General features: G+C 39.3%; 5 protein-coding genes across 6 annotated transcripts; 1 reads left to right on the top strand and 4 right to left on the bottom strand.

The window, feature by feature from the left end:
• Positions 1 to 1,550: 1,550 nt before the first annotated feature.
• Positions 1,551 to 2,882, top strand: grp (gastrin-releasing peptide). The gene is made up of 3 exons (XM_079365262.1): positions 1,551 to 1,963; positions 2,367 to 2,596; positions 2,712 to 2,882. Exons 1-3 carry the CDS (start codon positions 1,807 to 1,809, stop codon positions 2,763 to 2,765), a joined length of 441 nt encoding a protein of 146 aa, XP_079221388.1. The 5' UTR covers positions 1,551 to 1,806; the 3' UTR covers positions 2,766 to 2,882.
• Positions 2,883 to 4,247: 1,365 nt separating this feature from the next.
• Positions 4,248 to 7,217, bottom strand: rx3 (retinal homeobox gene 3). The gene is made up of 3 exons (XM_079365016.1): positions 6,787 to 7,217; positions 6,255 to 6,490; positions 4,248 to 5,403 (listed from the first exon to the last, which is right to left on the bottom strand). The coding sequence occupies exons 1-3, from the start codon at positions 7,046 to 7,048 to the stop codon at positions 4,954 to 4,956; spliced, it is 948 nt and encodes a 315-aa protein (XP_079221142.1). The 5' UTR covers positions 7,049 to 7,217; the 3' UTR covers positions 4,248 to 4,953.
• Positions 7,218 to 9,760: 2,543 nt separating this feature from the next.
• Positions 9,761 to 16,234, bottom strand: cplx4a (complexin 4a). The gene is made up of 3 exons (XM_079364995.1): positions 15,939 to 16,234; positions 13,341 to 13,428; positions 9,761 to 10,792 (listed from the first exon to the last, which is right to left on the bottom strand). The coding sequence occupies exons 1-3, from the start codon at positions 16,100 to 16,102 to the stop codon at positions 10,565 to 10,567; spliced, it is 480 nt and encodes a 159-aa protein (XP_079221121.1). The 5' UTR covers positions 16,103 to 16,234; the 3' UTR covers positions 9,761 to 10,564.
• A 2,046-nt stretch (positions 16,235 to 18,280) lies between these two features.
• lman1 (lectin, mannose-binding, 1) lies at positions 18,281 to 29,217 on the bottom strand. Its single transcript, XM_079364132.1, has 13 exons — positions 28,926 to 29,217; positions 27,870 to 28,024; positions 27,542 to 27,649; positions 26,806 to 26,867; positions 26,314 to 26,413; positions 26,065 to 26,188; positions 24,988 to 25,046; positions 24,634 to 24,766; positions 24,270 to 24,457; positions 23,447 to 23,526; positions 19,124 to 19,289; positions 18,907 to 19,031; positions 18,281 to 18,814 (listed from the first exon to the last, which is right to left on the bottom strand). The coding sequence occupies exons 1-13, from the start codon at positions 29,143 to 29,145 to the stop codon at positions 18,778 to 18,780; spliced, it is 1,557 nt and encodes a 518-aa protein (XP_079220258.1). The 5' UTR covers positions 29,146 to 29,217; the 3' UTR covers positions 18,281 to 18,777.
• Positions 29,218 to 37,089: 7,872 nt separating this feature from the next.
• Positions 37,090 to 67,395, bottom strand: ccbe1 (collagen and calcium binding EGF domains 1). Of its 2 annotated transcripts, none has more exons than XM_079365089.1 (11): positions 67,166 to 67,395; positions 66,990 to 67,070; positions 47,090 to 47,142; positions 46,692 to 46,826; positions 45,882 to 46,019; positions 44,566 to 44,666; positions 42,995 to 43,103; positions 42,243 to 42,382; positions 40,429 to 40,464; positions 38,460 to 38,495; positions 37,090 to 37,612 (listed from the first exon to the last, which is right to left on the bottom strand). In XM_079365089.1, the coding sequence occupies exons 1-11, from the start codon at positions 67,267 to 67,269 to the stop codon at positions 37,337 to 37,339; spliced, it is 1,209 nt and encodes a 402-aa protein (XP_079221215.1). In that variant the 5' UTR covers positions 67,270 to 67,395; the 3' UTR covers positions 37,090 to 37,336. The 2 variants fall into 2 exon arrangements, with proteins under 2 accessions (XP_079221215.1, XP_079221216.1); XM_079365090.1 differs by having other exon boundaries at positions 44,566 to 44,663.
• Positions 67,396 to 71,158: the final 3,763 nt, after the last annotated feature.

Raw genomic sequence — 71,158 nt, 5'->3', positions numbered from 1 at the left:
CTGATACTGCTCTTTGACCACTGGTGACTCATCTCGTTTTGTTAAGGTCATCTTATACGGGGGAAACGATACGAGCCAGAGCCATCCCCTTATATCCGTCTGGGTTGTAATTGCGTGTGTTTATGTGTGTAGGGGGTTATGACCTGAAGAGTACCCAGAGAAAACTCTCAACCTTTTCAACGCAAAATGTTACTTACCTGCTTGGACTTCCTATTTGTCCCCATGTACTCTCCTACCGCAACAATCTGCCATGAAAGAGATCAGCCAAGACTGAGAACTTCACACCACGTTCATATCTTTTTATTCCTACTGTTGACCTTTCCAGGGGGGGGGGGTTTAATTCACCGTAATAATGTATTGGTAGATGAAACATATGCAGTATTGTCGGGTCAGATGTTGTCCGCAGTAAAAATATAGTTTGTAGACATTCCTGACATCTTGTTTGACCGATTTTAACGATCTCGTTTGGCATAATTTCCTTTGCTCTGATAACTATTGTTTAGCAGACATCACAAACATCCCATGTTTGATATTTATGAGTATACGTGCATGTCTGACCCATTTTGATGACTGAATGGACTATTTTGATTGTGACGGCGTAAATGATGAAAGACAGTTTAGAAGTTGTGAAGAGTTTCAACGTTTTACTGAGAATCAACTGATCTGTAAACAAGCTTGACGTATATGCAGGTTTGTAGAGAATTGGTCTTCTTGTTTTGCACACATGTAAACCATGCAGTTTCCTTGAATGAATGATGCACTCGAATCAGTTGTGGACGACAAACTAATTGTTCAGAGATGTGAGCTCAATGATTTGAAAAATGCTGCTCACATTTGAGAATGATCCAAAGAGAACTCTCATCCATCAGAGACTCCTCGATGCAGATACAACACTTTTTGATTTAGTTTTTTTGAGCAATGCCAAAGTGGGATATTGAAGAAGAGTAGCAGAAAAAGCATGAGGTTGTCTGTTTGTTTTGCACCTTGCCACTTTAATAAAGGGGATTTTCTGTGTGAATGTGCAACTCCTACAATGTTTATGTACCTTACTGACCCATCACAATGCAAGCTTGACTGTATGCTGCTTTGGAAATAGAAACAATTTAATTGAAACATACAAAGAGTGTCAGAAAAGTATTATGACATGATAACCGTTTGATACATAATTTACTAGTATTGGCTAACCTGTCCAATAATAACAAACAAAAACTGTCTACCTTAATCCTAACTTGTTTAAATTACAATAATTATACGACCTGCAGACCTCCTAGCTTTAAATAGAACTGAAATATGCCTTTCATAATGGGTAGCCGACTTAGAAGTTAATAAAATACTTTAACTACAACTCGCTGATGTTCTTTTATTTACTTCTCTATGTTTTCTAATATCTAATCAAAATAGTCTGAATAGGTTAGTTACATCGCGGGTTTTATTGGCCCCCTTTTCCCCCATCTCTAGACGGAAGTCATGAAGTCATGGTCCATTAACATGAAATGACGCTGACGCCTCCCGCAGCGACCCTGCAATTTCTCCCCAAACAGAAACGAGCCATGCTAATAATTACAGGCAATAAAAGAGAATTTGTCATCACGGTCTCATCCAGTGGGCTTGTTTTAAAAAGAGCCGCTGACGCGCAGCTGTATCAGGAGGGGGCTCTTAACTTTCACATCAGTCACTTCTAAAGGCACCGAGAGAGGAAGTTCAACAAGTCGGCAGCAAAATACTTTCTCTTCTACGGTAGAATCCGCTCATAGGCTAAATATCGACGTTTTTCGAGTTTATCCGACCTTTTCCTCTGGTGTGATCATGGGCGGACTGTGCATGTGCATTCCATGGACCTGCAGACCAGTGTGGCCAGTTTTGATGATTTTGGCCACAATCCCCTGCATGTCGTTCTGCTCAGAGAGTCAACCTGCTGCAGATGATGGGAAAATGTTCCCACGCGGTAATCACTGGGCTGTAGGTAAGAGGAAATGTTGGAAAAAACGCGATTTTTCAGTATTGATATTCAGTTTTAAATTTGCTAAATTTATTTGTTAAATACAATTTAAAATATGTAATGTTTTATCTGCTTGGGTTGGAGTATAGTTTAAGCATAGAACACCTTCAAGTATGGCATGATGGATCAGTTTATTCACATTTCTTCTTTTTCACAGGTTATTTAGAAACAGTAAGATGACTTTTGTAAATAAAAAGATGCATCTCTTTTCAGTAGAAATACTAAATACATTTATCAGTTTTAGGGTTTTGAAGAAATGTGTTTTGTTTTTTTTACAGATTGCAGCCTGCTTGTCTGACCTGTATTCACAGACCAAAACAGATCTCTCTTAAAGAACTTTAGGCATCCTGTTGTGTTTATCTTCCAGGTCATTTGATGGGAAAGAAAAGCACTGACAGCCTGCGTGAACTGCAGGAGACAAACGGTGACTACCTCAAACCCTCAGAAGCAGCCGGGGTCACAGAGATGGAGGGAGACCTGCAGCATCTGCTGGAAGCTCTGAAGCCAACAAAGAACCAAAAACCAATGATGGCAGACAGACTGCTTCAACTGCGCAGCGGCTGGAGAAAAGAGGACATAGACAAATATCTCAGAGAGGTCAGTTTGGAGATTTTCACTTTCCTCTAATTTAATAATATTTGTCTAACTTCACTGTCTTGAAAATACGATGTTAAGTTTACACGTTTTTCTCCTTTTCACCTCTGCACCATAGATGTCACACCTGCTTCTCCTGGCTTTGAAACTGCAAGACAACAAGTTCACCTGATGAACAATCTAAAAAAATTCTCTGACTTTATTTCATTCTGCTGTAATAATACACTGTTAACCCAATAAATGTATATATGTTTTGTTTTTCTGATCAACAAGAGAGAAATCTGAATAAAATGTGACATAGAGAAAACTACATTGCAGCCTTTTTTAAATATTTGATCATATAGGTTTCTGTTCATGTCTTCTGGACAGTTTTGCACGATCCATTTATGCAGTACCAGTTAGTACCACCAGGTGACGCACATTATCCACATCATTAGGTTCTTTGTTTTTGTTCTGCTTAATTTACCAGTAAGGTAACGGAGTTCAAATAATCAGTGTTACAGAGACTTCAGATCCCAAGCAGTTAAATTAAGTGAGTTTTGATTCCTCTGCTTCTTATTACAACACACACACACACACACACACACACACACACACACACACACACACACACACACACACACACACAGGGGTCTATTTAGGACAGTATGGACAGTGATGGTGGTGATTATTAGCCCTCAGGGTCTAAGCACAATAGGAAATGCTAATTGAAACAATTTGGTTACACACATCCCTTTTCTTAAAGCCAAAAGGAAAGTTTTCTCTGCTGTCCTCTGTCCTCATTTGTCACGGATGATTGGCGAACAATAGAGGTACAAGCCACTTTCACCTCTTCATTATGAGTCTAATCCCAGCATCCAATAGGATAAAGTTTACAGGAGCTAATGAGGAGGAAATAAGTGGGCTGACAAACTCATTCTGTGACACACAGGGAGGAAGTCTGGGAGTTTAAGCTGCCTCTTTTATCACATGCTTTATAAATTATGCGTTGAATGAAAAAAAAAAAAAAAAAAAAAGTTAAAATATTGTGACAATTTTGCAAAATTTGTTAATTTGCAGGTTCCCTTTACAGTTTGTGTGGCACTGTTTAGCCCATAACATTTTTTAAGTTTTGAAGAAAAAAAATAAAATAAAGAAAAAAAATAAAATAAATAAATATATATATATATATATATATATATATATATATATATATATATATATATATATATATATATATATGTGTGTGTGTGTGTTTAAGAAAGAGGAATTCTGCTGTAAACTGCACCTCAACATTTGCATTTTCTTTTTAATGCAAGTGTTGTTGTTTTATAAAAACAAATAAGAAAGTCAAAACAACCCCCCGTTAGCTGACAGTCATATTTAAAGAACCCACCGCTAGGGGGGGTATAGTTAGTGGCTGAGCTGTCTTGAACCGACATTCAGAGGGTAATGAGACACTTTAATACTTCACATAAATCATCTAATTTACAAAATGTTTACCTTTGCATTGAAGGTACGTATGCAATGTATGCAAACTTTTTTTTTTTTTTTTTCATTTTTATGTTTTGTGCAAGCATAATCAACTACTATTTCGTTCATACATTTTTATATATAAAGTTTATTGTATCAAGAAAATATACACATCTGTTAAGATTTCAAATCAAAAGCCAGAATAAAAGCAGGGACAATGACTGAAGAAGGATGATGACTCCATTTACGAAAGTAAAATGAATAGTGATTGACACAGAAGGGCTTTTTTTTAACTGATGGCAACATAACACTGGACATAAATAAGAGTGAGCTGAATGAATTTCAAAATGTAAAGTGAACACATAAGATGAAGGAGAAGAAAAAAAATCCACTGACATCATTCAATAGTTTCAAATTGTGTAGAATTTGAGACTTAAATTCACCCGTATTTAGCATCTATATGCAGTTAACAAACCATTTAATGAAAGGGTTCATACAATATAATGTGTTTTTAAAAAGGTGTTTAGAAAAATAAACAATTGGGGCCTCTATGCCGTATAGAGACATCATTTATATCCTACTGGATGTTTTTCACTATTTTGAAATGCCCTTTTTGTTCAAAGAGAAACTTTGAATTAATGGTACCGACAGGAGGAGTTACACTTAATGGAAAATGAACTCTTGTTCCTGTAAATGTTGTGTGTGCTTATAACTGCTAATCAGGTAAACTGGAAGCACAGTGCTGTCCTCATCAGTGGAAAGGATGACTCTAATCCTGAATGTCAATTTAAGATTTCAGTCTTTAAAACATCCAATATAAAATCCCATGAGCATAAGGATGAAGTCTGTTTTTCAGAAGCTGCAGTCGGAAGCATTCTGGGTATAAAAGTCAATTCCTCCACTTAGCATCACCACGTTTTCCCAATAGAGTGAATATGTTCCTTGGCCTTCATCCTCAATGAGGCGATACTGGAGTTCCTGGGGTCAGCTGAGCAGGGGTAGGAAGGGGGCGGGGGGCACATTGAGCCCATGTGGGGCAGGTGAGGACTGTGTCCCAGAGCTGGGGAGCTGAGGAAGGAGGCCGACAGGGAGGAGGGCATGGTAGAAGGAGAAGAAGAGGTGTAAGTTCCCGGGAGGCCCTGTGAGCCGGTGATGAAGCCGGGGAGGGACTGCAGGGAGGTAGAAGAGGTGATGGGGGCAGAGAGCCAGGGGTCCAGCTGCAGACCGGAGCCCAGCACACTGCTGGGGGAGCGACTGAAGGAGAGGAGGGAGGAGGTGGAGGTGTCCTGGAGCTTGATGGAGCTCACCTCCAGCTTCTCCTGGCGACGCCACTTTGCACGACGGTTTTGGAACCACACCTGGAAAGGAATTAAAGTTTTTTATTTGTTTTAATTTTTTTTCAAGGGCACCTGAACGCTTTCCCTCCAGGTCACCAAACAGTCAACAAAAAGGAGAGGGGAAGTAGAAAAACTTTTCCAAAATTCTAAAAGAAACAACAACAATTGTTAGTCCAAAAGCAGCCATTTTTATTTATTACTTTAACAGTATGAACAATATCCTCTTTGAGTGAGTACATTTATATTTATAAATATGGAATGGGAGATATTGGTGTACATTACAGCATTTTGAATTCAATCGCCTTTCTATCACAAATGAATGAGTCAGGATGATCGTTACAATCTGAGGAAAAAACTCATTAACATTTTTCAGTTTCTTTAAATGTTAAAAATGTGTTTAAAAAAAAACAAAAAAACAAAGTCAATCCTAATGTCTAAAAAGTTGTGGGTTTGGCTTCTTGTATTTTTTTTCTCCAACATGTTTCAGTGGAACTAAAATGTACACTCTTTTTGGGTTTCTAAAAAGCTAGAGGAAAAAAATGTGGGAACAATATGCTACAATTTAAATATTAAATATTGTTTTTGAATTTCTATATTTTTAAGAAATATGTTTAAACTTTTTCCAAATATTTCTAATGTATTTATTGATTCGGATGATGCAAAAAACCCCAAAAAAACAAACCTTTAATTTAAAGATCTAGGCTATTCATTTAGAAATTGTGGAATAGTTATTTTGATAAATGAAATGACAGATGACACTTTATTTAGGCTTTTGTTCTGATATACATTTTCAGTAACAGAACTGTCAGCCTCCATTCATGCCTGCAGCGTGAAAGTGAAGAAGAAAGAAAAAGTCTGTATTTGGGACCTACCTGCACTCGGACCTCCGGCAGGTTGACCTTCAGCGCCAGCTCCTCTCTGCTGTACACGTCCGGGTAATGGGACTTTTCAAACGCTCTCTCCAATTCATGCAGCTGGAAAGTGGTGAACGTTGTCCGGTTTCGACGGTGTTTCTTCTTCGGGTTCTCATCGTCTGACAGTTTTCCGTCTCTGTCCGGTGAGTCCGGACACACCGAGGCTTCAGCGGCGCTGCTGGCGCAACAAACACCTGTGTGGACAGTTAACAAAAGTTTTAAGTTTAAAAAATGTGTCACATTTACTTTAAAATATAGTCTGTTCATAAATACACTACAACACAAAAAATATACATATATAGTCAGCTAAAATATAAGGCGCCTGCCGCATGCACACAGTGACACCTGACATAAGAAAGACTACTGTGTGTTTAACCAAAAAAGTAACAAGACTTTACCCTATAAAACCCACGTTTCATCTTTTGGGTGTATATTTAAAAGTGCCCGGTTATATCATAATTCTATTTTGGAGAAAACCAAACCGACTTACTGTCAAAACTTTCAGAGGAGTGACTTTTCTTCATCGGGGTCACAATAACATTCCCGTTGCGCTCAGATTCTCTGACCAGGACTTTTTCCGACATGTTGTAGGCTGATTTGTGGAAAAGTGTGTCCTCTCTAAATCCCAGTATGGCCTCTATGCTGTGGATGGTGGACGGGTTGTCCCCCGGGCTCTGGACGGCGCGTGCGGAGGGAGACAGGCGCTCATCCATCATCATCATCACTTGGGAAGCTGATCCAAGAAGCCACATTTGTCGATTAAAGTCCAAAATAAAATAAAAAACAGCCAATATTACTCAAATGAAACTTAATTCAGGTTTCCTCCCTTTTCCTGTGTTCGGTAAAGTTTTAAGTCAGAGCCGAGCTGTTGGGAAACTTGCGCAAAAGACGTACACGCGAGTGAATGGGGAGCATCCTCAGAGGGGCTTTTAAAGTATTGCCTCTTGTAAGACCCCCTGCCCATGCGGCACCCCCGCAGCACGTCACAGAGGGGACGTCCTGATGGATTTGGTTCTGGATTTAGGAGTAACTGTGCGCACATGCAGGGACCAGTAGCGCACAGCCTCCTCCCTTCCTGTAACTCCTCCCTATCTCAAGTCCATCAGTCAGTCAGTGCTGGCTCTAAACCTACTTACATAAATCTTAAAACCATCTTTCCACTCCTCCAGATGTCATGTTCATGTCAGTCTGTAAAAAAAGAGGAAGATTAGGCCCACAGATTAAGGTACAACAAAATCATAATTACAAGATTTGTAGTCAGGACATGGATTGCAAGATGACAGCTTAATATTTAATCAAAGTGTCAAGATATTGTTGCCAAACCCAAAAGACATTTCTTTTAGAGGGAAATGTTTTGTTTTCTTTTTTTTGTTTTGTTTTCTTTTTTTTTATCGACCTACAGCAACAAAAATCTGACTTCCTGACTCCTGTCGAAACTTTAAAGTGCTCAAAAATCAATCAAATAATGCCTCAATGAATCACAAAACATTCTGGATCATTAGGAGTCTCTTTTACCAGTTTCTTTTTCGTGGTAAGTCAAACATGGTAAAAAAAAAAAAAAAAAAAAAAAAAAAGCCCAAAGAATAACAAATGTTAGCTATAACCACTTAACTGCAAACAAAGATTGACAGCAGTGTGGTAATCCTTCTTAAGGGGATTACATGATTTTACTCAAAAGAGTTAAAACCCCTAAAACTATTTAGCTTTTCCTAATTACAGAAGGTGACCTTATCCTTTTGTTTGGCTAACAGAAGAGGGGGGGCACAGGGAGGGAGATGTTAACTTAGCACTCCTTAAATTAGCTCCAAACCCATGTGCCAAACTTTATTCAAACACCAAAACTTGTCATATATTTTGTTGACTCACTCACTTTTTCTCCCCCTGAAACACACAAGGCGCGATTATCTGTTAGAGTAACAGAACCTCAAAAAATATATTGTAGGTTAATTGATGGTTCTGTGTCACTTTAATACTCTCCAGTGTTCAAAATACCACAATTAAGATTTTAGAAGGACCGGATGTCTTGCAGGTTTTAGTGTGAAATTTAATACTAAGGAAAAAATACTACTGCAACTCTTCAAGTCCGATTTTGGTCATTGCATTGATTGAGTAATAAATAACTGATATTGGTGCTTATAGGTACACTGTGTTATCTTTAGACAGAGCCACACTAGATATTTTTTTATTTTCCAGTCACTTTTCTAAACTTAACTAAAAGTCGACCTGTTGAACTGAGAGCAGTAACTCCTTTAGCGATACGTCTAACAACTTAGCTGAATAGGTCCTGGAAGGTAAAGAGTCAGGTTATGCTTTTCTTTCTTGCTGCTAAGTAAATTCTTTGCTGTAGCTTCATAGTTGCAGTTTACTGTAAGAAATGACTCAGCTGGCTCAAACTGTTTTTAAAAGTTAACTTTTGCTGGTTTATTATTTTGTTACCTTCAGACAGAGCTCGGCTAGCTCTTTCCTGACGTTTCCTGTTTTGTTGTGTGTCTATGCTAAGCTTACAGTCTCCTTGCTCTTACTTTACATTTGCTGTACAGGAGCAGTGACTCAGTTAGAATTCATTTAATACATTTGCTTCAGTTGAATACATTTTGTTACCTTTAGATAGAGCCAGGCTAAGTGTTTCCCCATGGTGCTAAGCTAAGCTTGAACTCTCATGGCTGTAGTTTAGTACTTGCTGAAGGCTATTCTTTGAGTTTATTTACTCCCTTTAAGATAAAAGACAAATACGTTCTTACTTGTAGGTTCATATTTTTTCAGGATACATAAAAGTCAAATAGATTAGTAAGTGTTATTAATTAGATAAGTGATCTTTTAAACATTAATTGAAGAAGAATACAACAAGCACAAATTGCTTGCCTATCTGTTAGTTCACCTTCTTTTCTAACAAAAAATGATATTTTAGTTGCCACATGAGTAAAGTTTGCATAGTGGTATTCCTATTCAGAGTGCGAGAGAGAGAGATAAAGACGGAGAGAGCGGGGGCACGAGCTGACAACCTTGGCTCTGCTGATCCTATTAGATGGTAATCTCCAGACTTCATAAATCCACAGCCGTTCAAACTTGGGTTCATGTGAAACTCTAAATGTTGAGGATTTCCTCCCCCCAGTTCTGCCTAATCATCCCTAACAAGTGTTTGGATAATGCCCAATTAAATTAAGACCTTTTTGCTTTATTTACTGCATTAGCCCTGCTTTGGGTAATGGGCTTAATTTCCAATGTTTAATGGTGATACGACAGAATTACTGTGTGCCTGAACCTTTCAAATGCTGCTGAGGATTTCAATTAGAAACCAAAATGTCAAGTTCCATTAGCAACATTTTAGCCCATAAGCTTAACAAGGTTTTCTTTTCCTAAGTGAAGATCAACATATTTTACTTGATTTGCACATGGAGCTTCTAAAGACTGACAGGAAGTGACCAAAAATTGTCCAGCTTCGCAACACAAACACAGACACGTCATGTATTCAATATTTATCTTTATTTGAACAATACATTTGCTTTCTCTGTTTGAAATACCTCCATATTATCAGTGTTTATGTACAATGTTGTCATTCTTAGGGAATAAATCATTCAGTACTGCGATTTGTGCAAAACTGCAAAAATGTCTCTGCAACACTTTTTTAACCATTACAATATGAATGTGGAGAAATAAGCATATATGAACATGTCAAGACTTACAAAGATGTTCTGATATAATTTGATTTGAAATAACACTGACAGAAAAAAAAAAATCTAAATATCATACTTCAAACACCACATACAAAAAAAAACAAAAAAAACTATTCAGCAAACCAAAAGGAAAGTTGAAACACTCACACGGGATTGGTGTATTACTTGAACAAGGTTTTCATAAGCAAGTCTTGGTATTACGATATTTAAATCACACTTTTTGAGACATAACTGTCTCAGTTTCCAACAAAAGTCAACATTTATCACAAATAACAACCTTTTTTTGTATGTAGTGGAACTTATGACCGTGAAATTGAGGTGAAAAGCAAAACTTTTCTGAAAAAGTAATCATGCAGGGAGAGATGGGGCACCTTGGTTTAGACTGAAAGTGATTTGTATTACTGATGTCACAATTTGCAACTTACTTTTTATTCACAAAGATGATTTGTGTATTTCTGCTTAAAATGGGCGACTCGTCACCACGGCTCTGTCTGCAGATTTCCAGAAAGTGTTGAAATTCATTTTCTTTTGTTCCTGCCTTCTCCCTTCTTCTCCTTTTTCCCCCCTCAATCACAGACTCATCCATCTGGCCCCTCACATGACAGAGCACTTCTCCTCTGCTTTGCTCTTCAGCTCGGTGACAGTGGCCGAGGCCTTCTCCTTCAGCTGGTCCATGTCCATGTTCTGCAAGTTCTGAAACTGGCCCATGATGGAGTCCTTGCCCTCCTCCTCCGTGGCGTCCTCGTCCACCATCTTGAGCAGCTCCTCAGGCACGTCCACGTCGTCCCCGGCCATCTCGATCATGTTTTCGTCCTGCTCGCTCTGAGGGACGACAACACCGGGAGGAAAACATGGTTAGATTTACAGTATATATCATTGGAGATGATTTGACATCTGGATTATAGATGTTGAGGAAAAAATAGTCTGTGTTACATCAAAACACGCACGCACGCACACACACACACACGGTCCTTATTTTTTTATTTAGAATCTGTAAAAAAACAAATCTGTCACATTATTTGTCTTGTTTTTTCTCCAATCTCTCTTCTCTTGGACTAAGATAAATTAGTCAAAATAATATTCCTTAATGTTTTTACATTTGAGCGTTCTCAGCGTAAGGGATGATTGCGGGCATTATTTGTTTTCCCTGATCATAACAAAGCCTGTATATTTCTATTATTGAAATATTCTTCAGAGGTAAACAACCTGACGGCTGACTTAAAGGCTTTTTACAGGATTAACATGCTGACTGCCTGCTTGATTTCCATACAGTAAAGTCACCAACCACTGCAGTCACAACTGACAAACAAAGCACTAAAGCACTAAATCTAATATGATTTATGAAATGTGAGCACCGATCTGAGCACAACATGAAACTAGTCACACTTTTTTTTATCACTTTAGTTTCCTTTTTATAATATTTTTCTTGTTTATATTTTAACACGTGAAACTTATGTTTAGTGGGTTTTATTTCGTATTATCAACAAATAATAAAGCAAGCTAGGAGATGAGTAAAATGAGCTCCAGAATCTGTCTGAATCCACATTCATGTACTGACCTGGAAGATGTCCCTTGTGTGTTATAATTAATTATAATAATTTAAATCAATTTCTTTGTTTGATCATTTTGGCTGACTGCTTTGACTTTACTCTTAGTTGTAATTCTCTCCCCTCAAGTGTCAGTGCATCGTGAAAATGCTTGATTGAAATCTAACCCCTTATTATCTGGAAGAGTCGTGCAATAGGTACTACTGTGACTACTTTAAGCGCCAATCTGTGGGATTATCTCTGACCTGCTTTAGCCTTTCCTCCCTCAATCCCAACCATAGTCTAAAGATATCTTCCATAGTGTTGCACGAGACTCTAATACCATTAGACTGCCGAGGGACAGCTTCCTGGTTTGACTAAAGATTCACGCTTGGATCCATAAAAAGATATACGATCACTATTTTCTAAAGACACTTTTTGCAGCATGTATATGCGACCTTAACCTTTGACCTATTTAAAGAGGATACGAATTACAAAGCTGTTAGGTGTGTAATTGTTGCTTAAAATCAATTTAAAATGTATATTACATTGAAAATAATCACACAACGGCCTTTGTAATTAGTTCTTATTCTTGATGGTATGCAAAGTAAACATCATACAAGGAAAATAATTAGATTTATATGTGTAGCATCAGGCCATTGTTCTCATATGAAATCAATGGTTCTAATTTAAAAGACGAACAGTGAAAAGAAATGCAGCCATTGTTTGAACAAGCTAACGGAACAAAAGAGCGTCTGTGGGGTGAAACTATTAGAGACGCCTCAAGCAGCCAAGGTCATCATTGCATGTAGACAAATCACAATCACATTATTAGAAAGCAGATTGTGAGCCAGTTCTTTTTCTTAAACCATGAAACCACAAAGTTTATTACAGGAAAGTTCTGTAGATAAATGGACGCTTTAAAACATTGCATGTGATGACCTTCAACGGCTCACGTTGAGTCCAAACATACCTTATTGGCTCCTTCCATGTCTGCGGAATGATCTTCAAGAGTCCTTTAAAAATCACTGCGTTTACATCCACTAAAGTAGACGGCGCTCTTTCTTAAAGCCAGTCCACACTGCTCGGTGGCGGCGCTCTCTAATGAGCCTGGAGACACCTGCTCAGCTTTGGCTTTGTGAGACTCAAGGTGCACTGTGGGACAGGAGCGTCTCCAGGAACGCCCGGTTGAACGTCTTTCTGGCTAATCTACTGGCAGAGCTTCCACCTCCTGTTGACCACCTGCAGCTGCCAAGTGCTGCTGTTAGATAAAGATGACCTCAGCCTTGAAGCTGCTATTTGTTGCTCGTCTTGCACAGGCCGGTCACTTTAAAGCCATTTAACAACGGCTGCTGATTATGTTTACATGTCCTAATGAAACTGTTAAATATAAAGGAGTCTCTGATAAAAAACAGAAATGTATAATCATATAATCATAGGTGTCTGATTGATGCAAATGATTATAATTAACCCCATTGTGTGTTTATGAGTGGACTGTTTACTTTGAGTAAATGGTAAATAACATCTTGTTATGTTGTTTTTAAGCAGCTTTATGTTTTGATTGTGGTTAATTATTACTCCTGTAGGATTTATTAGTTGAAGCTGGTGCATCAACAGATGATATATTGATGTTATAAGGACACAACTCACGTTTTACTGGTGAAAGAGCAGAGAGTTAAAGCATTCACACATCAATATGCTTTTAGTTGCTTAAGCGAGTGACAGAAAGGAGTCAAATCATACATCCTACATCATATCTTTGTGTTTCTACCTGGGGAAAGTTCATTCATCTATGGCAGTAAATGATGTTTTAGTACGTTTGAAATGCAGTTGTAGGATTTTACCTTTGGCAGCCTGTATTTATCTCGGAGGCAAACCCTGAGTGTCGCCCTCTCTGCCTTCTTGTGTAAGAAATCTGCATCTCGCTCCATCCTGAAATCAAAACAGAATACTTTTAGAATGAGCGTTATTGTTCGTCTTCTAACATCCGTTGTCGCTCGAGGGCTGGAAGACAATACCACCAAGGTAAAGCTGAATGACCTTGAGATGTGTTTGTCATGAAATGTTGTTTTTTTTATTCACGGTCTTAATCTGTTTCTCTTAATCCAACATTGATCGACACATTAGTCTGATACCATGAATAACAACATAGTTCAGTTTACCTGAATATCATGCAGAACAACTTTAATGTGGGGATAAAAATTACATTTATTTTTGTTATTCTAGTCAGAAAATATGTAAATCACTTGTAGTCACAGTATGTGTATCTGCTTTGGCTTTACAGTGTTTGACTATCTGAGCCTCGTAAAAATGGTTTCAACATCCTTAACTTTTATTCCTAATTTCTTCAGGTGATTGAAGGCTTGTTATTAGTAAAGTTCATTGTCTACTATGTTGGTAAGGTCCTAACATTTTTCTGTAAAAAAAACTCTGTGAGGCAAGTTTCGGAAAATATCCAGTGATTCATTTTCTAAGTCAGATTTGAAATGTTTGTTTTTTTCCTGTGTTTATGACTTTAGGAGAGATGACAAACAAATATTTAAGCCAAAATCATTTTGAATATAAAGTAGCTTACATTCTTTCTTTTTTTTTACATTCCTAAGACAGCAAAATAAGGTTATTTATAATAAAAGTTCAGAACTTCATCCTCTATGACCAAACAGATTCAAAAATTCAGTCCTTTTTTTTCCCTTTTATTGTCATAAATGGATAAAAAGATGGGACTTGGAAATGTCCTCGCAAACTTTCTTTTCATGGCTTCAATTCCCCCTCCCCCAAAACTAGGTCAAATGAAAAAAGGGGAACATTTGAAAAGAGTTTCAAACTTTTTTGTCTTTTATATGCTTTTAATTCAAACACAGGTGCATTCAAAACAAGTCAACAAGATTTGGAGACGGATTTCAAGAACTTTATTTGTTCTCACGGCTTTAGCGGGAATCTGTAATGCAGCAGACTCAATTTACTTTCTCTACAAATACAGTAGCTTTCCTGTCAGTGATTTTGATGATGTAAACTCTCTTAAGTGTCATCGCACAGAAAATACATTAGCTGTGGAGAGTACAGTATGTCGTCCATCTCATGAGTAAAATAAACTTTTGGTGTGACAGAAGTGCAACACAGGAAAAAGTTGCATCTGTGACTTGAATTTCAGTGGAGGCAAGTTTTTCAAAGCCTATTAATGTCATTCTTTATGATATGAATCTGTTTCTGTAGCCTCTAACTTTAATGCACCTGCATGTTGCTGCACGTCCAGGGTGAGACTTTCCCTCAGCCTATTAAAGATGGGATTATTGACCAGACTGAGTCAAGCAGATTTGCAATCCAGCCAAGACACTGCAACTTGAACCGCAGTGAAACAACAAAACACTGGGTAGAAGACCATCAAGATACTGAACCTTTGACACAGTACTCGATCCAGACGATGGATTTGATTGGACTTATCAAATTTGAACGAGCACATATAGTCCTTCGTGTCCTGTCCCTTCAGTTTCAATCAAACGTTTCTGTGGATCAGGATTTGTTGCTGTGAATTTGAAAACATTTCTAGAAATCAGCAATGACGGAGAATGTTGTCTTTTCTGAAAGTCATTTCTAAAACACAAGAGTGTAGGGAGTGGATTAATGCCGTTATGTAATACAGACTAACCGGATCTGCTTGATGCTGCAAAAATCTACTCTGCATCACAAAAACCCAAATACCAGATTTGATCAAATTAGAGAGAAATATATATTATGTACATTCTCTTCTACTTTAAGATGCAGTGATGTTATTGTTTCTCAGCATGTTAAAATGTTTGTTTTATTGGAAGGACATGGAATTGAATACAGAAACATAAACAGACTTTTGCTCTGGTCATCGGCAACATAGAGGTGGGCAAAACTGATCTACCTGCTGCTCATTTTAATGTCAAATTTTACAATGCCAACATAAATCTCACCAATCAAATGCTACGTCAAACATGTTTCCACTTTCTTTGCTTTACAGTCTCGGATCCGCTAAATATTTCAACATTTATCATCTTAAATTCCTGTTTAAAGCTGCCATTTTACAGATCCTCATTCTTTTTTTTAAATTTATTTTTATTTTTGTTATAATTTAACCTCTGACTTCTCTTTATGTAAGAACAGGATAACAGATTATGACATGACCCATAGGACAAATAATATGGAGGGTCTCTTCAGTGACCTTCAGCAACTGATACATCATTGAAAAACAGCTTCCTCATTGTCAGTGCATGAAAAATAAATAACACATTATTGGAAATGTAAGTTGTTTTCAGGTTAAAAAGTAAACTGCTAATAATCGGCGGGGTGGGGGGGGACATTTAAGGGCTGTAACGAGGTAGAAAACAGCTCGTCAAGGTCAGATTGAGCACTCAGCAGCCACAGTCTTTCAGACGGGCCAATTTTCAAAGTGGAGTACAGTCTGGGATATTACTTACTTCTCCTCCACCACCTGTTTTTGGTACTCTTCATACTCCTCTCGTGTCATCCCTGCTGCTTTGGCTGGATCTGTGGGGGTGGCCTCCTCTTCTTTGTCACCTCCACCACCAAGACCAATTCCTGACAGGGGGTTCCCAATCATGCTCTTGATCAAGAAAGCCATCTTGAGTTTACTGGCAGTTTACGAAACAGAAAATATTTTTGTAGTTAAAAAAAAAAAAAAAAAAAGCAGTTGTTGCTCCCTTTATGATGCCCTCCGGTTTGCTTTTCTAAAGCTGTCAGATCCAGTGGTAGCTCTATGGCTAACCTGCTGCTTCACTATGGAGCCAAGGACACACTGACGACAAGCAACAGACATACACACACTCTTACACACACACACACTCACACACAACATTGCCTCGGCCATAATCTGGATTTAATCCTCCCTGCTCTACTATGCTAAGAGGCAGATGGCCTGTTTTCTATCTATTTTTAAATCATTCAGACCTTTGTAGATTCTTTTACTGAATATTATTGACACTTGTGCATTTTTATGAAGAGCAAAGCGCAGAAATCACCAAAAATTGCTTTTGGAGATGGGTGTCCATAGTTTGGGACCACACATATGTTGCTTCCGCCCACTTGGGTTTAATCATATTAGTATAGAACGGGCCGGCCCGTGTGCAGCTTACACCGCTGAGACCAATAGAGCAGAGAGAGAGAGGAGCGGGATTAGAGTCTTGTTTATCCCCCTATGGAGCCACTGCCCATGCCGTGCTATTGTTCAAAAGGAGGATGATTGACATGAGGATGAGAGATGGGGAGGAGCAGCTTTCATTTCACTTTACCTTTTACGCTCTCACTATGCGTAAGACTGCTTGTCGATGCCTCCTGTAATCATGAGCACTCAGACATTTCAGAATCCTCATCTGCAAAAATGGTAATAAAAGGAACTGTGCAAGAGGCAGGTCATGCAACATCACTTCCTGAACCTGTAAAAAAAATCCTATCTGCAGGCTGCAGGGTTCTTCGATACATTTCTTCTTCTTTTTTGAACTTCTCCAAAAACACGTTACATGGTCGTCATAGAAAGAACATTACTACTACTGTTAGTAGTAGAAAGAACATCACCCCAGCCACAGACTATTCACTTTTCTGAAGCCTCTTGTTTCACTGAAAAATCCACTCCATTCGAATGAATTACAATAAAACCGATGATGCCACTGAACCAGTGTGACTCTGTGTTTCTGAATGCTATGTCAGTAAATTAATCCACTTTGATCCACACCAAAATTATGTACAAACTTTAACGGTCCCCAGAGGATGCTTTGTCAACGACTTAATGATCTGCGAAACTCAAAAGTTTGAACTTCATAGACTTAAGTAATGTCAATGGAAAGTAAAGAGCTAGTGACATCGAGGTGTTAACAATTTTTCATTACTGCTACTGTTAGCACCAGGAAGCATCAGCCATACTGTCTTTACGCGTAGCACTGTTAAACTGTAATCAACAGCTGGCTGTAGACAAACTTAGTCTGTGTTCCTCCAAATATTATTCACTGACTTGGACGGATATAAAAATTGCTATATAGTTTCCCTTGCATATTCAAATTTTAACCTGGAACATAGCAGTGAATTGTAAAAGCATTTTAAATTCCCACCCCGATGGTGATGTGAGAGAAGAAAAGCTGTCCGAGAGTCTAAAAATGACATTAGTAGCAGCCTGGCTGAACCCTTTATCTGCTGAAAAACAAATGTTCGCAAGTAAAGATGTTAGCATGTAATACTTTTGTTCTGCACTTTATAATACAAATGATGTTTGTATGTTGGCCTAGCATTCTTTGTTTGCCATGTAAGACTGAACTGTATCTTTTTGAGAGCTTCCATCAGAATATAAATCTTTGTCATTGTTGTGATAAAAACAAAGATAAACAGTTTTAACTCTCTTCAGTCGCAGCACAGGTAGGTGTGATGATTATACTGTAGGCCTTTAACCGTTTAAAGAGCAGAGATAAATTACAACTGAATTATGAGTTGTGCTTAATTTTAAGCTATAAAGTGTGAGAAACTATTTATTGGCTGTTTTGAATATTGTTTATATAATCTGCAGCTGCTAAATTTTCTTTTGACACTTAAATCAAAATGAATTAAGTGTCAACATTAACACCTTTTTGAGTTTTACCAGTAAAAGATTGATCTGTGACTCTTCCCTTCAACAGTTTGAAGGATTTTTTTTTTAATCAAATCAACAGAAGGATGGTCTTCAGCTGCTTATTTTACATCAACTGATCGTGACGAGAAGATATATTATTGAATATAGTGTGTGCAGTGTGTGACAGAATAGGCGGACACCAAAGAGTGACTTATTTTCTCACTTTATGTAAATTGTTCAGGTTGTGGATATGTCAGATTCTGACATGTTTGACTCCATGAAAACGGACTAACTGAAGCAGTCATCTGCTCCGACTGTTCGTCAATAGTTCAGCATTATTTTATACAAAATTGCACATTTTGAAAACACAGGTTTCATTTAGTTGTCAGATCAATTTCATGAAATTAGACAGTGGCAGATTTCAACTTTTGACAACAAAATCTAAAGATCTGACTGACCAAAAAAATACTGCAAGGAACATTTTACATCATGTTGAAAACTCAGAGCAAAAAGACTCACACTAGCATTCACGCAACACCGTTTTCAGATCAAATTAAAACTCTGCATGTAATTAAAACAAATTTCTTCAACAAAAGCAATTTTTTCAAAGAACAATAACTTACAATCTGAAAGGATCAATCAAAAAAAATTATCATCAAAATGAACATTCCCTCATTTACACGTCAAATCACAAATTCATCTCATCAAAAGAACTTCTTTGCTGCCGCCTCCTGTTGACTCCTGCAAGAGAAAAGAACAGTTTAAAAAATAAAGCAAATAGAAAAGATGCATCAAAAGGATAATAATAGACAATAAAATGCTTTATGTCTTACTTGTACATGATGTAGCAGAAGAAGAGGACTGACTGGACGACAATGAAGACTGCAAAGTGAACAGTGGACAGACAGGCGGGCATCGGAGGAACTTCAGGACACTTTATGGCCTTCTCAGCAGGATTCTGTGGGCGAAACAAACAAGACACAGAGCTCAGAGTTCAGTCAGCTAAATTCAAATCAGTTTATGTAAACTGCTGCCGACTGTGATCATTACTTGAGCGCTACGCTGGACCATGTGCTCCACGTCCCTTTTCACCATGTGCAGGTGTTCCTTGATGTCGTTGAAGTGCTGGATGGTCTCGTATGATCCCAAACCCACTGCATTCCCCTGCTGAGGTTGGGCTGAGCCGATCTGTTTCAGTGATTCATGAAAGGAGTTTCTGCAGAGACAGATAGAAGACTTAGTACTGTGAAAGACTGACCAGTGGTGCAAAAATACATCAAAACTGTGACTGATTCCCCCGAGGACTCGTGTTTAGAGAAACAGCCTTTTTCAACTTAATTCTCGAAATGATACGATATAGAGAAAATGTTTACCACTCTCAATGTGGAGCGCGTTTTCAGTGAAGTCCAATTCGTTAACATGATGTCCAGTAAATATGCTCTTTGGGGTCTTTTATTAATAGTAATTCAAATTGTCCAAAATTAATCTCTTAATCCCTATTCACATGAGACTACATATTCTCAAAGTTAGAAAAACAGAAAATTACCATCTGATAAAAGAGGTCATGATTGCTAAATTAATCCCTTATAAAAACATGTTCTTCCAACAGATTACAAGAACAGGAGGTTCAGAAACAGACCACAGAGGAACGCTAGCTGGAATTATGGAAGCAACAGTCTGGTCATAAAGCTATAGACTAATAAAAACAGTGATAGTCAGCAAGGCTGCCCACGAAGGAAAGCCCCTCCACCAGCTGCATGGAGGGGCCCAGCTGCATGGAGGGGCCTAGCCTCGTGGAGGGGCCTTGCTGCATGGAGGGGCCCAGCTGCATGGAGGGGCCCAGCTGCATGGAGAGACAAAGATGTATAGAGGGGCCCAGCTGCATGGAGGGGCCTAGCCTCGTGGAGGGGCCTTGCTGCATGGAGGGGCCTAGCTGCATGGAGGGGCCTAACCTCGTGGAGGGGCCTAGCTGCATGGAGGGGCCTAGCTGCATGGAAGGGCCCAGCTGCATGGAGGGGCCCAGCTGCATGGAGAGACAAAGATGTATAGAGGGGCCTAGCCTCGTGGAGGGGCCTTGCTGCATGGAGGGGCCCAGCTGCATGGAGGGGCCCAGCTGCATGGAGAGACAAAGATGTATAGAGGGGCCTAGCCTCGTGGAGGGGCCTTGCTGCATGGAGGGGCCTAGCTGCATGGAGGGGCCTAGCCTCGTGGAGGGGCCTAGCTGCATGGAGGGGCCTAGCTGCATGGAAGGGCCCAGCTGCACGGAGAGACCAAGATGCATGGAGGCCCTTCAAGCAGGTTTAAGTCTGACATGTGGAAGGAGCCGCACGTCAAATCCAACTCTCTCTCCCGATTTCCTGCTCTATCCAAAGTTCAATGGAATAAAGGCTCTGTGCAAAAAGCTATGTGGGGTGGGTGCCTGCTCTATCTTGATGGGTGTTGTGACTTTCTTGAGTCTTTCTTGAGTCACTCAGCAACCAGCAGAGACTCAGACCTGTTAAAACGTGCATTTGAGTATGTTTGATGGGGTAGCAAAATTAACATTTAGGACTTTAAAAACCTAGTAATGCTAATATCCCAATACTGTCACCTTTCTCTTTAGTATCACAGAAACCCTTTCATAGGACAGCAAAGCAGTCCGAGCATAGTCAAACTGTCATTTCAGCAAATGTGCCAATCCATTCAAGGCAGGTTTATCCAGCATCACATTTCCATACATTACCCCAGGAAAAGACATACAAATATAAAATTCAAAATCTTTTCCTCAGTGATTGACATCCAATCTGTAAAGCTGTGTCTTCCCTTTTCATTTTCATCAGTGAATGAAGGAAAAAAAAAAACAAAAAAAAAAAACGACAGTCCAAAGCATTCTCAGAAGAGAATGAAGACATCTAAGCAGGGCTCAAATTTCTCGACAAAATGAAATTTCTTAAAGTTGATTACTTACATGGAGAAAGCAATAAGTTTCCCTTATCATCTTAAACACGTCTAAGACGATTATAAAGGAAAAAGTGAACGAACAAATGAAAGGAACTCCGGTCGTGTAAGTAGGAAGGCCCCGAGGGGGGATTCAGACAAGAAATCAATTGGGAGGAAAAAGCATGTTTTGCTTGTGTGTGACAGATGTATTTAAAGACTCCTAATCTGATAAGGACAAAACGGTGCTAAGATGTAGCCTTTTCTTGCTCGGCCACATGGCTGCGGACTGAAAAGACGGACAGGGATGACATAAAAACAAAATCTAATTTGTTCACAGAGGGGGGAAAAAAAAATCTCCCTTGAGAAAGTAAGTGAGCATTTATTAAAGCCTAATGTCTAATCTTCATCTGCTACAAGTGACCCATTTCTGAGCAGAAAGCCCTCCTTGGATATTTAGTCTGAGACGAGGTCCTATCATAAACCGTGTGTTTTCAAAAGACAGGTCAGGATAAACTGAGAGCTTAATCTACACACTAATACAGATCAGTCGCTCACATTAGCACATTAGAGGGAGCAGCTGCAGCCTTTTGATTGGGTCTGAACTTATTTACTGCCAATCAGATGACTCCTGGGCACCGCCCTCACTTCACATTTTCACTTTTCATGGTGGGCCTTCTTAACACTGAGTTGTCTGTCTTTTCCTGCCATCTTTAGATAAGACCCGAGAGGGACGTTCTGGTCAACAATATAACAAAGAAATCATGTACGTCTCAGTCATTTGAGGATAAATGTCCAGTTGGATTTAGGGCATTAAAACAGCTTGGTTCTTTATGATACACTACTAAGACTGAGAGATTAATGTTACATGAAATAAAATATTTAATATCTTGTGATTCTGATTAATTCTTAATGCCGTCTGAATTAAGACACAATCAGGCTGCAGAGGCAGGGCGAATGTATAATAAGTAGAGACATAGACACATGTCGAAATGATTGAAATTCATTTACTGTTCGGTCATTAAACACCTCAACACACCAGCTGAAAAAAAAGAAAAAAAGAAGCAGACTCCGTGAATGATTCACAGGGTTCAATATTTTCAAAAAATATTGATTAAATCCCCTCACACATTGAACAGAAGGCCGGGTTCTGAAAAGGACTTTTGGTTTAAATTGGTTGCATGCTCTCGGTGACTAAGCCCAAAAGCACCTTAAGAGAGTAATACAAAAGCACAAATATGTTATTGACAAGCTGTAAACATGAAGAATTACATTCCATTCACCTAATCAGGCTTACTTACAGTAAGAACAAAAACCAGAGCGCCGTTTGAGTCTCTGCCAAAGACTGCAGTGCTTTTCAGAATCTCTTAAGCTGTATTATCTGAGCATACAACTGGTGCAGGCCGTCATCTGAGAGCACGTCAGTATTATATGATGTTACCTATCATGTCTTCATATGTAAAGCTTTGTGTTTAATATACCCATGAAGATGATGTTGACGTTTTTTGCTTGTGTTTTTGCACATGCAGCAGACCCAGACTGCACCCTCTCAAACGGAGAGCTCGCTTAAATATCAACTTAGACATCTACATGCACCATTACACACGTGGCTTACATTTATTTGGATGTACCAATAGACTGCAGGGTTTTCTAGAATCCCATGAAGGCCCCTTCATGAGGTCCAATGTTGATTGGAATTTACAAACACCTCACGTTCAGGGGCGCTGATATCCTGGTGGTTATATCGTTCCATCTGATTGCCTTGGATAACTTTTATTGCCTCATTTAAAAAAATGTGAAGGCAATCTGACAAAGGTCCAGAAGAAACGACTGCAACAGTCTCATCTACGGTTCATCATCCAAAACACTAAAGAAACTACAATATGACTACGTCACCCCCATTCTTTATAACCTACACTTACCCCCCCCCCCATCCACTTCTAACTCCTCATCATCACCTCCAAAGCCTAACACCCCCCCCCCCCCCCCCCCCCCCCCCGTCTGAGCTCCTCCACCGGCACACTCCCACCCGCACTCTCAGGTCTGCTGACGCAAACCAACCTTGTTATAACGTTTTTATCCATCGCCAGAGGAGTCCAAGACAAGAGCTCTGAATGAACTCCTGGAGTCTTAATTAATCTCTTTAAATGACCACAGCAGACAAGTCAACTTATTTAGAGCTAAATTAAAAGCCATTGTGATGATTATCTCCTTTAGTGCCGTGGCTTTCACAGTGTGTTTGTGTGTGCACGTGGCAGTGAAGGTTGGATTATCAGGCCAGCAGACACCTGTGACGTTGAGGCTGCTGCATCCTGAGATTAAATATGATTCGAGGGATTTAAGCTTCAGGATTTCCCCTTGTTTTTCTGGAGTATCGGGGTCTTTCTCTTAATGTGCGTTTAAAAAAAACAGCGAGTTCTTAAGACAGACAACAACAATGACACTGTTTTTACTTACCTCAGATCGTTCAGGTTTTTGAGGATCTCCTGCTGGGAGGCGACGACAGAGCCGAGCTGTTGTTGACGTGCAGAGTCGAGCTGAAACAAGAACACAGCACACGGTCTGAAGGTTACACACTGCAGTGTTGGCGTTTGATAAAACAGTCATAAAGAAAGGCTTTATTAGTTGTCATAACCTGCTGTGAAAACAGACAAGTGTCACAGGTGCACACAGGTGTTCTTCTGTGTTCTGTGATAATCTGATAAATCGAGTCAATAAATGTTCTTGAAATAAAATAAAATCCTTGTAGTCAAACATAGTGTAGCGTTGTTTTGCATGTTCCGTTTACACGTGGATGTGTTTTCTAATGTTCTTTTATTGATGGATTTAAGTGGAAGCAGCCCACCTCCTCACCCCCCCAAAAAACGTTGATTTATAAACTAAACTAAAAGTACGATGATTCATGAGCTGACAAATGTCAACGGCTGAATGTTAGCAGCTCTCTTTGCTGTTTGATAGTCTTGCATGATCATATAAAATCACTGTAATCACTAGCTTAGAGTAATGTTAGCGAGGACGTGTTGAAGTGCCTGCTATATTAGCCGTTGTTTGACGTTAGCTTAAAGGTTACAAAACACGTTTCAGATATATCTCTGTTTCCCCCCAGGGTTTCCCTACCTATCGTCTCGATGGTTGCTAATGAATTGAGAGGCAGTTAATGCTAACAGTTTGTCAGATTTCCTACATCAAAGGACTCGCAGTCCTTAAAAACAGCAGTGTGACAGTATTATGGCGTTACACAGCGTGATGTCAGAGCTCAGTGTTTCCCAGTGATGCTCACCTGTCCTGACTCGGCGTTCGTCCCTTTCTTGGAAACCTCGTCGGTGATGACGGACACGTATCGTCTCTGCTCGTCCAGGATCATGGCGAGCTGCCGGTGCAGCTGTTTGATCTCCAGGTGGATTCGGTTCTGGCCTTCAAACACCTGGCGGATCTCCCGGTCGTTCACGGTCTCATACAAGTCCTCCACTGGAAGAACCGGAAATACAAACATGAAAGAAAAAGAAACTTAAACTAAATATTTGATATCCATTTTTTTTTTGCATGCTCGTATCTCTGGAACTATAATTGGGCTATTATTATTTTGTTGCTAGAAATACTTTTTTTTAATAATCAACTGAGACCTCTGGATTCACAAAACTAACTTGGCTCTCCTTGGACGTCTGGGTGCTCCTTCTGAAACTCCTCTTTCTTTTTGTCCAGCTCTTGCTGGAAGTTCTGAAATTCCTCCTGGTACTTGTCCTTCTCTTCTTTAGGAATCTCAGATTCAGGTGGGGGCTTCAATGGGAAAGGGGAAAAAAAGAAAACCCTCTCGGAGCTCAATAGAAGCAGGGCTTTGGCTCGGTCGTGCACATGCATGCATGGACACACAGAGTCTCTCTCTCTCACACACACACACACACACACACACACACACACACACACACACAGCCACAGCCACAGAGAAGTGAACAGCACACACACACACGATTGGGCATGTATATGTAGAATGTAGTTACCGGTTGCTGTCCTGGTTCTGACAGTCTGAATAACAGGAAGGACAAAACGTCGTGGTCATCTGATGAAGGAGAGAAACGTCGGAATGAGAAAATGACAACAGTTATAATAATAGTGAGGTTATAATGAGAACAGGAAATATGTGGTGATACCATTTAATTAGTAATAACCTGGTCGTAAGAAGGTCTATCATTTGAGGTTAGAAACTGTAGAAAGAAGTGTATCTTGTGAGAAATCCTTAAACCAGTTTTCATTGGTGGTTTTTTTTAACGTTTGGTTTTCACATTTTGTTTGCTAATCGAGGCCCACCACAGGAAGAGAGGAGAGCGCCACTGAGCCTGTGCAAACTTCTGGAGTGAAAGAGGGGAGCATTGGAAGAGGCAGCGTCGTGTTTCATGAGGTGCATTTATTGTCCTTTTGCTTTTCAGTGTTCAAACTTAATTTTTTGTAGTTATTTTCAGATTTCACTTGAATTTATCTTCATTTGTATGGGGGGAAAAAAATCAACTCTTTGATCATCCCTCATCTTTCTCTTCTCAGTTTTTGTTTCATTCTTGTTCTCTGCATCCCGGTCGAACACGGGAAAGTAACAATGGGATGTCATTACAAATCTGTAAAATGGAGGGCATTAAAGGGTTCAATATTTTAGTTGGGAGATGACGCTGACCAAACAGGAGTGATAATAAAGTTAGCTCAGAACAAACTGGCACTGTTTGTTTACGCAAGAAAACTCCACAATCGTGTCAAGTAACGAGCAGGATAAAAACGGTTATTCTGCCTCCCTCAATGAACAGGAAATGCAGAAATGCAGATTTGATTTATTTTCTTCTTTATGGCAAAATATTCACTCAACAAATGTCCCCTGTCTGACCCCAGTGCAGCAAAATATTGTCCTCAGGGTCACCGGAGCACCCATTCTTCTTCTTCTTAAACCACACGGCCAACTCATCAGGAAACAAAGAATAATTTTCTGCCTTTGTGATCATACAGCTGAATTAGTTCATATTAAAAACAACCCTCACATGTGACTCACGACTTAAAGAGTTTTCTTTGTCGATGTGAGGAAATGGTTAGTTTACCTGCTAGACCTCCAGTGGCGGCTGAGATGCCAAAGAAGCCCTCGCTGGGAATGCTCATGTTGTCTATTTTTGTGCAGAACTCATAGTCCTCTTTATCCGGAGTGAAACCGCTATTGATCATCACCTGAGGAGAGACATGTTGTGTTTCAAAGATCGGGCTGACATTTGGCTCCATGTACATGTTTACAGATTGACAGAAAAGTGAGGACTCTTGTGTTTCAAGCTGTAAGTGTGCTTACAGTTTCTTACCGTCATGGTCTTTTTGTAGTAGGTGATTTTGGCTCGCACAGGGTAGGGTTTGTTACGGAAGTCTCGTAAACATGTCCCGAGGGCTTGTGTGGTACCGTCACTGCATGGAAAACAACATAGTCAGACAGAATATATGGAAGACACACACACACATGTAGAAACAGTAAGGTGCTCCATGTGGACGCCGAAGATCAGAGAGGAATAATACACTGTGATTAAAGTTGATTAAATAAGTGAACGACACGGATGCTCATGCTTCTGTTTTTGTAAACACTTGCTTAACGGGGATGTAAACACTAAATGCCAAGACAGACTGGGCTGGCATTGAAACCAATGATTTAAAGCTTTCACTGGCCCGGGGGAGATTAGGAAAGATAGAGGATTATTTACTCTCCAAGCAAACATAATCATATTTCTTAATCTGCTTTAAGTTGTTAAAAAATGTTCAGATGGTGACGACATCAGAGTCATGCACAAGAAATGTTTACTTACTTCTGGTGGTCAAAAACAAGGTTGCCGTTGTTTCCCACAACCATGATAGCCGGGTTATTTTTCTGCAATGACAATGAGAAAACAAGGAAAAGCATTAATCTCTCTCTTTTTTTTCCATCTGGAGACCAGAGGTGGCTTTGCTTGAAGGTAATCTTATCGAGAATATCAATCCCATACCTGAGCACAAGTAAATATTATTGTAATGTCAGAGAAACAAAACATTTAAAGAGGCTGTTTTGAAAAACACCAATGCATGTTTGGGTTTATAAATAATAACAGACATATATCTTTAAAAATCTAAAACCACAAAATGATACAAAACTAATATTCAAGAGGCCAAAATGTACAAGTGGATTACACTCACAGCTACACAGATTTGACAACTCGTCCTAAATGAGCTGGTGTGTAAACCAAACAGAGTCAAACCTGCTTCATTAGTGACTCATATAGTTTAGCAAAAACTCAAATTAATTTAAAGGGCGAATGTGACTGTTTGATCCAGTAGATGTCGCCCAACATTAAACCAAAACAAACTGCTGTTTGGCCTGTATGAAGCCTCCGTTCTCCTCCAGCGACGGACCTCTACCCTCTCCACTCACGTTCAGACGAAGGATTATCAATTAGAAGGCACCATCATGGAGCACCATTAAACACAAGCGGAAGACAAAATTGTCCTTTGCTCGAACTATAACGTCCAGTGGTCCACATTGTGCTAACATTAGCAGGCTAATGTTACCTTTCCATCGTTGTCAAAAGAGTCAAAGAAGACTCCGACTCCATTCCACCTGTCTGAGGCACCGTACACGGGACCATCGAGACCTTGTTCTGTAGTGAACCACACAGCCTGTAACACACAAACGACGTGGGGAAATTTTAACGTGTGCTTTATTGAAGAAGGAAGAAGAAGAAATAAGAAAGAAGAAGAAGGTTGGCTAGCTACATTTAGCATGACAAAAAAACCCACTGAAAAGAATGACATGTAGCACTGTTATCAAACAAGCAAGGGAACCCCTTGCGAATGTCATCAGTTGTTATTACAACAGAGAAGTTGAAAGCTTCCTTACCAAACCATCTGCACCCATTCTGCCTCTCCCCGATACTCGGAAGGTCACCTCGGCCTCCCAGTGTTCAAAGTTGACTTTGTTTTTGGTCCACACGGTGCCCTTCTGACTCCTGAGGGAGGGCGTGATTCGCACTTGGTCTGCGCTGGGAATAGCATCTGGTGTGAAGGGGAGAGGAGAGAGATGAAGGGCAGGGAATAATGGAAGCTGTTTAAAAGATACACACACTCAGAAAGTTCGTCCACAGTAACACACGTGTCCTGTGAGGCTGCGAGCAACATGGAGTTGTGTTGTAATAAGCCTGTTTTATAAGGGTGAGGCTGCCTTCAGAAACTGATTTCCTTCGATGTGTTGAGATGTAATCTGTGTTTACTCAGTACTTCATGTTGTGAAGACACGGGGATTACACTAACAAAAGGTGTTGGTAGAGGCCTTCAGAGAGCTCTCTAAATACAGCATCTATAATGCTGATAAATAAGATATCCATCAACAGTCTTCACGTATTTATGATCTTTAGATATTATAAGAAAATAGAGACTTCATATTGTCCAAATAGATGTTTTGCAGTTGCAGTGTTTCTGTTGATCCGCTGCTTTGATTTATGTGGACCAGAAGATTGATGGAAAAAAAATGATCCAAAGAGAAAATAGTCAGTTACAGTAGAAGACTGATTTAGAGAGACGTCAGCAAATGGACAACTCTGTGTGTGTGTGTGTGTGTGTGTGTGTGTGTGTGTGTGTGTGTGTTGCACACACCGAAAGGCTTTTATTTGCATGTTGAAAGTTCATCACTGTGGCTGCCTGTTTCTACACACATCCGCTGCAGTCACAGCTTTTTTATCCCTTTTAAATACAACACTAACACAAAAACAACGCAGCTTGAATTCATACTTTCCCAGAGGAAGGTTTTGAATGGACCAAGCAGTACTTAATGCAAACACGTCAGTTGTATAAAACACATGCAGCAGCTCATCTGTCCTGGTTGTTTTATTTCGACATGAGTGTTTCCAGTTCAAGCAGCAGGCTGTGCGATGTTGACAGCTGGACTACACAAACTTACTTCCAGAGTGGACCCAGAAAGGGATACTGCCGTCGGGTTGAGACAGGTGCGGTCCTTTAAAGCTGTATTTGTACTCGAAGCGCCTGTGAGGAGGTTCTTCTGGAGTCTGGGATCCCGCAGCGGTGTCTGCGACACTGTGGTGAAATATTAACGCTACAATAAAAGTTAATATCAACACCGGAGCGCTCGCAGCCCGGCGCTGTGCTATGGACACCGCCATGTTTCTGTATCACTGCTGACGTAGCGCTGAGAGCGCGAGCATGACGGGATGCATGAAGGGCCAACAGGGCGTTTTCTCATTGGTCGATTTTTTTGTCCTTTTTTTTCTCGCTTTTTAAATAGCCTATTACAGCCATTTATCCAGGCCGGCAGTTCATAATGATGATGTCAACACAAAAACAAAGAAAATATATTGTATTAGAAAATCATGACTACAATTTAGATTATTCTTCATGCATTGCCAAACAAATCCTATATTATTAATTGAAATATATTTTTTATTATTTTATTTAACCGTTTTTTATCCAGGAAAGGTCCCAATTGAGGTTAAAACCCTCTTTTTTCAAGGGAACCCTGAAGAAATTAGACTCACAAGAGACAGACAGCCATTAAAATGATAGTTTTAAATAAGTTTTAAAATAAAGTTATAAAATAACATATATTCAGGAGCCTGAATTTAAAAGCATTTAAAGAAATCACTTCAGTTATTTGCAAGTCTTTTTGCAGCATGTTCCATGTCGAAGGTGCAGTTCTGTGCAGGCAAATAGAAGAGAAAGCAACACCTCATCAAAAAAAAAAAAAAAAAATATCATCAACTCATGTTAAACCAAATGTTTAATGAGCAAACAAAAACAGTTTACTTTCTGCTTTGAGAATATGACATTTCTGTTTGCCTTAAATTCAGCAAATTCCCCTAAAAAGCTTGTTGATCCCATTGGGACAAGTGTCATAAACTAGCCTTGACTAAAAACACTATAATGCATACATCAGATGACTGTTCCAGTTGATCTATTTTTTTGTATCTGTCCCTATTCAAATAAACCTTAATGATAATAATTATTAACACAGGGCTTGTTCCTAAAATATCAGACATAGCATAGAAAACTCTTGTCCACAACTATCTACTGACAGGACAAGGAGCAAAGCAGGAAATATCCTAGCAGATATTTCATGGTGTCTTCTGTCAGTAAACTGATTAATTCTGTAGACACCTGGTTTTGTGCATGTTAATCTATTGTCACACGGTCATCCTTATTTGCCCACTTGAACATATAGCCCATCTGTGGTTTTCTCACCACGACAGGTCAAAGTGTCAACTTCAGCTTGAGCGAGGTGTGCAGCCCTGTGGGCCTGGCTTAAGTGGCACAGCACTTAGAGAGACCAGAAGTATTTTGTAAAGAATGTCAGTGTGTGTGATTTCCAGCCAATATCCAATTGGCCTAATTATTCCTTCCCAGCACAAACTAAGACTGCTAATGAAAAATATTTTCTAAAATACATCATATACAAATCTGAATTACCAATTCATGAACTTGTAACATAAATAGATCACATATCAGATGTATACTGTATCAAACCACCAAATCTGTGTAGCTGCTGTATTTGTACCTGTGTTGTTCTGGACTGGCTCGTGAGCCTGCATGGGGTCAGTGACAGGTTAGGAGATAGCCATGGCTGACTGCAGGAGCTTTTCTCTGCAGCCTGAAAGCCTCAGTGGGATATGTGGAATTATCAGCCACTTCTTCCTCCTGCTTGAGGTGGTGCAGCATCACTTTCTGGCAGGGCTTGTGATTACGGGTTCAGGAACAATCACCAGAACAAAGCAAGCTAACGTGGTAAACTAATCCGGGGAGTTAAACCGATCTGCACAAGTAACAATTATAAGGTTTGACATAAGTAATTTCACATGCATGGAAAAGATTTACATTACAGTCACAAAACAAACATGAACTGTAGTGGTATCAAATGTTGAAGAGGTTAATACAAAAGTCCAAAGTACAATATGAATGTGAAATTGATGTTCTAACTGACATGGTTCAAACTTCCATATACAGTTTATGTTTGAAGAGTTAAACACATGCATGCAGCTATGGACAAATGTACATTTGAGAACATATTCCTAGAGGCCAGTATGGGAAAATAGGGACGCAAAATAAATTGAATTAAGACAGACACATACAGATAAACCAACAAATCATCAAAAAGCACACACACATTTCTGAGTTTATAAATCACTGATTAAATGCTTTGATTGAGAATACATATATGTAAAACTGGTGACATTACGGTGGGTTTAAGAGGGCAGAGAAAATAGAGGCCTCTGTCCTTTGTGTGAGGAAGTCCTCATTAGAGAGTTAAACCACACTCTTTGTGAGGAAACGTAGGATTTAAATAATAATAGCAATGCTAATGGATCCATTTAGTGGTTCACAATGGGAACTTGTAGGATGTTAATGGGTCACTGTGACTGTGAATAGACTATCACATGAGTCAGCACAAATATTTGGCCAGGGAATTATACGACGGTGTGGTAGACATATACCGAGAATGACAGCTTATCATATGTTGAGATAACAATGGATTTATTGCATATATCAGGTGTATATTTGAAGAGTCTTGATGTGATTATTTACCTTACATACACTCCATCAGTGCATCTGAGGCCACTGTATGGAAAAGTCCAAACTCAGAGACTTTAAACCTTTTACATCAGGTGAAAGATCAACAGCTGTGAGGTGTTTGGGGTTATTTGTTCATGAGCATCTAAGGACGTTTGTATTACCCATTATGTGACATTAGGGAGAAAGGGAGAGTGGCTTGTTACCTCCCGCTGTGACACCATGGCTTAGTTAAATGAAGCCTGTCGCTTCATGGTGTTTATTCATACCTAAAAAAGCACAAAGGCAGACATTATCACATGAAGAAAATGTCTGCTGTGAAGACAGCATGCTAAGGAAATGTCCTGCATTGAACATGCTGAGCTCTTCAGAACACAAAGACAAACTAGGAGGATTTTTAAAAAATGTTGTAAGAGCATATCCAACTGAAAGCTGGTCTGACTTTTAAACACATTATTTTAAGATTTCATTCAAATCCCAAAATGTGTGCTTAAGAGCTGAAATAAACACACTTGGACAAAAAAAGATAAAATAAATGAACCCTGTGTCCGTGTGTAACACAAAGACATAAATATTTGACTTGTTGACCCTTCTTGGGCAAAATAAAAGGACCATAAACTCCACAGGATTAAGATGTTATCCTATCGAGAGTTGAACTCTATATCGTGCTGGATTTTTTTTCTTTAATATTTTAGAAATTACACACAAGGTTTGTACAGCCAGGCTCTGAAATGTAGTCAGATATTGAAATATATTTTATTTCTCCTTTATATCCATCGCTGTGTGTGCATGGCTCTATTGATCCCCAGAGGGGAAAATTCAGGAATTAACAGTATGGACATGATTAAAAAGCAGGTGTTTTCAGTGAGCTTCAGTGTCCTCGTGGTTAGTTTGCATGCCCCATGTACAGAGGATACAGTCTTAAAGCAGGCAGCCTGGGTACAAATTCAACCTGTGGCTCTTTTGCCGTATATCATTCCCCACTCTCTCTTCTTGATTTCTGTCTCTATCAACTTGCTTGTCTCTCCAATAAATGCATACAAAGCCAAAAAAGGAAATTAAAGAAAAACAACATATTTGCCAAAGAAGAGTGTGTGAGCCCACACAGCTAAGTCTGGTTACATGATATAAACATTATCGACCCCGCCTGCCCACTCGCAGTGAACTTACCTCATTAATTTCTGTTGCATTCATACTTCGGCTCACAGCGACTTAAGATAGAAATAACACTGGACGACTGGCAGTAAAAAAAAGAGTTAAGTCAGTGTGAAAACGTTTAGTGTTTGCTTTCACACATGCAGCTCACTTTTTTGAACATTGTTTGGAAATATTCAGGAGTTTTGTGAATGTTTGAAAACCATTGTCACGATCTGCAAATATGTCATGATTACTCCTGTATCAGAGCTGCCTTCGCTTCTGTATTATTTGTTGGCTCAATTCTGCGCACATACTCACAGCCAACAATGCAAAAGGGCTGAACCTTTATTTGAGATTGCTTCAACACAGTCCAGTGTGGTCCAGCAGAGAGAGGGCACTTATTGTCCACTGAGGACTCTGCCACATTCATTTGAAGAGCGACCCTTTCTCATTATCAACAGACACACTAAACGATGGGCCCCAAACAATACAGAACAGATCCCTTTATGCGCACAAGTGCTCAACGTTTAAGCAACTCGCTCTTCCTTTCAGATACCTGCACACAAGTGAAAGATGTGGGGGACACAAAAGATATTCTCAACTTTCCTTTTCTCCCCATTCGGCGAAACATTCCCGTTTTAAAGCTTTTATTTGTGAAAAGCCTCTCATTAACTCTGCTCATGCTGCCTCCCTCTGCTTGCCATCGCTTAAGTACTCGGTGTTGTAAAAAAGCTACCAATTAGTCCCTCATCAGCTCCAATTAGAGGAGACAAAGCCTGAGTAAAGATAACTCGATGAGAGGGAAAGGTGGAAGGGTGAGGGCTGTACGTGTGTGTTTTGTGTGCTTGTGTTTGTATGTGTGTGTGTGTGTGTGTGTGTGTGTGTGTGCGTGTGTGTGTGTGTGTGTGTAAAAAGCCTCGGCCGGCACAACATAGTTGTAATAATTGAAGAACTTGTGGCCATTCAGCTTGACCCACTGCAGCTTCAGGTCCATTCACTGTCCAGGCTCCTCAGCGGGCCCTTTTCTCAGGGGACAAGTGTTGTTGTGCTGGGAAGACCGGCCCCCCAGGAGTCCCAGAAAGAGAGCCATTCAATCCTCTCTACCTGTTTGCAGCATGTAAAGCACTTAGGAACATGCCGATCACTCATTATTGTCTCCTTCACTCTCAATGCTTCCTTAAATTTCCAACAAGAGCAAGGCCCTTTTGGGGGTGGGGGTGGGGGGGGGGGGGGGTGGGGGGGGGGGGGGGGGGGGGGGGGGGGGATGTATGTTAAGGGGGTGCCTTTCGCCTCATTAGAATTGAATTTGCACTGTCTTGCAATTACGTTGGAGGGCAACAATGTATTTTTTTCATCATAATCTCCCCTGAATGGAGGGTTTTTGGGGCAGTTAATTTGCTGCCCACACTAACACATTAATTAATGAATTGGGTAACACTAATTTTCTCTATGCTGCCTCTCTCTGTCTCGCTCCCCCCATGGGTTTTCAACTGGTCTAATAAAATTACCTCATTAAGGTCTTTATGGCAGCACAGTAACTCTCTCATTCTTTTAGTATTAAACATTTTCATTGAAAGGAGGTTGGGTGTGTGATTGTTCCCATTCAGAGTTGCATCTTTTTGTCGGTGGTTCTAAATAATGAGGGGGACAAGCAGGGAGATATAATTAGGGACAAGGGGGCACTTGAGCAAATATTTGCAATCTTTTAAGGCTTGCCCTCATATGACAGTGATTAATTACTTCCAGAAGGGATTTGAGAGAAATAAATTGACAAGTTTTTCTTTCTGTTTTCTCCTGGGGTGAGATGACCCTAGCTTGTTAAAAGGATGTGCACAGGACTTTAATTTCGGCCCCTCTTTAATCAAATGCAAATGATGACATGTACTGTTCTCTGAAAGACGGGCTCATTATGAAACAAATACACAACATGTAAACAACGATCAAGGGTTTGATGGAGGTGGCATCTGACTGTTTTGTAGAAACACTTGACTTAAAAAAGACAGTCTGTTTGTTTTTGATAAAATAAATAAATTTTTGATAGTTACAATAGAGTCATTCTCTGTGATAGGATATGGTTTTTATGGGGATCTTTTGAAAATGTAAAAGTAGTTGTTAATGACGACTGCTTTGCTCTTAAACAAATAAAAAAAATCATTATGTTCTGACAGGAGGAAATGGAAGCCCTAGGCTGGTCTCTTTACGTTAACATCATCGTTGGTGTCTTGTTTTTAAACATCTTAGAGAGGAAAGTCTTTTTTCGCATTGTTGCATAATGACGTCTAATTTCGGTCAGCGGGTCCGAAAATAAACAAGAAAACAACATTAAGCATGCTGAGTGAGCATTTTCACAGAGCTTTATTCATAATGGTGTTTTGATTGTCTTCATAATCAAACTGCGAAGTTTAATGAGTTCACTGAACACTGTGTGCATTGCATCATTCACCGGACCTGGATCACAGTGCATACTGTTTATTACTAGCTAATTACTGCCACCTAGTGGACATAGAGGGGACCTAGAAAGAGTATCACGATGAGACTGTGAATGAAGTATTTCAGACCCATGACTTCAAGACAAGATATTTCAGGACAATAAAGAAATACTCACTTACAATAGAAGATACACATAAGAAAAATTACTCAAATAGTAAAAAAGGAACTCAGAAGTTTCTTACAGTAAAATATTCACTACAGTGTTTAAGAAAAAATACTCATCATGCAGAACGTCACTTTTAAAGGGTTACTTTAAGATGTGATTTTTCTACAATGTTTTAAAAACATTAAGGGTATAGTAACTTTATTATAAAAGAACAACTAATATATATATGAGCTTCTACATTTTTCAGATTCAATAATGTATTGGGGGAGAAATGTCTTACCCTGCTTACTTATCTTACTTGTTTAATCATATTTAAACATTGTTTGATATGGTATGGGTTGGTCTGTTATCCTCTTTTCACTAGTTAAGATCATGTGAAATACTTTCGGACACAATTCGGAGAACAACTCTTCATTTAGAGACAGAATAAAATAAATGTTAAAATTTTACTATAATGGAGATTTAGAAGCCACAAAGACAATGTTTGTAAAAGAGTTCTCATGTACAACTTGACAGCTGCAATAAACAACTTACGAAAGGCTTGAAAACTAAGTTGTGTTTTTATTTTAGTTGTACAACTTGCTGGTCCCTGTATTGTCTCAAGCTTGTGAGGTTATATCTGCAAGTTATTAAGGACAACTGGGTAACAACTGTGTTTATGTTCTCGGCTGAACTACGTCCAGAACGCCACTAAAAGTCCAAAACCTCGTTCTCACTTCAGAGGTCGCACATGTTCCCTTTTCCAGCAATGATTTCATGACTTAACCACCTTCAGGATTTAAGATAGCTGTTGGTGTCGTCAGGTTAAACACAAGAGTGTGGATGTGGTTGAAAATGTTTCCTGTCCCTTTTGTGTCAGACAAATGACCCTGGAAAGTATTTATAATTCAATCATATGTTCTGAGTTGAAGAGGTCAAAAAGGTGAAGTGAGCCTGTGTGCTGTAAATGGATTTGGAAATGTCTCCCTCTAGTGGACCTAGAACCCTGAACTTCAAATAAAGTGACATGAATATTCAAGTATTTAATGAACTGGAAAGAGAGATAATAATCTGAACTCTTTGCTTAAGTGATCCATTGTTTCAACTAAAGGAAACATTAATATACAGTAAAGAGAAGTTGACATTTAAGAAGCTGGACCTCGAATGTGTTACTTTCGATTTCTCAGACTGAACAGCATCTGTAAAGAGAGTTTAGGCCAGGCTTGAAAATTCAAACTGGGTGTCCTGAAATGTAAATGTATTGATTAATTTAATGTATGTTGTATATTGTAATATACTGAACACAGTTTTTAGCCTGTGCACTGACTACCATGATGGTCATTTTTCCTTGCAAAACAATAGAAAAAACTATTAAAAAGAAATCTATAGTATGTTTTTTGGATGTCTGGGGCCGCCAGAGTTCAGTCAAAGTTAGATCATCACTGACTTGGACTCTATAAAGCTGAGTCTTTTCCTATTTTACTCTTTGATCATAGAACTGTAAATGAAGTGAATCAAACAGAATTAAGCAGCTCTGGACATCATTATGATTATAAGTATGTGAGTGACAACAACTCTACTTGTGGTTTGAGTTTCCAATCACAGTTTTCTGTCTTATCTTCTAATTGTTTTTACTCTGCTGCCATGGAAACTGAACAAAACAGTGACGTTTCCAGATGAGAACTTACAGCAGTAAAGTCACATAACAGCTCATCAGTCATTCATGCATTGTGAACACATCTTTGATTCATCCCTGAGGCGTTGGGTGGCTCACTTTCTGTGTCACTTTGAAACAGAGTTAAATACTTTCTAAAAGTAATGAGGGAGAAAGTGCTTTAATGAGAGACGTGTTTAATGTGCTGTGAAGGAACCATGTGTTTCGGAACATTTTAAATAAAAACATGCATCTGCACAGTCTCATCTTGTTAAAAAATATACACACACAATCTATATATCATACAAAAATATACATCTGTGATCAAAAGGTTTACAGTTCATTCTGTTTGAAAACAGTTAAATATAATAGAAACACTCCTCAATATTTACACCTGATGGTATGTTGTTTTAAAAACTCGCTCTCTTTAAATATTCCAGTCAAAGTCTGTGTGCTCATGAGCTGGTTTCCTCTTTCTGTTCCTCTTAGACCCCCCGCCTGTTCGAGATGAGGGTTCCTTGTAGTCCTCACCTGAGCCTGTGTCCAGACTGTCCTGGTTCTCCCTCCAGCTGTCGGGGACGGACGGAAAGTCCTCCCCTGGTGAGTGCACCGGTCGCCCGTACACCTTACTCTGCAGGTCAGCAATGTCGTTGCGAATGTCGGCCATGAGCAGGAGCAGAAAGTCAAAGGAGCCTGGAGGACCCTGTGGGTGATGAATAACAAAAGAGATTTTTTCTATGTATTTTATTGTCTTTAAAATGTTTTCTTTCAAAGGTCAATATATGAAAATAAAATGCTGAGACATGGACCTTTATAACAACAAGTGCAGTCATACCATCACCCACTGCACATGACCTGATGCCATTAAAACTTGCCTCATTCCTTGTGTATTGCAGACTGCTTGGATAGCGACTTTGAGCAGTTTTCCTTCCTCAGTAGGTTCTCATGCGTTTAAAGAAAACAGTGGTATACCGTAAAGAACATAACGCTGAGGAGTGCTGGTTTGACTGAAAACACTCATTATAGACAACAAGTGACCGACGGAGGTGGGCAGGGCGGTGGGTCCTTCCTTCCCAACTTTTAACTTTAGCGTAAGCTGAGAGCTCAACTATCAATCAGCAAACAGGCTGCACTAGGAAGAGCTGCACACAAACCCCCCCATGAGTCTTATATAACATTGTGATTTATAGTCTGGATTTCACTGGGAAAAAAATAGTCATCACATTTTCTTCTAACTCTTTTACTTATCCAGAAGCCAGAGAGAAAACTATTTCAAAGGATCTGACTGACCGATGTTCAGTCCAGCACGGTTCACTTTAAGGAGCTTCTTTTAGGTTTTGTTAACGCTAACATCATTAGTGTTTATCTTCGGGGATGATGCTTACTTTGGGCTTCGTATCCTTTACTTTGTGTTTGACAGTTTTCCAAACTGTGTCCTTAAATGTCCAATGTCCACAGTGGTCTGTTTCCCACTCATCCTTATGTTTAACAGTATTGTTCTGGATAATGGTAACAAGTAACAATAGTGAAGCATCAATATAGGAACTTACTGGTGGTCCAACAGGCCCAGGAGCTCCTCTCTCCCCCTGGAGGAACAAAACAAATATTTAGCTTAGATGAATTACAGTCAGGGTGGTGGGGGGGGGGAAGCATGAGAAGAATTCATATTGGTCAAGTCAGCTTTTTTCAAGTGAGACAACACGTCCAGCAATGTTCACTTGTTCCAGTGCTTACGGCATGTTAATTGTGGATTTTTAAAAATGATCTCATCAGATTTGGTTTTATGGCCCAAATTAAAGCACTGGTGAAACATTTCAGAATTTTCTTGCTAGGCCTTCAGTATGTTGCAGCATTTAGCTTAGCATAAAGACTGGGAGCAGATAATAACATGCTAGCTTGTCTTTTATTCAAAGTTGAAAAATAAGCCTATCGCTTAGCAATTATTCTCACGCTGAAACTTCATTTTAATATGTGGACTTAGTGGAAATCTAACACCTTTATATTGGTTGATTATGGGGGAAGCATTTTCTTCTGATTTCTCGTGTTATGCTAAACTAATTTAAGCTAAGTAAATCATTGCTATGGCTTTATACAGAGAAGCGAGAAGATATTCTCTCCCACATTCAAACAAGAAAGGACATACATTTATTTTGCAGAGGTTAGAACTTTTCCTTCGACTGTATCCTTTGTGTTTGGCTGATGTAAAGTTTACGTTGATAACATCATTCTTAATGTTCTGTACTCGTGAGGTATCCCGGCAGCTCGTTGACCTACGGTAGCACACGCACAGGGTGACCTAACTGTTGTGGTTGTCAGCCACGCTCAGGGTCACAGTGGGGCTGTGAGTGTTTTGGCAGATGGTTTGGATTTGTTACTGAGAGAGACAGATTACCATCACCCTCCTGTCTATCCACACAAACATGGAGCAGTACTGAGAGAACACCGACGCACTATGTCAATACAGCAGATGCATCTAAGTTGTTCCATACGTGATCACAAAGCTAAGCAAATACTGATACGGGTAGAACAAGATGAAAAGCCAATACGAGACCAGAAGCTGCTCTCAGCATACCTTAGACGTCTGAATCCTAGATTCAAGAGTGAGCTTCAGAAATCCAAAAAATAAAAATATTCAAAAGTTAAATATCCTCAAAAACCAAATTCTTGGTTGTTGGAGATAAAACTCTTTCGGAGTCTGCCTTGTAAAACTTTTCCAATTGAAGCATCATTCCCACAATTAAATCAGCCTCGAAACTTTGCCTCAGGCTTTTTGAGAAGCAGCTCACTAAACCCTATGAGAAAACCACAAATGTGTCATGATGTCTAAAAATCATTACACTAATACTAACGAAGAAATGACTGGTATGTTACTTGTTGTGACTCAGGATGAAGAACAAATGTGTTAAAAGGTGAGATAAATGTTGTTTAAGATAGACTAAACTCTAAAAATACAGGGATCCTTTGGCAGGATGTAAAATCAAATTAACTTTAGCTCAATAGTCCACAGTAGTTATAAATATTTGAACCTAAACTTGACCACTCATTCGCCAAATAACAATGATCTGTTTCTGCTCATATCAACAAATTACATAACTTTTCTCTGGTTGATGATTCAAACTGTGCACACCAGTTTATTATGCTCTTTCAACTTGTAGCAGCTTGCTGTGATGGGCTCACCTGGCAGTGCTAACTCCAGCTGAGGATTCTGACGGGAATCCTGGCACCGTAAGTGTGCTTTTCACCCTATGCAAAATATTTCAACAGACATCACGTTGATAGATGAGCTGAAGGTTTTTAATTTTAAAATCTTTGCGCTTCTTTTGAGAGAGGTCCTGCACAGTAAGCCAAGAGTCAGACTCTGCTGCCAAAAGGAAAACTGCTTTGCTTCAGGGGCCCTGAGCTGGTCTACTGGTTTACAATGTTACTGTTAGAGAGACCAAAGAGACACAAAAGTTTACCTTTTTAATGATAAAAACATACTGTAGGGCAAGATAAAGGGGGAATTGCATCTGAACATACCTTTAGACCATCTTTTCCTGGTGCTCCTGGTGACCCCTGTTAAATGACAAAAATAACTCATGTTGTTTCCTTTAATTCTGAAAAGACAAACAAGTCGATCGTTCGGATGCTGTGAATATAGAAGTGACTTCAATCTCATTATCTCTCACACGGGATGCCGGTAGCCTAGTGGTTAGTGTGTGCACCCCATGTGTGAAGGCATAATCCTGCAGGCTCGGATCCGACCTGTTGCTCCTCTCCACCATGTCATTCTTCACTCTGTTTTCTGCCTCTATCCACTGTCCTGTCTCTAAAACAAAGGTATACAAGGCTAAAAACATGTTTCAATCCCGATTTGGAAGCCTCCCCTCCACAAGAGTTTTCAGTTAGAAGGTTGTTGATCATTAAATTTAGTTTGTTAGAGAAGGTACTAGCTGCGCTGGTCAGGGAGCATTTAGAGAATAAATAGGGGGGGATACATTATCAATAAAGTCTTGCCTATCTGAACGTGTTGGGCTGCCAGTTCCATCCAAACAGAAATATGTTTATGTAAAACTCAAAATTTTTACAGAAATTCATTAATTCTAAATCTATTCAAAATCGAAACTGACATATTCATAATGCTTTACCAACAGCGATTATCTGACATTAACTTTGTACCAGCCTGAAGGTGTTTTCTGAATGACGTCAGCTCTGGGGTACACGGTGCTTTGATCTCTTTCCTAGAACAAGCATCATTGGAGAAGTGAGAAGACATTGTGTGGGGAGGAAAGCCAATTTTCTGATCGACGCCAAGCCAAGAGAGTCACACAACACTGGAGCATATTCATCATCTCTGAAAGGCTGACATGTGGTCTAACACATGTGACCTCACAGCCGAACCTCATGAATGTGTTCAGAATCTGATCGTTGTGTGTGGAGAGAAAACTCCCTTTAAACCTAATCTCACCAACATGTGCACTGATTAAATGTGTTAACAGCTCATAAATGTAAAGAGCTGAGAATCAAAAGAAATCCCATCACACGCACACACACACAGTAACAAACAGTAACACACACACACAGGATTTGACTGATTGAAGGTGCTAATAGTCTGATTTATTAGTCACAAAAATTGTGTAAATACTTAAGCTTTAAAAACTAGAAATATATCTGTAAAGCCACATCCTGCACATTCTTGATTCAGGTCCCACACTCGAACTCTGAGGGTTCACACTTGTCCGCATAAGCGAGCACTGCATTAAACCCAGTGAGCCAAAGAAAACATCTTAAGCTCTAAATGGACTCAGCCTCTCTCTCTGTTGTTATTGCTGTTACCATGTGTCATCTATTTTCACCTTGCAAAACTGTTTTCTTTATAACCAACCTCCTAAAGAGAGAGCGGGCAGGAAATGTCTTTGTCTCTGTGACAGCGCCTTTTCAGTTTTTATACTTGCTCACTCACTTCTCATGCTCTGTTCATGAAGACCAATTATTCAGAACTCTCCTCAAGCTTCACTATCAACGTGGCCTGTTAGCTTAAACATGTAATCAGGATATTTAGTTATGATGCTGTGTGACACAAAGCAGGTGTGTGGAAGTAAACATGTCGACTATAAAGGAAACGCCAGAGCAGTGGGTGTGATATTAAGAACAATAACACATTCATACTGGCTGATTCAGAGAACGAGGCTATAAAATATGAGCAATGGCCCAAATTAATTACATGTGATTTATATCTTGTATTCAATGCAGAAGGATGTTTTATTTCACATATCGACTGTCACAAGGCGGCTTCAGTTAACACTTCAATGAACTACAGATTTCTGATGACTGAAAATAGGATGGAAACTGACCACAGCCCCTCGGGGGCCCCGTTTGATGTGGGACAGGTCAGGTGTTGGCCCAATAGGTCCCATCAAGCCTCTCGGACCAGGAGGCCCAGGGGCCCCCAACAGTCCTGTAAGCCCTGGAGGCCCCTCTGGTCCTGGATCTCCTAAAACAACCGAGACAAGTAATGGTGAACTAAAAGACAAGTGATCACAGGAAAGGGCAGACACAGATCGCAAAATGATTTGCACTCAGATTAATTAATGTTTGAATTAAGTAAAGCAGGCTGTCAGTGTCTCTCTCACACACAGCACACCTTTATATAAATGTGAAAAAAGGCTTAAAACTTTACTTATTGAACAAAGATGACGCCAAAATTGCCATGTGACAGGCACTGAAATAAGTTGAAGTTTTCTCTGATATATTGGCACAAAATTGAGTGTAGAAATTAAAGGTGCCCAAAATATGTGACCTCTGTCTCTTCCTCTTATTCCTTAAAGGCTGTTGCCGTTTGTGGGTTTGAGTAACATCTTTGCTAACTAATGAATTTGTTACTATAAATTCTGATTCATGTCGCCCTTGAGCACCATCATCAGGTCAAACTTGTAATTTATCCAACACTATGGTTTATGACCAAAAGCCTGCAGAGCTAATGGCATTCCCATTAGCCTTGGCTGTATTAATGTTTAATGCTTCAAACCATATTTGCTGGATGGAGTCCAGTTCATTCATGCTGAGCCTGAAACTGTTTTATTAGTTTGAGTTTCATGTGTTTTACCTGGAGGTCCTGGGAGACCCGGAGGCCCTGGTAAAAATACGGGCGACGTCAGGATTTTCTCATTGGTCATCTGCTCAGGGACATCCGCACTGTTTGACAGCAAGGCCATCTTAAAAAGTGATGCAGAATATAAAGGTCGATTGGGCAGATCAATGAGGAGGCGGCTACATTTAAATGAATGAGTTAAATAACAAATAAAGATCATTGCCAACAAAAATACAAAAATTCTCTCGTGGCAGCAAAGTTGTAGTTTTTCCCCTTTGTTTTAAATTGTGATGTCAAACATCAGAATGCAAACAGTAACTGCACAATTTGGATGTCATACCTAAAATGTTTCTACATATAATGATTCATAAAGGCCTGCACTGTCAAACAGGACAGGAAAATTACCCACCGAAGGGCCAGCTTCAAGTGAGATTATGTTAAAATGATATTCCCTGCCAGAGATGAAAGCTGATCTTCCATCTGCACAATGCCACAAGCTGTAACCCAGACAGATGGAGGGCAAGGCAACCCCTCTGCATTATTCAGGGAGACCAGGAGAGTCCCTGTTCTGTATGCTGAGTGGCATCCTAGGGAAAAAGTTAACTTTGATCTCTGTGTAACATCATGTGGATCTGGCAATCCCGCAGGGAAACACATGAAGGACCTCGCTATGCTGCGAGGAGCTGCTAATCAGAATTCATGCTCAGAGGTAGAAGCACATGTCCGCACACACACACACACACACACACACACACACACACACACACACACACACACACACACACACACACACACACACACACACTGATAAGGGTCATGGTTCACCTGCTGATCAGAGAGTATTATGCAAGACTGTAGCCTGTGATCTTGCACAGGTGTTTGGCCCACAGTATGATCTTAAACTCAAACTTTAACCCCCTGCAATATGAGAATATACGGTCTAATTTACTGTAAAAAAGCACAGCAAACTTTCAGTACTTTTTTAAGTCTATGAACATGTAGGAAAAAGAGTCATATGCTGTTAAGCTGCAGCAGCATTTGGACCACACAGCTGGAAGCAATAAATTATGTGTTCCAGTCAAAGGTGTTGAGTGCCACTGTTGACAGACTCGGGCTCAGATAGGTTCAGACGCCTGTGATTACACAGAGGGAAACGTAAGCTCTCTGTTGAGTTTCACACAAATTACCCAAGAATTCCCCTTTATGAAAAAGAATGTATCAGCTACAGTCGAGGAAGTTTTTTTTAGATGCTTTTTTAAAGGATATAAAGGGCTAAAATAAATCTTGAGAGAGTTGTAAAAATCTGTCTGTTATTCTTCCTGAAGTCAAGTCAGGTATAAAACCCTTAGAGATAAAGTTAGGTCTTTTGGTGATGATGAAGGAAAATAACAGATCTGGATACATTTATATTCAGCTGAATCATAGAGGGGAGTTTAATGCTGACCGGGGCCTTTCTGCACTCAAGTATAATCTACTTTAAAAAGCAACAGGATGGAAGACTATGCTGCTTTAAGATAAAATGGAGTATAATATATCAAAGTGTGTGAAAACAAAATGTAGCTTTGAGTTACATTTTCTCCTTTTACCTTCTGCTTCAGCTGTAGCACAGACATTTTGATCTGAAGGAAGTCATCACACGTGGCTGAGCAGCTCCCAGCGTTCATCACGTTCTCAAAGAGATGCACTGCTGGGAAGGACGAAGAAAACAAGTTACAGAGGTTACAAGTAAAGAAAAAAAAATCAGGGTAAAAACCCTCTGATAAGACCTAGCCAAGAGGTTAAGAGTAATGCGTGTCTTAAAAATGTTTACTGATGAAAGTTTCTTTTTTATTCCTATTTAATGTCCAAAATTGTGATCAGGACTTGAAAGAAAAATGCTAAACGGCCGGAGTCTTTGTTCCTTGTGCACATACTGCTAGCCTGTTGACTTTTCTATAAGTTGTTACAAATTACGAGAACTGTGAGAGCTGATCTCTTGCATTTTTAGGAGTAGCTTATTGTGCAGAATAGCTATAAAATTGTATTTTATGACTCTTTGAGCACTGTTACACATAAAATCTCACTCAGACAGAAAGGTTGTCTTGTAAAAGTTTTCAGAGTCTCGGGGAAGAAATGTACATGACTATTCTCCAACTTGTGGCTCTGCAATAACCACATTTTACATGACAAACTGATGACGAACTAACAAACTACTCAGAAGGTTTTATCCTATGATAATCCACTATAATTATTTCATCTTAAAAGGTTAAGCATACCGTAGATGTTGGACAACACTGTAAAAAAAACAAAATGAGGAGAACAATTTATCACAAGAAATCTTGGTTATGTTTCTGGCCTGCTGTAGAACGGGCCCTATTCAATGAGTGTATAAATTATACGGATGAGTGAATGTGTCTGGACACTATTTTCCCCTCTATGTTACAAAGCAGCAGGACGTAAAGCAGGAGCATGACTGCATGCACCATACGTTCTCACTCTCCAGGTTCTCCTGAAATATTATAGGCAGGTAATGGAAGATAAACTCATGGGAGGACTCAGGAAGTAGCAAATCTGCTGCGCCCGTTCGCTTCATTGGCAACTGAAACTGGGGCAAAAAAAAAAAAGACCTTATTACCGCCAAACCTTTTTTGTGACGTTTTCCCTAAATGAGACAAAACCAGGAGTCACGGGGGCAGCTGTATGTTTGAGAGCCTCAACTGTTCTGACATGCACAATAGCTATATGTGTAATGACTACCAGGTGTCTATGTTAGCAGTACCCCCATCTTTTTTTAATTCTAAAATACACACACACACACACACACACTCTTATAACAATGTGTAGTCAGCCCCACATCACAGTCAGCTGTGCCCTTGAATAAAGAGAAAATGTCTTCGTAAAAAAAACAAAAAACTCCTCTCACCTCTCTCCCCCTTGGTGCATGTTTTACCATCTTCTTCCAGGAAATAGCCTTTCTCACACTCACACTTGTAGCTCCCCACGGAATTCACGCAGATCTGAGAGCAGACAGTCGTGTTTGTGTCGGCACATTCATCGATGTCTGTGTGTTGCAGTGGCAGGCAGGGACAAAGAACAGGAAATTGAAGACAGACAAGGCAAATTACAGAACAGTCACTGCATACCATGTACCTGCACACTCTTTAAACAAATCAAAAACAGCATTTGGCAAAGAGATTAAATGAATATTCCACTAAACTGACAGCATAATATAGTTCAGATTTCATACATTAATGTAATGCTATTTTTGTCTGATTCAATTCAAATAAAAGAATGCAGTTAAAATGACCATGCCGGAAAAAAACCCCCAAAAACAAATCCAGATAAAATCCTGAATAAATTATGAACACATGGTTTAGGTGAAAAATAAACTGGAAATTATCTTGAATAACTGAAACCTTTTTTCGCTTTACTCCTTCATTGCATCAGCATTAGGGAACTTGATCAATATATACATTTTTAATCGATATTGGCCCCAGGGATTCAGTGTCGGTCAGGGCCTAGATTACATTTTCTGCTACATTTCTGTTACTCCAACAGAGAGGAGCAAAACATTTAAAGAGATCGTCTGAAGTTTGCCTTCCTTACATACAGAAAACAAAAGGCTTCTGGTTTTGAGCAATATGTCAAAGAGAGCTCGAGCAGGCCAACACACGGTGATGACGAGTCTGTCATGGGAGTGTCTGTCATGATGTGAGGTTGTACACAGTCTCACCCAGACAGTAGGGCTTCTCTCGGCTTCTGTGGCGTTCACGGTCGTAGCGGTAGCCGGGGTAACAGGTGCATACCACTCGCCCAAAGTGGTCAGTACACTGTTGCTCACAGGGAGCGTCAGCACACACATCATAGTCTGCAGAAGTGAAGAATGCAGTTTATAAGTATGAGCACAGGCACGAGCGATTTCATAATCCATCGACTGAATTTCTAAATTTAGCTTGTTTTTTTTATTCAGCTCGAGACTTTAGGCAGCATGCCTGTATTGTGAGGTTAGAACAAGAGAAAGTTCAGTGGAGTGCATCGAAGACCTTTTGGGATATGATAAATGAGAGTTTCATAAAAAAAATATTAAAAAAAACACTCAACACAACACAGCAGTCCAAACTGTTCTCCTACCTTCAGGGATGCACTGGCCCAACACAAACTTGAAGCCCTTGCAACATTTCTTTCTGTAAAAAAAGGAAAGAAAGAGAAATGTGCATACATGAAGACAAATCCAAGATTATTGAACAATTATATAATTGGTCCGAAGATGTTATATAATTTGCTTAATGTTTGGCATGTAACATTCAGGATCTGCAGAATTGTGCGTGATCCCGTGATCCTGTCTGTTTAAACAATTGTGTTTGTTAATATTGGAAACATCGTCATGAAGATTGATGTTTCCAGACTACACACACACACACGCACACAAACACACACACTTTGTGATATCTTTGCCTTGCATGCCGTTGGGTATTTCTACAGATCTGGTAACACATACATTCATGGTTAAATCTCCTGGTAAGCTTGCTAAGTTGCATTTCTTATTTCTCATGAAAGAAAGTCTTTATTGAATCCCTAGCTATTGACCAAATACTTCACTATTTATGTATGTTCTGTGTTTCTATCACATCAGTTCCTCAAAGGTCCCCTTCTAATCCACACATCTGTCTCAGATCTGATGTTATAATATACAGGCTATGATTAATACCCTCATTCTTCATCCAAAAAGTAGAAGTGCGTGTGTGTAGGACAGAAAACAACTTCATGAAATAAGATAACGCAAAAGAAAGTAAAGACTTTGCCTTTGACATCTGCGTTAAGTTTTACTAAGACCATCTTCATCACAACATTTAGTACCAATGATTTATCAGAACAACTCCCATCATAACTGTGAGGTCATACACGCCCCTTACTCTCATTCTGAAGGAAAGTGCTACCAGGTGTTATTTTCAAACAGGAGGTGATATAAAAAATGTAATTATGCCATGAAGTCATGGCAACACGATGTGGTAAGAGTCACTTTGAAAAAGATGATCCTGTAATGCTTCACAGCTTTTATTTGAGAGCGATCAGGATGATAGGGACACTTTATGGGCTGGTTCTGTGATTTCATATACTGAGCTCTCAAATACAACTGATGTTATTTATCGATGATTTCTTATCGATTTTCTTTTCTTTTTATGTGATGTGATTCATCCATAGTCAGCCAGGTTAACCATGAGAGAGTCTAATGCTAATGCTAACTGTACAGGTTTAACTTGTAATTATGTTTACTCTTAGTCACATAGGGGCTGCCAAATCTTGTTTGGGGGATTATTGTATACAGAGGGGAGGGGGGACAGTGGGTGTGTATTGTAACTAATGTCTTGTGTCCTGCCTGTCTGTATACTGCTACTGGATGCCTTGAATTTCCCTCGGGATCAATAAAGTATCTATCTATCTATCTATCTATCTATCTATCTATCTATCTATCTATCTATCTATCTATCTATCTATCTATCTATCTATCTATCTATCTATCTGAAAGGAGAAGACTTGAGTCTGCAGCTATGTAAAAGTGTCCAATATCTGAAGAGGGATTACAACTCTGTTAACTAGCTGAATGGGTCAAAAACACAACACATGGGCTCTATTTAAACGATCGAAAGCTCTTCATCTGAGAGGGCACCCGAGTAAGTGAAGCACCCCACAGTCTGGGTGCTATGTGAGGTGTAGGGCACACAGGTAGGATTAGGTCACTTGATTATTCATGGCTGTGTTTTGAGCGTAACATGAGTCAAACCAGAGTGTCAGGACTCGTTCCTTTAAGAACCAGTTGCACCTGAGAGTGGGTGCATTACCATACCCACAGTGGATTTCAATCTTTCTCTGAGACGCACCAGGCTGTGTGGCTGGTTCATGTTACTTCTCTCTTTCCACTGTGCACCAGTGGACACTGTAATGAAATATGTTGACCTAACATATAACGGATTCTACCCTAACTAATAAAAAGCCTCTGCATTTTTTCAAATAAGCTCCATGACACAAAACAGTTCTTGATTTAGTATATTGTAGTGGACGTAATATACAGTTAAAAAAAATATCACAATATCACGATACTTATCGCAACAGTATCGTGTCTCAAGTATCAGGATTATATCGTATTGTGGGGCCTGTTGTGATTCCAACCCTACTGTACAGCACATGTATACATAAAAAAAAGTAAATCACTGACTCTGCACCACTGCAACCCATTGAGTGTGCTGTACACGGTTTACAGTCATTTTCACAGGATATGCACAGCAGCCAAGGACTCATACAACTGAACATTTAAGAGGGATGTAAGAAACTTCCTCACTGCTCTTGATGCTCCAACTGAGCCTGCAGCAAACAAGTCATGGCTCACATCTGATGCTGTAGGAGGGAAGAGCAGCAGGCCACAAGTTCTTATTTAAGGAAAATAATATTCTACTTCAAAATGTACCAATGTATGTCTCTTTAAGTGTGTGGGAGAAGCACAGACTTGAACACCCTGGGAGAGTTGATCTGAGGATGCTTTCCTGTGTGAAACAATATTTCACGTCACAATAACATCCCCGCGAGGACACAAGGCCGTTATAGCAAATAACCAGCGAAGCAAAATAACCAGAGTCAGTTGAACAATCCCGAGAAAACAAACATCGATGTCCGTTTCCAGAAGATCATGAAAGAGGCGACAACATCCCATGGAAACTAGATCCGAGTGTGCGTTGATGTTCGTTTACTAAACTATCTTGATCAAATTATCATTCAGGGAAACGCTTATTAGTCCTATAAGATTCGACCTCATTTTACTTTCTTATTTATGTTATATCGTAAAATAAACAAATCTAAAATCTAATTGGTATTTGGTTACTTTGCAGATTAAATTACTTTAGATCACAATAGGAGTAGTATCTGGAATAACTTCACTCAAACAAAATAATTTCATTTTGAATTGTCGACTCCGTATGTTGTCCCTCGGATGACCTTTTATATTTTGACATGACGACATGAAAACAGACAGATCCAGAGAGGTAGACATCCACAACCGAGAGGGTGATGATATGACCCGTCTACAAGTTAAAATAACATGCCCAGTAATGACTCTGGGTGATGGATACTAAGCTGAAGGTCGGGGCACTAAAGCAGTAAAATCACCTCAGAACAGCTTCATGATTTATAGCATGGGGGTGAAGATCTGTCAGGTCTTTTGATATGGAGGGTCTCGAGAGTTAAGCTGTTGTTACATCACGCTCCACATCCATAGCTGTGTACTCTGGTGAGATGCTTGCAGACAAAATGATGAATACATCACTGATTCGTGCTGAAATTTGACCTTTGTTTAAATGTAAATATCCAGTTTGAGGGAAATTTAAAACAATACACTGATGTCAAACTCTTTTCACAAGAGGACTTTGCCATGCTAAATGTCATGGCAATGATTAAAGCTGCAGGAGTGGCTTCCAGTCCGAACACAACTTTTGAGATTGACATGTGTTGAAGTTGCTTGGGGTAAAATTGTGATGTTTTCCAGTGCTGAAGGCCAAGTAAATTCCTCCAGAACAGCTCTTTTTATAAACATGCTTTGTAGATAAGTGTGTGAACTTATGCCTTTGTTTAATCAGAATCGATTCTTTGCAGGCGACTGTCTGAGTCGATATCTGGCATCCGTTCTCTAAAAGCTTTTTAACAGTCCACCTCAGCGCTTCGTCCTGTGTTTAAACAGCAGAAACAGGCCAGAACAAAAATACCTCTCTGTCAAAATACAGATGCCCAGGGGGACATTCAAAGAGCATGAGGTGAATGTTTCGTTGTGTTCTAGATTTTAATCGAGTGATTCAATCTTTAAGATTAATCTTGGGTAATTAAAGATGGAGCTCTTTGTAGTTTCCAATCAGTGCACCAAACAAGAGCATGCTGGTTAATGAGAAACATGGCCTTTGCCGCCGCATTTCATTACAAAAGCTGAGAATGAAATACTGTGTGAGCTTGTTAGTTCATGCAAAATAGCAAACAGATTAAACACACATGGATTTCATTTCATTCATATTCATGAGTGAGAGAACAAGGGGAAGAAGTTATCCCAAATGCTTTGAAGACACTTGTCTAGAGGAATATAAATGAGATTTCAGAGTCACTATCCCTCACACACACACACGGCCAACACAGGCCAGTTACGCTGCCAGTCCTGCACTTGTTCAGAGTGAGCGGGACATCACACACTGTTTTGCCACCTGTGCCTTTTCACCTCAAGGTTATTTCATTTTGCCTGTGATCCATATCAATTTACGGGCCCCCCTGAAATCTAGACATAGATTAGTCTGACCTCACTTACCGGGGGTGAACCATGGGCACTCTAATTACCTTACAAACACTGGACCTCACTTGAACCAACACAGTGGACCAGCCTGGCCGGGCTTTGTCTTGTTATTAAACATACTAATTCACAGCGACACATGTGCGGTGAAGTGGAAGTTAGCATGGATGAACAGGTACACGCATCCTCACATCCCCAGCATGCTTATCCCTTGAACAAAAGCCAAAAAACCCCAAAAGATATCGTGCTCAAACACATGCAGGCTGCTTGTTGCTGTGTTATTTGTGGAGCACTGCTGCCAGGGATTAAACAATAACATGCCTGCATTCGAGGGATTCAACAATTCATCAAAGCCACGATACAATTTATGATGCTGGGTTCTCTCGCAATAATTATTTCACAAAATGAGACTGAAGACAAACTATGAGGTGACCGAAAAAGATTACTTTTATTTTTTTAAATGAAAACAGCAATGCACCTTTTAATCTCTTTGGCTCTTACTCTCATTTGGGCGAGCAGTTCTGCAAACCTGCTTGTTAGTGTGGTTTGGACTCAGGACCTGCCAACATAACACTTGCTTATTCCAACCGACTGCCTCTGCTATACAGCTTCTGGCGCTCACGATATTATTACTGAGTACTGATGTGAACCTTGAAACCTTTGAATCAATGTTTAATTGCGTCACGATTCATTGTTACATCCCCACTGCATTCCACTCCAGAGAGGTTTGTGAAAGTGGAGAGTACGCAACATGACGCGGAGTCGCCTGCTAATGCTATGTGTTAGATTGACTGACATAAAAGGACCAGAGATGGATTGGAAAATAAGTCAGCTTCCTCTCTTGCATTGCGTCATTGTCTTTAATATCTGCCAACCTCCTCGTTTCTGAAGAACAACACTGAAAAGACCAGGGTGGCTCCCACTTACACTGCCAAGCATTTTCTGGGGCAAGTTACTTTTTGGATACTTACAACAAAGGCAAACACATGAAGCGTGTTTGCACGAAAACATCTGCTCATCAGACATTTCCTCGCCAACATCGACTGCGACCAAATTCTTTTTAATCTTCATCGATCTTGTCTGCGCTGTAACAGCTCCCTCCAGTCTCCTGGTTGCATTAAATGTCAACATCCAGATGTTTTCTCCTCATTCAATTGTCCTTTCCTATTGAAATTATTTCAAACCTTAAACCTGGCACTGCTGTTCAAAACTTTGTAGTTTTCCACGACACAACTGTTGATCTTTCATGTTTTCTGCAGATGTACTGCAGCGTTATCACACACACTCACTCTAGTTGTAGACTCAAAGTCCAACTTGAAGCACATGTTTTTTATATCCTAGCACTGCACAGTAAAAAAACTGCTATTACAAAAGTCTACATTCTGACTCATATAGTTCTGATGCCTAGAAGGTGTTCTTCAGAATTCAGTATTGTGATGAGGGTTAAATAGTTCAGGGCAAAGTCAGTGTGTCAGAGATACATCAATTGATGTTCTTACTTATCTTGAAGGAAACCAGAGCTGAGGGAATAACTGCCTGCCATGTCATAAATTCTGCTCAGTTAGCGGTCAGGAAAACACACAAGGGACAATGACTGAAAGGATAATCACAGTTTAGGGTTTTTTTTTTTGTTTTTTTTTAAAGAAATGGTCATCATGAAAGATATAATTATGTGATTTGCAGTTTGGCTGTTGTTCAGGGTGACGTTCAAAGATTGGACTATTTAGGTATTCAGTTTAGTACACTGTAATAACTGTTGTGTAACAACAGTTTTAAAAAAAGTGACCTGGAGTTGGAATAAAACCCAAATTCCTTGAATTTTACCTGTGCCAAAGACCTGTGACTCCATCTGCATCACAATCTATATGTGGATGTTTGTTGATAACTGGGTCAGGGTTAAAATAATGTGATAATATTAATATAGATTGTGAGACTCCGTGTTTGGAAATGTAGTCTGCCCAGTCACGTGATGCCAATTTTTAAATAAACCTGCAGCTTGTGAAAATATGTCTCATATCTGTAAGCACACAGCAGACGTCATGGCCAAAGCTGTAAAGTAAAAAGGACAGAGTTATTCCAGAATAGACAAAACTACAGTAAATGATTATCTTCTATCAGTGTTGTATTCTGAAAAACAACCCCTAAGGAGCTCTTGTTTATAGGAACACATAAAAACAAAGTACAGAGAGTACATCCTCCGAGTGCCTGGATACCTTTGTGTTTTCCAAACTTCCAGACTAAAATAACATTCACAGAAAGGTCATTTACTCTGCTAAAAATACTGCACTGCAAAAGGAAGGAATCAGACTTCAGGGATTGTTGCAGACCATAATTTTCCTTATATTGGCAAGCTTTGAGTCATCATTGCTAATGCACTTACATTCCTCTTTCAAATGTGTTGCTGTTAATTTGGAAACGCTATAATAGGTTCCATTTCTAGATTAGAAACTGTAATGCAATTAGTTGACTGTTTGGAGATCCCACAAAAAGTAAGCAATGTCTTAAAAAATATGTTTTCCTCTAGTTGCTATCTCCCTGTTGGAGGAAGGCCATTACAGACAACAGTTGTAGCATTAAAATCCCAAAGCACTTAGCAGAATAATGCAGCATGGAGGCTAAAGGGACATTTCATATATCAAGGGGTCCAACAAAAGCTCAGCTGTTTAAGACATTTATAAGAGAACAAAAGAATGAGTGAGTTGTTATTGGCACGATACTTCTACAACACACATAGTGTTAAATATTTATCTTTATTCTGGAAAGAAGTGTATTCCTTACAAAATGTTGAAGTCAGTACTGATGTGTTTACAAAACCAATGATTACAATGTGAATGTCAGTATCTAACCCTCATGCCTTATATTCACACAATCACCTACTGTAAGAGGTTTCCCATGTTTCATTTTTGAAGATTCACTTGGAAAAACAGTCAGGTATTTACCCCGTCCTAAATACACATCTTTGGTTATTAAGGGTCTGAAGGACTCCAATACAAGCTGCAAACACAGAACCCTGACATAGCATTAGAAAAATGTTTTGGCTAGCATGTTAGAAAACAAAATCATCCAGCAAGAACACAATCCATTGGAACAAACTGTGAGCTTTATGAGATCCAAGGGCAAAAAAAAGAAAATGAAATGCAACATTTTTCTGTGAAATTTTCATCGAAAAAACCCCACTGCTGGTCATTACATGAAGCTCCTTACAAACATAGCAGTTCAATTCCCCAGTGTGTTCAACAAATTCACGCACATTACATCTGATGCAACCTTTCATTTACTCCCTCAAATAACTCAATAATTACAAAATGATATGAAATTACAGCCTGCTAATCAATCAAGCTGACGAAATCAAGACATCAGGTAGAAGTTGAGAGAGAGTAAAGAGTGTAGAGTGTGTAGTAGAGGTTGTGTAGTGTTATTGTTTGACATTCAAATAAGTAGCAATAGCTAATCCTACACTAAACCTACTTATAGCGTCTTTCCCCTTTTTTGGCTTGTGGAAGCAGCGTGGGATTTTCTGGCACACCTTCGCCAACTACCTAGGTGCAGAAGAGTGAAAAGCTGGAAGAGGTCAAAACACTCTCGCAACACTTGGGGGATGAACAAATCAACTCTATGAACAAGTAAGCATTTTTGACCACAAGCCGAAACGTGTCACTGTGCTAAGTGTTGCTGGAGCTTTGTGACCTCTCCAGTTTGACTTGTGCAATCTGCACATTCGAGGCAGAAAATAAGTTTCTTATTGATAGGATAGTGTATAAAAATAACTCCTTATTATAACTAAATGTGACAGTTTATGAAGGGAAAAGTATGGAGGAAGCATATACAGAACAATTGGAATGCATCTAAAGGTCATAGAATAAAATAGTAAGAAGTACTCTACAGTACTTTTCTGTAGAATAAAAACATGACATTTGAACTTTTTCATGAAAAGAGTTGCTGTCTTGAAGGCTGTTTCTATCTGTATCCAGGGTAAGTGCATAGATCTATGTACACAGAGAAAAAAAACGGCGCATTTGATCGCTAACAGGGTCCATTAACATAAGCGATTGGTTAATGACTGTTAAAACTCAGTGCTCAATGCCCATGACGGTCACATATCCCTTCGTAAGGCCATAAAAACAGCAGTGTGGTTTGTGTGCAGATGCATTGCTCAACTTAATAACACTTTTTTTGTTTTCATTTTCTCTCGTGACACAATCGTTTCCAGGGAATTGATGAATTTCAAAAAAATGTAGGAAAATATGCTGCCAGAGAATGTAGCAACGCGATGTAATAAAGGGAATTCTTTCTTCTACTTGTATGAACATTCAATGATTGTGGTTATTATAACCTATTAATGAAGTAGTTCAACTCAATGAGTAATTCACTTTAATCTCGCTAAACGACAAATATATAAATACATACTACTCAGAAGCTTAGTATACAGTAGCTCAGTGGAACAACAGAAAACAGGGAGAAACGACCTGTTCGGCTCCAATGGCTTTTTTCCATCAAGCTAAAGAGGGAAACATAAAATAGCAAACTCTTTCCCCAAACCTCTAGAATCTATCATCTGTAAATTGCTGCATTTGCTATGTGCAGCAGTGAATAGTAATCTGCAGTGTAATTCAATAAAACCATCCATTTGTCAATGAAACTCATTGCAGAAGGCATTTCAGCTGCGCTCAGCTTTGGCAGGCAGCTGGAGCCAAAATATTTCCAGTCTGCCATTACAGTAGCAGCATTAGTCTCCGTGTGTCTTCGGTGTCTGATTTGACCCCTGCCGTGTGATATAAAGTGTTGAATAATAGATAATGACATGTATCAGCTTTCAGGTCACTTTTAAGTTGAGATACTCATATTTCTCATTCACTTTTACCCAGCAGGAGTGCAAAGGTTTCTCTCATATTGACACTTCAAGAAATGATAGAAAGCAGGCTGTCTGTGACCTGTTACAGTGAACTGCATCAGCCCGTCCACGTGTTTTTAACTCAAACCATCCAAATGGACACATGCCAAATATTACTAGTACTGTGAGAGCATGTGACCTAAACCTCAGAGGAAATGTTGAAGGGATTATAAATAAAATAATTCCTTTGTTGTTATTCACAGCTTTAGCAGCTCATTACATTTTTCAGTGTGGAAAAAATAGCGCACTGTGCAAAGATGCAAAACGAAAACTTGGATGAAAAATGGATTTTTACAATAACTGGTCTCTGAAGAGCAGGTCTTCTGAACGGTGTACTTAAATCAAAGGTAGTTTGTAACAGACTTTTTGCCATCAACAAGAAAGAAAGAAAAGAAAGACATATTTCATCCCCAAACAGAAATACAAGGCAGACTTCAATAATGTTCATAGAAATTTAGATGTAGAAAGCAGATGAGATTTTTCTTCTCAGTGGAAAGATTTAGTCTATCGTGTCTCTCTTCCTTCTGATGCTTTAAGAACTACAACAACAACCAGTTCAATTGAACAAAGAGCTCTCAATCAATCTACAATCCATTCAAGCCTTGTGACAATGAGTCTTCAGGCGGATAGATGATAGAGAAATCAATACAGTTAATTTGCTGAGGGACCAGAGAAGGCTCGTCTGCAAACCCACTTGGGATTACACATTAAATGAAGTGTAATAAAGCTTCTAGACACAACTGACATCTCAAAACTTCATCCACATTTTTGTACAGAAATGAATGTCCTTCACACGACAGTTGTGCGTTTGCTTGATGAAGGCCTAGAACGGAAACTTTGCCAATAAATGTTTGTTTGTAAGTTAGACAGTGTGCGGGAGTTTAGTTAGTTTTTGATGGACACATTCGCACCTGTTTTTATGAAATGGATGAGAGAACGTTTTTTTCTATTTAGAGTAGTCTCCTCTGCCATCGTTCTTGACAAAGCAATTATCAGAAGTCCTGCTGCTATCTGAGAGAGCAGCTAGCGCAGCAACATCGAAGGTACGCTGCTTTAGCTCTGTATTAGCGATGGGTGTTGCTAGCATTGGAAAAAATGGCCTGCGTTCACTTCTGTTTTGGTTTGCTATTAAAGCTATTTCATGCATCTAACCTCAGATGACCAGTCTAAAAATATTACTTACTAGTATTATAACTGACCAAATGGGCTTTATACCAGAGAGTAGCTTCGTCCCGTGGCTCAGTCCTGGTTGGAGACTATTATATCAAAATATGAGGTTGTTAAGGTATTATATTTCTCCTTTTATTGGTTTCATATGCTCTCATGACATACAGTGTGTAAGGTAACTGGATCTCTGGTACGTGACATATGTTAGCCTCTCTGAGGCTTTGTGGTTTTTATGTTATTTTAATACTTGCATGTAAGGAAATGTAATATTGTGTCCTGGGACTGCACATAAAAAAGGTAGCGATGGCTAACAACCACTGACTGTAAAGTTAAGCTAAGTTACAAATAAAACAGATCTTGAATGGGGAGAAGAGGGCAAGACACTCTGTGTGCAGTGGAAGTGATGAATATCAATACTCTGAATTACAAAAAGCTCACAAATATTGAAATTCATCACCAGCTTCTCAGTTCAAGAGGGCAGCATCTGTTCGGCTTTAAAACCACCAAACATTAAGCACATTTCCCCAAAACGTGTTACTCACATTGATGCTGCAGCTGTTTACAATTAAACGCTAACTGGTGTATGCCGATCTTATTCACATGTGCAGGTAAACATTTCCTTTGGCTAGCTGCTGTCCTTCAGGACTGATAAATTAGCAGCCTATTCTTTGGCAGAGCGGAGAATAAATTAAAGTTTCAAGCGGCCCGAGGATGAATAACAACATAAAAACAAATTTAAACAAGAGTTTAAAAGTGTCGCCAATGTCTTTTCAGTACCTGATTAACTCGTCAAGAACTTTCTGTCTGATGGCCAAATATGTAGAAATACTGCTTTTTACAAAATGCCGCTATGTTATCACTTTTCTTTGGTACAACATGTTGCAAACAACTAAAGCAAGATCTTGGCTGCAGGGAGGCAGAAAATCCAGCCTGTTTCTTAAATATCACCACATCTCCTAACCGCACAGCATGACCAAAGCGTGACCACACTACAGTTCTCCATGGAAAGAGAGAAATGGGTGAATAAGCATCAGCCAAGAGAAACAAGTGGGAACAGACCAAAATACCTTAAAAAGATACATGCATTAGCAAAGGAAAAACGCAAGTGATCTGAACATGTCAAGGATGTAAAACAGCCGAGGTCTCAAAGATCAACACTGATTAAGTCCCATACTTGTGTCATTGAAGAGCTACGGCCTGAAAATGACACTAAAAGTCAGAAGCTTGATGACAGCACTACTCATTCAACAATAAACATAGATGCCAATGTATTTCATTGAATTAACACCAATGTTCTTGGGCCACTTGATCAAACTGTGACATTTTCAATAGATGTTCAGCTTGTAATTGACATCAACCCCATACTCTCCTAATGATAAGGAGGCTTTGACAGAGAGACACCACCCTTTTCTATTTACCACCTGTCCTCAACATAAAGACTGTACGATGCCTCGGTATACCCACCATGTTTATTCTGGGTGATATGCCTAGAACTATAACCCTCAGAAGGAAGCATTATGAAGCAAGAGCAACACAAGAAAGTCATGGTCCTTCTGGTAAAGGCATGTTTTATATTTCAGCCTTTTTCCAACAGAAAACAGATGGTAAATAACTCTCTGTCCAGTAATGCAGAAAATGTTCACATGATGAATGATGAGTCAGAATAGAAAGCAAAAAAGAAAAGAAAAGGCGTTAAATTGTTATTGCAATAGAGCAATCATGGATATTTGTTGATATTTATTGGGGGTGGGTGTTTTGACCAATTTAACTCATGAGGTTCAAATGACTAAGAAGCGATAGAGGATGTGTGGTGCTGCTTTTGCCCTACATCAGTCACTGAGTGAGGAATGCTCCTTAACACTAACATGTCCTCCCGTGCACTCGCTATGAAAACTTGTCCTCCTCTGTATCTTCCTCAGTGCTTCAAGAAACAGGAAGGGGATTCATCCATTCATAACCTTAAAGTGCATTTTATCACCACTTCAGCTGAGTTGTGGACAAGACAGCTCTTTTACATCTCATCTTTAATAAAAAAATAAATAAAGATAACCCCCCCCCCCACACACACACACACACGAGAGCAGAGAGGAATGGAGAGTATTAATCAAACTTGAAAAAACTTCCTTCACCTCCCACCCTGAACAAAGTTCCCGGAAACTATGACAACACGTTAGTGAATTAATAACAGGACCTTCAGATATTACACAAAGGCTGTTGGCTTGACCTCTACAACAACACTAATGAAAATAGGATGCAAATACGACACTATGAAAATGAGACAAGAATTGTTGGCTCCAATAAGTTTGTGCTTTCAATTATGACCTTGAAAACATTTGTGTTTTGTGAGAAACACTGCTTAGTAGTTTCTGAACAATAACTTGGTCCAGCTCACACAAACATTCAGGCCTGTCTGGTTATCTAACTTACTCAGTGAAAATAAATGAGCAAGGTCTTTACAAAGTGATGATGCATTTCAATGAGGTTTACAGAGCTTGAATAGGTGCAACTATTCCCACCTTGTGCAGGTTATATTTACTAAGGTGGGACATGCACATGAGCTGATAATCAACCAAAGGTGTGAATCAACAGAAAACCTGACTGTTACTATTTCACTCGTAGACACAAGTTATTTTCAGTGTAAAGCTGTCAGTGTCATTGAAATCAAGACTGCTGGTTTTATTGAAATGTTTTATAAGCATATTAAACTCACACTGGAATGATGAATATGAAGGCAAACTGAAGCCAAACATCCTCAGAGAAAAGCCTTTGAATGACTTACTAATGGTAGTAGAACAAGTAATGAAGTACCATGAATAACATCAAAATAATCTCATTCTCACGTTGAACTTTAAGGTAAAAAAGAAGAGAAGGCAGCATGCTCTGTTCACTAATTTGATGGATGGATGGGGAGTTACTCGGGGGGGGTTAAGTCGTAGAAAAGCTGCTGACATGGAATGATATTTGAAACTTGTTGGAGACTTTGGCCCAGACTTTAAACTCTTTAAAATTGTTCTTGAAAACTGGTAAAAAACACATCTAATTCATTTCATATGGTTGCTGACTTTAAGCTTTTTTTCTGATCATGATTCAACAAATTGATCCATTTCACTGAGTCATTCACTCGCAGACTTTGAGGTTTTTGGAGTTATGGTTAGTTTTGTTCACAGAGACTGGGATCATAAACTTAATGTAACAGCTTAAGTCTTTCACATTGCGTTAAGGTCCTTCTAACAGTGAACCGAGTGTGTTCTTTTAACTCCCTGAACTTTGTGCCTGATTTACAGCAGTATTTTAAGGATTTTGCATCATTAAACCTGTGCAAAGGAGTCAAAATGACGCCATGTGCAGTTAGTATGAAAAATGACAATAAAGAGAAAGAGATGTCACACGGTCTGCAGCCGTTTACTTTTTTTTTAGGGTGGTCTCAAAATAACCTCGAAAATGTTCCTTCCCGCCTCTTGACGTATTGTCTTTGTGCTCTGTCTCCATGAGAGAGCATCTCTTTGCAGATTATATGGTGCCGATAGCTTCTCTCCACATTCAGACACAAACCAAGAACAAATTTGCAGCAGTAAAACTTTATTGGAGTGTTTGCCCTTTAAAAACCTTGGTGCTATTTGCTTTGCGAATAAGACCTTGAGACGAAGCACATAGTTTAAGTGATGCTGAAGGGGGGCTCTAAGTCTGTTATTTCATTTGACAGAACATTATGTTTAATTTAAGAGAATTGTTCACTAATGAAAAATGGGATATATCAGACCTGAATCTGTGTACTTCATTGTTTATATTCATCAGCATGTAAAGTTGAAGGCTAGTGTAATCCTGAACATGTACCAATAACTTTTATTCTTACTTTTCCTCTTTTTCTTCAAGTTTACACATTCAAGATGTTGGGAAACAGTGCCAGGTACTGTAAATCATTTCAGGCCTCTTTGATTGGCATGGTTTAAAGCTGTGTTATCTGATTCTGCATCTACTGCGCTTTATTCCAGTAAACTCTGTTTCACACAAAGGCCTGTTGAGAAACTGCTTGGACTTATTCCATGCTCCATGCAGACAACCTATTCACTTTATCATGATGGATTTTGTCTTTTCAAACGCCAAACTCTTACAGATTATATTGCTGTCATTCTCTCTGATAATTTGTGGTTTCAACAAATTTGGTTTGAATAGATAAAGCAGGACAGCAGTTAAAGCAAGTTCACCATTGGTTTGCTCTCGCGTGATCTTTTAATACTCTTCTCACGTGACCTTTCCTTTGCTGCGGTGTTTTTAAGTACAAAAAGGTAGACAAGCCTTGACACGTTTATTTACTTGTTCTGCGGCGCATATCCAGATAGAACCAAGGGCGATTTGGTTTTAAGTTAAGAAAAAAACCACATCTGAAACTAAAAGTCATGATTGTATTCTTCCATTTCCCTCGCACGCAGTCATCTGTTTTCCAGTGAAAGGTTTTTATTTGTTCAATCTGCAAAAAGTTCTGCACCTAATGACCTAATGACTCGTTCAGTGTAAGTCTAATTTTCCCAATAAATTTGGTGAAAGTAGACACTAAGACTTTAGGATTGATTCTATTTTAAGGACAACAGTCTTTTACAATAGTGGATGTGTTCCAGTTTGTTGACATTTATGTAGTAACTTTATAAAATGGGCTTTCCTCAGTCACATGTTTTTCCACTGAGAAATCCTCTTGGAAGATACTACTCATCTGTTGTCCATAAATTTAGACTCATTCAGCCTCTCGTTGATGAACATTTACTGTTGTACAGAAAACCAATAGTTCAAAAGATAACTAACCGGCGCCTGCTGAACTCCTTAAACTGTGCCACAGCATATCTTTCATGAGTGACTGGAGGGATGACAATATGGCAACAAAGAACCCCCGAGTGTAAAGCTCGTGTTGAAAGATATTTGAATTGGGAGAGTGAACAGAAGTCCAGCTGAGAGAAGATTATTCCAAAGAGCTGAATTCAGTAATATTTGATGTGAAAAACAGATTTGAACACTAAGGAAACAGGAGAGACTTAAAAGTCTTGAAGCCAAGCTGAAAAAACACAGACTAAGGGGATCATTTCCCTGGATGAGAGCATGCCCCACTGTGTTTCAAAATAGGAGTCACAATATAAATCAATTACTAAGTCTGCAATCAGTGGAAAAAACATTTTAATTCATTTTGATAGATTTTTTGGTCTGGTGACTCAGTGGAAAAAAACACGACAAACGAGTAAGAGAATGTGAGGAATAAGACAAAACTCCCATTACATAAGATTGGGATTAACCAACCAAACATTTACGCGACAATGCTGCTTGGATCAGCAAAGTGCACAAGAAGAAGGCTGTCACGTCTCACATGGGGGGGGGGGGGGGGGGTCCTCACAGAAGAAAGAAAAGTTTCTACTAAATTCCAGCTCAGAGGAAGAAGAATGAACTAACAAGAGAAGGGGAGGGGGAGGTAGAATGCAAAAAAAAAAAAAAATCACTCTATACCACCAGAATTATTTGGAAAAATAACAAAGCAACAATTACACATGCCACACATCAATTATGTGTGACTGTTGCAGCTGGAGAGTAGACAGACTCACTCTGCTTGTGTTCTGCTTCTTTTCCACAGAAGCATTTCCTCTACCGAGAAGGTAAAGCCAACATCACATATACCATCAATCAAGCCAATGTAATCACTGTTACATGAACCCCCACGTCACTGAAGAAAAGTTATAAACAAAGACTATTAATGTGTCTACATCCTATGATGGTTAACATATTGGATCTGGCTCTCATAAGATGGTTAACAGCAGGTGAAAAAACATCGAACCTAAATGTACTGTGTTTGATTAAACAACATATAAACACTTAAATAATGAATCCTAAGTACATAATTAATCAATGTGCTGTGTAAGTCTCAACTGCCAACCCACAATGATTCAGCCTGAAGCAGTTGATGAAAGCCCAAAGATATGCTGTATGCCAGCGTCTGTTGTTTCCTGTTTTTTCCCCATGGGTTCTGTCTTACATAGCAGATTATGACATTTGCTGGATAACTGCTGATTAAAACTGGGAAGTCTGTCAAATCTTCGACATGGACTCAAATACAACTCTCCTCGGGGTTACGCTCAGTGCATTTGTCCAGATAATTCCTGCTTAGTGACACCAGCCATGAAAATGTATTTCTCGGGAAACAAAAATGGAAGACTTTTAACTGTGGTTTGGAAGAATCGACGCTACGAAGATGAAGAGGACGTAAACGGTACCAAAACAGCCAAACCAGGAAGGGACAAGAGCAAGAAACCGAAACAAAAAGGGAACAAAGATAAGCCTTACTTCAGGCAGTACTGATAACATCCTGATCAATGGATGCATTCTGCATCAACACAGCAGCAGAGACCCCTGCTTAGCACTGAAGATGTTGCCAACAATTCTCTCCTTATCAGTGCAATTCCTCACCACCTCCTTTGTTTTAATTAAATCATGTATGCAGGAATCAGAGACATTCATTATGGAAGTTCAACTCCTGGAACAATAACATGTTGTGATGAGCCAGGCTTATTAACTCTGCAACCTGTGAGTCCTGATACACTACACACCTTGAAGACGGAAAAAAAAAAATACAACCCAAATGTGAAAGACGGCATCTAAAAAAACCCCAAATAGAGACTGTCTCAAAGAGCCAGTGAGAGAGAAATATATAACTTCTCTGGCAGACAGACAGGCATGTCAAGAGTCAACTGAAGCTCTGGTATTACTTCTGTACTTTGAGGTATGCTCTCAAGGTCGCTGGTGGCTTGCCTGGTGCTTCTTCACAATATGACAAATGTGACGAGTGTTAAACTTTGCACTCAGAGGAAAGCCTCAGCCCAAGAGGGCCTGTTTCACAAGTCCTTGCCTCTCCTGCGATGCCTAAAGAAGACTTGAATTTTAGGTCCTTAAAAACTTTTTGAGGAAACAAGATTCCTTGCAAAGAGTTAGATGAATGGATCAATGGAGATTCACATTATGAAACAAAGTGAAGAAAAGACTCGTCCACTTGTTGCCTGGCAGAAATAAGTGGCATTGATCTTCTAGTCTAAATCTGTCAGAGAAACAACAAACATATTTCCCCAAATGCCAAAGTCTTCAGGTTAAAGGCAAAAAGTAAGTAAGTGTCATGTCTTTATGTTTGTACCTGTATGGATCTAAAGTACTGCTTTTCTATTCTCTAGCTTGGAAAAGGTACATTCAAACTCAATAAAGGACCAGGTAAGTGCGACTCAAAAACAAATTCATGCATGTTTAGTTCAGTGATTTAAAGCACGTTGTCAAAAGTTCACCAAGATCAGCGAACAGTTAAAAAATAACTAAATATGTTAAATGTAATAAAAACTGAAGCTCATCTGGCCCATGTTCATGTGTGTGCTTTACACTCAAAAAGCATGTAAAGCACACACAGGGAGACTTCTTATGAATGTTTAAAAACATTTGTACTTGACAAACAACACAACATTCAGAGATCCTCTGCTCTGGAAAACCCCCGTAATGAATGCCATAAGCCGAGACTTTTCTCAGTCAATCAAATTATGCCAACTCAAATCAGGCTTTCAGTCCCTTTCAACAGCATCTCAGCCATGCCAAGTCACATTTCACTGGTATGACTGCATTTTCAAATTTTCTGTGGAATTCACCGTCACCTTGTCATATTCATATCATTAATCTGAATTTTTGGCACAACATAAAACTTCCCTGCTAAGTATTAGAGAGACAATGGGCAGTCTTCAGCTCACACCATGCAGGTGAACTGAAATGCACCCAGGAAACATAATCTTGGCTCTTAGCTGAAACCGTTTTTCTTCTTTAAATAAACATTGTGGGAAACAACTGCGGCCGCAGCCAATAACCATAAACCAACATTATTATGTTAAGAATGTGTTTGAGATTTGAAGATGAAACAGGATGTCACTGTGTGCTTGAACTGTGGCCAGCAGTTTGTCAAGTGATGAAGAGAAGAAACCTTCTGAAGACTGCATTTGGAAGACTTCTCAGAGGACATGTCTAACAATCTGGCATTTCTTTAGTTCTCATTACGCTTTCCCACAAACGAACTCTGAAATAGACTTGCGGTGAATCAAGATAATTGAAAAATGCTGGAAACAAGTTCCTCTGTAAAGTTGCATCATTCTATTTCCGAAACAGCAGTACACCAATGTCACCAGCCTTTATCATACTAAGCCTTAAAATGTGTATCCTCCACTCCTTTCTGAAACGCGTTAAAGGACTCTGAATATTAGTCGAGTGTTTGAATGTTGTGTCAAATCATCGTTTCTTTGTATCCTGTCTTTATTGTTGACGTTGTAAATGGAGCTGCTATGATGCAAGACAGATTTCAGACTTTCCAATCTATCAATCGATCACTAACAAGACGTAACTTGAGTATCAGTTAATTATATGATACATATCCCTAAAAGGTGAATCTTAGGTTACATATGACAAGCTTAAAGCTTTTTTTTTTAGCACTTTTACAAACTGTTATTGTAAACTAGTATCTGTTTGTGACATGCTTTTTATGTGTAAATCAAGCACTTTACTTTCAAACAAAGGGAATCAAAGAAATAGCAAAGTGATTATCAATAGTCATCAGCTGCATGTTTTTCATTGTACTGCAGTGGTGGCACCTTGTAATAGTAATAGCATACAGTAACTGCTGGTGCTGTGATAAAGAAGTGTAGATACCATGTGTATAGAGTGATTGCTGCTCGGCTTCATGAAGCAAGTTTACCTGCCAAACTGAAGCTAAATGAAGACACAGGAAGCAATATTGTACTGTGGGCTGGTACGCTGGTGCGAGGAAAGACGAATAAAGTTTAAGGGAAAAGTTTATGCAGCTGGATTGGTAAGTATGTGTTTATATACGTATGTGATTTGTAAAGATTTAGTTTTGATTTGAAGTTGTCAAAGTGATTATTGTACATTTTGTTTTTCTGTGTTGTGGTTTCAAGAGTTGGGTCGAGTAGAGGGAAAACTAAAGCCACAGGTTTTAGAATCGTGTATTTGTGAGTTTAGTTTGGTCATCGTTAAAGATGGAATGAACTGGTTTATAAATTATAAATTAAGTTGTTTACTGACAAATCCTGGCATGTGACGATGTGTTGTTTTCTGTTTCTATAGACAGGAAATTTGCAAAGGATGATTAAGAGGACAAACCATCACACCTTTGCCTTGTAGTCCCTTTCTTTCAAGACAAAACTTTATTTTTTTTTCAGAGCAACTTAAAAGGTGTCAGGAAAAACATTTAAATCTCTTTTGGATCTCACCAAGGCGTGATTCTTTGAAAATAAAAAATAAAAAAATACATGGTGAAACGCAACATTGACTGCTTGTTGACTCTTGTTTTAAAGCTACTGCCTCAGGCACTACCAATGTGTATGTATCCACCTTACCTCATTCATAATAAAGAAATTAGGTCAGTGTCATCAAATGACTGAAAGTTCAACCAAGATATGAATCTCAATTTATACAACATTACTGAACAGAATAATGAATGACAACTCCAATTTCACACCACAAAGAGCTATACTATGTAGAGACCTTGACGAAGACACTGGGGTTTGCACACTATAATACCCAGTTCCACTCAGGTAACAACACAATTTTAACAGCATCCATCCACATCAATCACTCCACTGTACCTGTAACACGTTGTAACTTCTCCAGTCGACTTCACGCAAGGGTACTTTGTCGTGGAAACGTTATTTTCCGAGCACTCTCCACTGTGAAATTAAACATTTACAAAACATTTAAGTGTTTTTTTTTTTCTCTGATGTTATGTCCTCGTTTGACTCGGCATCTGTAGTGCACGTTTTACCCGTCAGTGGCATCCTCTTCTTGGTAGGACCAAAGCAAACCTCCTGAGAAGCACATGCAGGTGACGGTAAGCAGAAGAGGACTGCTGTGGTGTTTTAGTATCATCTCATCAAGTCCAGTCACCTGAGCGCTGTCAGCAAGCCGCTACTCGGGATAATTACCTCCTCACTGTTACAACTCGAGAGCCTGAAGTGGTGTGAGCATGCCGACAGACCCTCCCACTCAGCCTAAGAGGAGCTAACGTGAATGAACTGATGTCACTGAAAGGGGCTTGCCTAAAATGTTACACCCCCCCCCCCCCCCCCCCCCCCCTCGCCCCCCAACGGTTAGGTGACAAAAACGTATAGTATGTCAAATTCTTTTTTGTTCATATTATTATCTTGTTTTTTATACCGTAAGTATTCACTGACACTGACTCTGTTAACATACTTTTTTAACTTATTTTTCATTGTCATCAAACTTCAATTAAGAGCGCCAATCTTCATCCCATCAATCAAGGCACGAGCGCCTGAGCACAAACGCACGCGCGCACACACATACCACGTAGAAGACGAACACGTTCATGCGTGCTGACGTCTTCATCTTTGCTACCATCGCGTGGTTGATAATGAAATAACAACTACCCCAAAAGCCAAATAACATCCTTGAATGTTTTTCAAACAAACCTGACAGGTTAGTTTGTTCCGATTATTAAAGTAATGTTAGCACACATAGATATGGAATTTGTTTATTGCACAGCTTAAATTCTCCAGAGGGCAGTTTTTCTGTTGTGTCCGTATAAGCAAAACAGAGTAGTGTATTTATTTAGTAGACAAATTACCATGGGTTTATAAAGAAAAATTAGTAAAAACAAATGTGGCAGAGAAAATGATTGATTGAATGACAGTTTTTGAATTAATATAGAAATAAAACATTTTAAAAGATTGCAGGAAAAAAAAATATTCGTAATATAATAACTGCTTTTGTTACAAGCTAATGCATCATAAGGTTTTTTAGTTGGAACTGTCCAAATAGTTCACTTTACTCCTTTATATTCTGGTTGCATAATATAGTTGTAATTTGATTTGTATTTATTTGATTTATTATATTTCAATTTCATTACTTTATACTTTCTTGGTGTTCTGCAATGTCCATATGTTTTCCTCTTATATCAACTATCAAAGGGGAAATCCAAAGTAAATAATGAAAAAAAAACTGTCATAGTGCAGACATAACAGACAGTGTCAGTTATATAACCATCTATTACATTATTGGATTATGGAGGCATTGATATGTTAGTGACATTGAGAGGTTTATCTGGTCGATGAGGAAATGACATCAAGTTAGGCATTTCATGATCTGAACAGCAATGCATCATATCAGGTTTTGACTATCTCTATTTAAAAACAAAGTAGTGTTTAAACATATTTCAGACAAAGACAATGGAGTTATATGTAACCAAAATATTACACTTAAAAAAACACTTGCATTATAGAGATGTATAAATGTACTCATTTAGTACAAGTATCCCAGTCAGCACTTTGACATAAAGCATGTGAGCTAGTCCATGCATATCAGCAGGAGCTCGGTTGAAACGTCCATGCTCTGTTAACCCAAACTCCCCTCCCCATGAAGCTCATTCTTTGGCACAAATGATTTGCAGTAAGAGAATTGATGAGAAACGCTATACTCTTAGACCTGGTGGCTTTTGTACTGGTTGACCTCAACCTTAAGTAGCTGGTTTGACCTGAGCACAAACACTGTCTACTAGCACCTGCAGCACTCGAGATGTTCTTCAGTTTCTTAGGAATGCAGTATGGCATTACACCTGGCTAGATAGCAGATCCATGCACAGAGGAGCCTGTAAAGGATATGCTCGTGAAACAAGAGGACTATGGTGTCACTTACAGCCATTTTACGATACCTTTTTGATGTGTGTGGCCGGTCAGGCATGGCTGAACTTTTTCTGGTATGTAACATCAGCAGGACTTTTACTCATGTGTAATGTAATTAGGGTTATCATACACATTACCAATAAGAAAAACTATATTGGGGTGAGCTGGTAGAGCAGGCATACCACGTACCAAAGCTATAGTCCTAGTTGTTTTCGTGTGTCCTCGTGCTTTTTTTGGTGTCAGTTATCCCCCATTCTCTCTCCCAAAATTGACAATGTCTATTCCTAAATGAAGAGCAAAAAATACATTTGGAAAATTAACTGATATAGTGACTGTTTAAATAACAGAGGAAAAAAAACAGAAGTCCTCTGCACTAAACATTGGCAAATTAAAAAAAAGAAAAAAATGATTTTAAAAAAAGCAAAGTCTGTCCAAGGTCAAAACTGCACAAATGTTACATTTTAGCCTGTTTCACATTCTTTGCTTTGTCAGTTTTTGAGAAACATAAATGTAAGTTTTATATCTAAATGAGACGCCAAAAGAATCTGAGAAACACCAATATTTGCCAACCTGGGAATTTGAATGGTCATCACTGCTCTCTCTTGAACCAGTTTTCGATTAAAAACTGACAGAAAATCTGCAGTCTTTTAAATATTCTTAATTTTTCAATTCTATCGGTCATTTGAAATAGAGATTGAATCGTTTTAAAATATGTGGTGTAAAAAAGTCTGGAAGTATGGGACATTTTGACAGCCTTAAATGTAGTACTATATTCCCGTTTAAATTGATGTTTTTTCTATACTGAAGCAGACAAAATCATGCCTGTTACAGTATAATTTGGCAGAAAATACCACCTTTATCTAGCTTCAAAGCACTAGCTCAAGCATGAACATTTCAGTTCAAGGGAGAGCAGAGTTGCTTTTCGCTCCATTATAACAGAGTGGCCCCTTGAGGTGCAATTCACCTTCCTACCACTTGATGGCCCTTTCAACCAACAGATTCCACCCCCACCCCTCTTTTGCCAACATCGTCATCATTGCCCACAAAATGGATGACAGCTTTTAGAAATACCAGGGTGCGTCACGACTCTGAGGTGCACATGCTGTGCCATTTATGTTCCACCTGTTTTGATGCCTCAGCAGCCCTGAGAGGAGAGACAGAGAGGGATCATGCCTGCAGCAGCACAAGTAGCCGATTAATGATGAAGGCTGGTGCAGTATATCAAAGCTACAAGGCTTATAACCTCACTGTAATATCTGGCATCATCTTCTGCCTTACAGATACAAAATAATTATCTGAAGGTCTTTTGCTGCGTCATCATTTTCCAGGAAACAACACAGAGCAACAAAGGAACTATCCCAACCCTGTACTCTGTACTTTATTACCTCTTATAAACAAATAAAAGAGAGTTTAATTATGTTGGCTTGGCTTAAAGGTTTAAGTAGTCAGAGCTTGTTTACCAGGACACTTACTTGCTTTAATCATGTCTCTTTCTGTCCCTGTGTTGTTCCATCTGGTATCCACATTTTAAACTTTAGACAAGTTAAGAATAGACCACAGTCTCTGTATATGTTTCCTCCTTTGTTTCCAGCCATTCATTTCAGCTTTTAGGAGTCGGGGGGTGTTTCCTAACCTGGAAGGATTGGTTTAAGCACAATGGCGTCATTTTATATTTTTACTTCACAGTACCACATAAACTGGAACCCTAACTTATCTTTACTGGCCGGAGAGGGAAAGAATCTGCTCTGTCGAGAGACCAAATTGTACAAAAATCAAATCAGATGAAAGAGCAGTGACGCAAGGAGAGGGGGCACAGTTGGTAAAGGTTTCGTAAGGGGAAAAAATGAAGACTAAAACTGTCTGTCTGGGACGGCTCTCGGCTGTTTCTCTTGATTAAGGGGCTGTCCTTGAGATCTCTGCGAGAGGCTGGAATGGCCTGAGTTGAACTGGGGGAGAGGTGGAGCAGAACTCCACTGCTAATTTAAAACTGGATGTGAAAAGGGTTATAGTGAGTGAAAAAGAATGAACAAATCAGAAAAGAAAGCAGTAATATACACAGTACAAACACGTCTGGTTGCTTATATCAACATACACCTTCTATCATTATGAGATGCCTAATA

Source organism: Symphodus melops (genome assembly GCF_947650265.1).
Source record: "Symphodus melops genome assembly, chromosome: 16".
NCBI classification, from domain to species: domain Eukaryota; kingdom Metazoa; phylum Chordata; class Actinopteri; order Labriformes; family Labridae; genus Symphodus; species Symphodus melops.
The sequence above is the reverse complement of the archived record's forward strand: the minus strand, read 5'-3'. Positions and strand labels throughout refer to the sequence as shown.

Coding starts and splice junctions, on each gene's coding strand:
- cplx4a (XM_079364995.1), bottom strand. CDS start 16,102: ATGGCTTTCTTGATCAAGAGCATGATTGGGAACCCCCTGTCAGGAATT. Junction 13,429..15,938: donor AAACAGGTGGTGGAGGAGAA/GTAAGTAATATC, acceptor TTTTGATTTCAG/GATGGAGCGAGATGCAGATT. Junction 10,793..13,340: donor ATAAATACAGGCTGCCAAAG/GTAAAATCCTAC, acceptor GTCGTCCCTCAG/AGCGAGCAGGACGAAAACAT.
- lman1 (XM_079364132.1), bottom strand. CDS start 29,145: ATGGCGGTGTCCATAGCACAGCGCCGGGCTGCGAGCGCTCCGGTGTTG. Junction 23,527..24,269: donor CGAACGCCGAGTCAGGACAG/GTGAGCATCACT, acceptor TTCTTGTTTCAG/CTCGACTCTGCACGTCAACA. Junction 19,290..23,446: donor AAAAACCTGAACGATCTGAG/GTAAGTAAAAAC, acceptor CTGTCTCTGCAG/AAACTCCTTTCATGAATCAC.
- grp (XM_079365262.1), top strand. CDS start 1,807: ATGGGCGGACTGTGCATGTGCATTCCATGGACCTGCAGACCAGTGTGG. Junction 1,964..2,366: donor CGGTAATCACTGGGCTGTAG/GTAAGAGGAAAT, acceptor TTTATCTTCCAG/GTCATTTGATGGGAAAGAAA. Junction 2,597..2,711: donor TAGACAAATATCTCAGAGAG/GTCAGTTTGGAG, acceptor TCTGCACCATAG/ATGTCACACCTGCTTCTCCT.
- rx3 (XM_079365016.1), bottom strand. CDS start 7,048: ATGTGGCTTCTTGGATCAGCTTCCCAAGTGATGATGATGATGGATGAG. Junction 6,491..6,786: donor CTCCTCTGAAAGTTTTGACA/GTAAGTCGGTTT, acceptor CTGTCCACACAG/GTGTTTGTTGCGCCAGCAGC. Junction 5,404..6,254: donor TGCCGGAGGTCCGAGTGCAG/GTAGGTCCCAAA, acceptor ATTCCTTTCCAG/GTGTGGTTCCAAAACCGTCG.
- ccbe1 (XM_079365089.1), bottom strand. CDS start 67,269: ATGATACTAAAACACCACAGCAGTCCTCTTCTGCTTACCGTCACCTGC. Junction 47,143..66,989: donor GAAGTTACAACGTGTTACAG/GTACAGTGGAGT, acceptor CTTTTTTTACAG/AAAGAAATGTTGCAAGGGCT. Junction 46,827..47,089: donor GGGCCAGTGCATCCCTGAAG/GTAGGAGAACAG, acceptor TCACTTCTGCAG/ACTATGATGTGTGTGCTGAC.